General features: G+C 35.6%; 2 protein-coding genes and 1 non-coding gene across 7 annotated transcripts; all 3 read left to right on the top strand.

Moving 5' to 3' along the window:
- The first annotated feature begins 27,226 nt into the window (after positions 1-27,226).
- LOC107877871 (tetratricopeptide repeat protein 27 homolog) lies at positions 27,227-48,796 on the top strand. Of its 5 annotated transcripts, XR_007042973.1 has the most exons (22): positions 27,228-27,768; positions 28,651-28,801; positions 29,604-29,935; positions 30,677-30,758; positions 30,859-31,177; positions 32,170-32,228; positions 33,240-33,329; positions 33,508-33,599; positions 34,013-34,111; positions 34,191-34,268; positions 36,266-36,350; positions 36,458-36,546; positions 36,615-36,684; positions 36,823-36,914; positions 38,864-38,926; positions 39,689-39,755; positions 41,476-41,739; positions 44,583-44,699; positions 46,745-46,897; positions 47,020-47,136; positions 47,263-47,410; positions 48,247-48,796. XR_007042973.1 is itself a non-coding variant. In XM_047393812.1 (21 exons), exons 1-20 carry the CDS (start codon positions 27,335-27,337, stop codon positions 47,101-47,103), a joined length of 2,790 nt encoding a protein of 929 aa, XP_047249768.1. In that variant the 5' UTR covers positions 27,228-27,334; the 3' UTR covers positions 47,104-47,136; positions 47,263-47,600. The 5 variants fall into 5 exon arrangements, 2 of the variants coding, with proteins under 2 accessions (XP_047249768.1, XP_047249766.1); XM_047393812.1 differs by lacking the exon at positions 48,247-48,796 and having other exon boundaries at positions 36,458-36,516; positions 47,263-47,600; XM_047393810.1 differs by lacking the exon at positions 48,247-48,796 and having other exon boundaries at positions 47,263-47,600.
- LOC124885799 (actin, alpha skeletal muscle-like) lies at positions 47,880-48,825 on the top strand. The gene is made up of 3 exons (XM_047394045.1): positions 47,880-47,987; positions 48,133-48,256; positions 48,533-48,825. The coding sequence occupies exons 1-3, from the start codon at positions 47,880-47,882 to the stop codon at positions 48,823-48,825; spliced, it is 525 nt and encodes a 174-aa protein (XP_047250001.1).
- A 1-nt stretch (position 48,826) lies between these two features.
- LOC107877870 lies at positions 48,827-54,450 on the top strand. The gene is made up of 3 exons (XR_001676597.2): positions 48,827-50,325; positions 53,461-53,559; positions 53,978-54,450. It is a non-coding gene; the product is annotated as an uncharacterized LOC107877870 (transcript).
- Positions 54,451-72,089: the final 17,639 nt, after the last annotated feature.

The raw sequence follows: 72,089 nt of genomic DNA, 5'->3' as shown, positions 1-72,089 counted from the left end.
AATAATCGTCAAAGTGTTATTGGACCCTAAAAATACATATTGCAAGTGAGGTAGGAGGCATTCAACTTTAACACAGGTGGTTCCTCAATGGATGGGCAAGCAGAAGGGGTAGTTCGATTCTTCAGATCTAAGTCAAGCTTCTTTGGTGCATAATAATAACCATCACCATATAATTCACCCACTATATCCTCATACTCCTCGATACCTTCAGAGTCAAAATTCATAATCACAGCCGCAAGAGATTCGACACCTAGCCTCTCTTAAACAGGAATAATCATATCATAACCATCATCCCATAGAGTAACTATATCAACATCATGGAATAATCTGTTACCTCATCATCTAAATCAATCACAGACACCACTCTTAATTAATTAGGTTGCTTCATAGATTTGAATACGTTGAATATCACTTGTTCATCATTAAGTCATAGAATCAAATGTCTTTTCTCCAGATCAATCAGTACACTACCTGTAGCAAAAAATAGTCTTCCCAAAATAATCAGGACTTGAAAGTCTACTTCACAATCTAATATAACAAAATTAGCAAGAAATATAAAAGAAGACACTTTTACCAAAACATCATACAGAATACCAACAAGCTTGTTCATTGTCCTTTCTGCCATTACTAGTCTCATGGTAGTTGGTTTGGGAACTCTTAACCCAAACTATTTGAATACAACAAAGGGCATGGGGTTGATGCTACCCCTAAATCACATAATGCTTGAGTGCAGTTGAAAGACCTAATAGTGCAAGGTATTATGAAAGCGCTAGGGTTCTCATTCTTCTCTACCAAAAGATCTAGTGACTATAACACTACAATAATGAATATTGTCAATAGGTTCATAACTGACTGACCTTTTCTTGGTGATCAAATCCTTGATCGATTTTGCATATCCTGGCATCTGCTCCAATGCATCTACAAGCGATATATTGACAGTTGACTCTTTTAATATAGACAAAAAAAATTAATACTTACCTTCTTCTTCTTTTTTCTCAATCTTTATGGATGGGGATGAAGTGGTCTTAGAATGGGCTTCAGCATAGGCTCTGTGGCCTTTTTTCTTCTTTATTCGGCTTGTTGCTGCTCCTAATATCAACCATCTCATCCTCACTCTTCTGCTTATCAGCTGTGAGTATAGGTAAATTTGTAGTAACCTTACCACTCTGAGTGGTAATGGCATGGTATTGACTATCATTTTTAGGATTTACTACTATGTTTCTTGGAAGAGTGCTAGGTTGTCTCTGATTCACTGTGGCTAACATCTAACCAAACTATTGTTATAAATACTTGATTGTCGTGGCATGTGACTTAACTTTCTGGTTCAATCCTGACAGATCGGCTTTGATATCCATCAAGTAGTTTTCTTGAATTTTTTGCCCTTTGACCATTATGGCCAAAAGTGCCTCCATTCTAGACTCTATATATTAATTACCTGGGGGGATAAATTTCTCACTCTTCTCCTTATAGTCCTCCTTATGCCACCAATCACCATCTCTGTCTCTACTTCTATCTCTGTATTTATCATTATAATAGTTTCAACCTTGATTCCCTTGCCCTTGATCTAGGAAATTTGCTAATCTACGATCAATATATTTTGCCTCTTCTTCAGATTTGATCTCAAATGATTTGGAGGTAGAACTCTGTGCCACTGCTATATTTACTTTCTCAGCACTTATTGACGTAAAGTGTTTTGTGAGCAGCCCAATATCTGTACGAAGATGTGCAACTTCTTATGCTACCATGTTCTTCACTGCTCCATATATATTTGTTGCTCTAATAGCATATATACCACTACCATGTTCTAAATCTCGAGTATGTCATCCTCTATTGGTAACTGCAATATCATCTAACATTTTCTGTGCAGCTTCTCAGCAAAGACGCATAAATGCTCTTCCTGAAATAGTATCTAGCATAGCTTTTAAACAATTAATCAATGATTGATAGAAGATGTCAGACAAGTTAGATCATTTGATTCTGTAATTTGGCACCATCCTAAGCTTCTTCTTGAATCGAAACCATGCCTCATACATAGACTCTGCAGGTAGCTATCAGAAATTATAAATTTCATCTTTCAACTGTAATATCCATGCATAAGGGAAGTATCTACTCAAAAATTATGTCTTCAACTCATGCCAAGTAGTGATAGATCCTCTTGGAAGTTTCCCTAATCATAGAGATGTTTCTCCAGTCAAAGAAATGGGAACAACCTTAATCTTAATGCTTCTTGATTAACCTATGGAATATTATAATTTGTGCAAATCCCTAGAAAATTTGTAAGGTACATGTTTGAGTCATCCTTAGCAGCTTACAAAAACACAACCTTCAGATTTAGCAATTGGATCATAGCACTAGTAAAATATCAAACTTTACATAAGGGGCTAATGAATGAAGAACAATGGCTTTGGACTCTGTAGGCTCAACATAACCCAAATCTTCTTCATCTTCCTCATATGGGTCTAAGTATTGATATTTTGAAATAAATAGAGTCCTGCCTCTCTGAACTCGATGATCAACAACCTATCTCAACTGTACTAGTCCTATTTTCTAAGCTACTACCACCTCTGCAGCAAGTCTAGCTTCTTCTGCTTTTCTATATTCTTGCTCCAACAGTTATTATGTCTGTAAATCTGCAATATTCTATAGATCTAATAAAGCATGCAGTAGTGCCGAGTTTGGATCTGCAGGTGGGGGATTTTGAACCCTTTCACAAATTTGTCCTGACATCCTTCTAGGTGTTTGAAGGATTCTCTCTAGTTCTGGATCAAATGGGAGCAAGGGATTGTCTCTACTCCTAATACTTGGCATACACCGGTGTATTCCAAAGCAAAAACAAAGAACAAATACTCACAAACTTCACCAATGCAATTTACTATTCAACCGTATTTTCCAACAATGGCACCAAAATTTGATGTCGCCTAAAACTACACCTCAACTATAAGTATAATATAGTCGATTGTACATATAGTAACCCAACAAGGTTCGGTTCGATCCCATAGGGAAAACGTGAAGAGTTGCTTTTCTTGATGTAATCCATGAGCAGTGTAGGATAGTAAATGGGGGGATTTTGTTATAACCTGCAAATAATAACCAATTTTGAATGCTTTTGAGTTGTAATCAGTCTAAGATGAACACTAGGTCTGTGTTCCCCCTAGCTTCTCAACTGCATAAATTTCTCGTGATCAACCCAATTATTCTGTTGTTTAGCATACAAAGCTTACAAGATAAGTATTATCAACTATCGGGTAAGCTAGAAGATAAATTTCACCCCTTCACTTGGTTATCATTGCAGGGTGTAGCCATATTGCCTCTTTCTATGGCCTCAGTTACACTTGTCGGTATAGGATCAAGTGATAACATAGAATGCTTGGTTATTACATACCAAATCACTATCTTAATATTCTTTTACTAATTAAAAGTTTCTTGGTTATCGAATGGACACAAATACAGGCAATTTGAAGCGTCCGTAGCTGCTATGAGTTTAATTATTGTGAAGAAGAATTAAGATACATGCAAAAAACCTAGAACAATTGAGTCTCACACTTTCTCTACATAGCTAATCCGCCATGGTTCCTACAACCCTAGCTAAGGAGATTATTTGCTCATGTTTGTGCAAAAAACCATGTTTCTCAATAAAGAACATATAAAATCAATTGCACAAGAATATGATGAATAAACTCTAAATTCTTTAATTGAATAACACCCTAAAATCTCAAGAAATAATGTACTAATAAGTAATAGCGTGTAAAAGAATGTCACAACGCGTAACCTAATAAATGATAAACCCTAAGGGATTTATATTATCTCCAAATAACTTAAAAATCTTATTAAAATAGAAAAGGTAAAGTTAAGTTGGCAGTTGTTATGACTTGATCTTCACTTGAATCCTCAGCTTACGAGTCGTACCCTGCCCTGTCATATCTGTTTCAGCGTCTGATCTTCCCAAGGCTCCAACTCTCTGTTCAGCATATAATATCTCTGTATGAGTCATACCTGAGTGTACGACTCGTGTCCTCAACTCATATCCACCTGGGACTTTAGTCTTTTTAAATCTTGAGTATTGGTTTGTATATGACAACTCTATACTAGTCGTACTCAATCTTCTGACTTGTATACACTTGACACTTTAACTCCTGGATAGTAGATTAGATTTTGTTATACTCATGACTTCAGTATACAACTCCTATCCTTTTTACGACTTAGATGCTTGAGTCGTATCTTCTTCATACTTGGCTCTTTGATTTGGCTTTTGGTTACTTATATGATTTAGCATATGAGTTGTATCTAATGCTTACGACTCAGGAGATGACTCGTATACTGATCAAAGTTTGTTTTTTAGGTCTTTTTCTTCGTTTTTTGTTTAAATACTATTGTAGACCTATTTTACCTGCAATACACACCAAAGTGCATCATATCCAACAAAACACCCTATGTTCATGCATAGATTCATAGTTTTAAGTATCAAAAGGGTTGCGTTTCCATGCCATATTAATAGAGATGGTGAAAAATAGTCTAAGAAGAAGTGGAGTAATTATGATTCCTACTATAAGGCTAGTGCTCTTTAAAAGCCATTGGGTGATCAACATTCTCAGTATAATAGCGGATTTAGAGCCCTAGGAGCCTAGCCTTGGGCTAGTAAGACTCAGTCAGCTCCATTTTATCCTTCTTATAGATTTTGTGGTCAGGTGCACCATGGTGTTTGTGAAAAGAGAAGGAACAAGTGTTTTAAATGTGGTAAGATTGGTCACATGCAAAGGGATTATCCTTCTAAGGTTGCTTCTGGGGAAAATAAAATTCCTATTGCTACTTTATCAGCTCATGCAACAAAAGGTGTTGCGTCTGCTTTGGGCTCTAGCACTGGATGAAACTGTCTGTATGCTATTTCCATCCCCCAGGATTTAGAGGCATCCCTCAATGTTATTACTGGTATGCTTAAATGCTTTTCTTGTGATGTATATTACCTACTTGATTCTTGGTCTACTTTCTCTTATGTGACCCTTTATGTGGCTATAAATTTTGCTTTTGACCCTGAGTGTATTGCAGATCCCTTTTCTGTGTCCACCTCGGTGGGTGACTCTATTGTGGCTAGAAGAGTCTATAGGGGTTATGTGATGTCGATCTATGGTAGGGAGACCTTGGTAGATCTAATAGAGTTGGACATGTTAGACTTTGATATAATTTTGGAGATGGATAGGTTGCCTTCTTATAATTGTTAGACCCAAAGGGTCAGTTTCCATTTTCCTAATAAACCGATGATTGAATAGGAAGGTAGATCCCTAATACCTAAAGGAAGGTTTATTTCGTATCTTAGATCTAGCAAAATGGTTTCTAAAGGATGCCTTTATCACTTAGTGCGTGTTAAGGATTCTAGATCTGAAGGTCCTTCTTTGTAGACTGTCCCTGTGGTCTGTGAATTTCCTGAGGTGTTCTATGATGATTTTCCTAGTGTTCCTTCTAATACAAAAATTGATTTTGAATCGATATTCTTCTGGACACTCATCCTATTTTTACCCCTCCTTACAGAATGGCTCCGACTAAGTTGAAAGAACTCAAGGAGTAGTTAAAAGATCTTCTTGACCAGGGTTTTATCCACCGTCAGTGTCTTCATGGGATGATCTTGTTCTTTTCGTGCATAAGAAGGATGGGTCCCTTCAGATGTGTATTAATTACAGCTACTTAAATAAAGAAACCGTGAAGAAGAAGTAACCACTTTCGAGGATTGATGATCTCTTTGATTGGCTTCAAGGTGCTAAGTTATTTTCTAAGATTGATCTTCTATCGGGTTATCATCAGTTGAAAGTTATTGAAGTGGATATCCCTAAGACTGCTTTACGAACCTGGTATGGTCATTTTGAGTTTTTGGTAATGTCCTTTGGTTTGACTAATGCCCCGGTAGCATTTATGTATCTTATGAATCAGGTTTTTCATCAATTTTTAGATTTGTTCATGATTATCTTTATCGATGATATTTTGGTATATTTTAAAAGCGAGGCAGATCATGTTGATCACATCTACCTAATGCTGCAAACCTTGAAAGATCAGTGGTTGTATGCAAAATTTTCTAAGAATGAGTTCTGGTTAAATATTATGACTTATCTGGGATATGTCATTTCTAGTGAAGGGATCATAGTGGATCTACAAAAGGTTGCAGCAGTTAAGAAGTGACCTAGACCCACGACTACAACCAATATTTAGAGATTCTTGGGTTTAGCCTATTATTATAGAAGATTTGTGGAGATTTTCTCATCTATTACGTCCCCATTCACTAAGTTGACTCCAAAAAAGGTAAAATTCTTATGGTTTGATGCTTGTGAGGCTAGTTCCGAGAAGCTGAAGGATAAGTTAACTTCGGCTCCGGTGTTGACTCTACCTGAGGGTACTCAAGGTTTTATTGTCTACTTTGATACGTCTCAAGTGGTACTGGGTTATGCACTGAAGCAGCATGGCAAGGTGGTTACTTATGCTTCTAGACAATTGAAAGTTCATTAGAAGAATTATCTGGTTTATTATTTGGAATTGTTGGTTGTGGTGTTTACATTAAAGATTTGGCCATATTATTTGTATGGGGTCTATGTTGATATTTGTTCTGATCATAAGAGCCTACAATACGTGTTCACTTAGAAGGAGCTAAATCTTAGGCAAAAAAAATATTTGAGTTGATTAAAGACTATGATATGAGTCTTTACTATCATCTGCATAAAGCTAATGTGGTTGTTAAAGATCTTACCAGGTTGTCCATGGGAAGCTTATCTTATGTTGACAAAGAGAAACGGGATTTGGTGAAGGATATTCACCGTTTAGCTAATCTTGGTGTCTGTCTCTTAGATTCTAGTGGTGGAGGTGTGATTGTTCAAGAGGTGGCAAAGTCATCTCTTGGTTTTGAGGTGAAAGAGAAACAGATGTTGGATCCTATCTTGATGCAAATTAAGAATGATGTAGGTAGGAAAAAGTTAATGATTTTTTAGATTAGTGGTGATGGTATCATGAGGTGCCAAGGTAGATTATGTGTTCTCGATACTGATGAGTTCTGAAGAAGGTTTTTGGCTGAAGCTTATGCATCGCGTGGAAATGGGAAATAATTAATATGGATTTTATTACCGGTCTTCCATGATTTCTTTGGTAATTTGATTCGATTTGGGTCATTGTGGATAAGAGGACTAAGTCTACTCACTTTTTGCAGTGAGGACTAATTACTCTTCTAAGGATTATGCCAAGTTATTTATTGAGGAGATCATGAAGTTACATGGTACTCTAATTTCCATCATATCTGATCGGAGTACTCAGTTCTCATCTCATTTTGGAGCTTATTCCAGTGAGGTTTGGGGACTATGGTAACCCTTAGTACCGCTTCCCACCCGCAAGTAGATAGGCAAGTGGAAAGGACAATTCAGACCTTGAAAGAGATGCTTGGGTCTTGTATGTTTTATTTCGGTGGTAGTTAGGTTGACCACTTTCCTCCCATAGAATTTTCCTACAACCACAGTTATCACTCTAGCATTGGTATGGCCCCGTTTAAAGCCGTATATAGTAGGAGGTGTAGGTCTCCTATTGGGTGGTTTAAGGTTGGTAAAAATAAGTTATTTGGCCTCGATTTGGTTCATCAAGACATAGAAAAGGTGAAGGTGATTCGAGATAGACTTAAGACCTCCCAGAGTCACCAAAAGTCCTACACAGATGTAAGGTGGAGGGAGTTGGAGTTCATTATTAGTAATTGGGTGTTCTTGAAGGTGTCTCTCATGAAAGATGTAATGCAGTTTGGTAAGAAGGAAAAACTCAGTCCCTGTTATGTTGGTCTATACTTAGTTTTAAAGAGGGTTGGTGATGTTGCATATGAATTAGAGTTGCCTTCTAGTTTGAGCTCATTCATCCAGTGTTTCATGTTTCGATGTTGAAGAAGTACATGGGTGATCCTTCAATGGTTATTATTTTGGAGGAGGTAGGTATTTCGGATTCCCTGTCTTATAAGGAAGTCCCTATTGAGATTTTGGATTGACAAGTCCGTCGGTTGCAGACCAAGGATGTGGCATCGGTAAAGGTTCTTTAGAGGAACCAAAAGGTTGAGGAAGCTACGTGGGAAGACAATGAGGACATGAAGTCTAAGTATCCATTCTTGTTCCCCATTTCGGATAATCGTGCTTGAGGTATGTGTATTACTTAATATCTTTATTTTCTATCTTTGTTAAAGTTAAGTTTGACTTGAAAATTTCTAAAATTTTATCCTTATTGTCCTGACTATGACTCTCCTGATGAGTCATCAGGAGTCTTGATGAGTCATTGGACCAAATCGTAACCAAATCAGTAAGTCAGTGGCTGAGTTCTACTCTGAGTATGAGTGGCTTAGTATGAGTCGTAAGGACTTGTTACGAGTTGTTGGGTACAAATCATAGGGCATCCAATGTTTACCCCAAATGGGTTTTATATTAACAATGACTAGACTCTAAGAGTCATAGGGTCCCATTATGAGTTATATTAGTTGAGTCGTAGGGTCAACAGAATGTGAGTACCTTAGAGACTATCTTGGCTACGACTTATGGTGACGAGTCGTATGAGTCTATACGAGTCGTTTAGTGACCCCTAGTCACTGACGACTAAATTTCAGTTTTTAAATTGAGGGCACTTTGGACACTTCCCTTCTCATCCAATTAAATCCCATATTCATAAAGCACTTAAGGGAGTTATTTCTCATTCATAACATACTTAAACACTTCTAAATCTCTATCAAGTCGCTCAAGAAGACATACTTAGGGATCCCAAGAAGTAGGTTATCAAGGGCTCAAGGGTTGAATTCTTTCCGTGAAACTTGGTATTTCAGGCATGTTACTGTTCCCTAATTATTAATTTGCTAAAAGCATAACTTTTAAAATGTTGTTCCTATGGTATTGAGGTTAGTTTTGAAAACATGGGTTGAAGGTTTTGAATAACTGTTGTTTATGTGATATTTCATGTTTGTCCCTGCATGGGTTATATTTTTATAGTGGTTTTAAAATCAATTTGATGCATGGGAATGATGAATGAACTAGGGATCATGATTTCCTAAACTTGTAACTTTTGAAGTAGTTATGATGTGGAATTGGTTTGAATATGAAAAATATGCACACTGAACTACTAAAATAATGTAAAAAGGTTAATGAAGCATAATGATTTGAATTGAACCATATGGGGTTGTGAAATTGCCCAAACTATTAAAAAATTGAACCAAAGAGGATTGTGAATTCACCCAAGGGATGACAATTGGTGTGGCATGTTGATGTTACCTTGCAAGAGTAATTGGTATGACGATACCAATAATGTATGCCTAAATGTGTACCATGGTCTAATAAATGGGAATTTATGTGCTAATTATTTTAATTGGGCTATAATGAGGGTTATGTAGTTGAGTCGTGAAAATGGAGGTCCTGAATAACCAATGCTAGAAACTGTGGTTGCCAACGTGGGGGTCTATATTGCAGGTTGGTCGAGTCCCCCACATTGTATTATATGATTTGGTGCTTGTGGTACCTTTATATACCGGGAGGTTCGAGTCCCACATAATGCATATGTATACCCTCTGGTTCATGCGGCTACACGTACTGGGCCCTACTAGCAGGGAGAAAGCTGGGCCAATATAGCCCGTGGATGCCTTCTTATGTTATGACAGTTGAGTTACACAATCCAGGCTAACATTTTTAAAGTGCATGTAAAGTCTTGTTCCCTATCACGGCATGTTATCTATACATATATGTAATGCCCCGAATCTGGTACCCGAAATGCTACACGGTGCTCATGACCCTAAAGGACCACAAGCTAACCCATAACTAATATCTGTACCTGTATACTGCATAATATACTGTATAATGCGAAAACATGAACTGAAAGGCCATAAGGTTCAAAACTTAGATATAATATCTGATAAAATATAACATCTGGGTGGGGTATGAAATACCCAAAACTAACTGAAATAAACTATTTGCACATACTGTAGTTTGAAAAGCCTCTAAAACATGACTGTCTGAATAAGGAGTTGATGGGAAAAAACTGACAAAGCATGACTTTCTTGAATACATGACCAACATCATAATCCATAATTTATTTATTAAGGCATTTTATCAAACATGTGATATGCATAAACTTGTACATACATGAGGATTGCATAATATCATACTAGTTGGGAACTTTTCTTCGCATAGGCATTTAATCAAACCCATGGTAAGCATAGTATATGTAGACAATATTATACAACAAATAAACATCATGATTCAACTCTAATTTCATCATCCAAGGATTTAATCACAGGTTCACATGAATCTACACCTATACTAATCAATTCCACATAAAATTGATCACCCAACATGGATTAGAATTTAATTGGTCATTATCAACATAAACAAAAGCAAACCTAACATAAAATTCATAAAGAAATCCATACACTTGAACTTTGAAAAGAGATTCTTGGGCTTCATGGACGAAAGGAGTCCATTAATGAACACTATGCATACCTGGTAGTGAGTTTCTTGAAGTTATTGAACTTGAAGAATTTGAATCTCTTAGTTCTTGAAGAAGATTTAGATTTTGTTGCTTAAGGATTACTCTTAGGGAGAAAACCCTAATTTTAATGTTGTGGAAGAATAATGAAATTATGAACCTTGGTCGAATATTACTAGGTATATAAATGGGTGATAAAAGATCAAAAAGCCCCTTTAAAAATAGCTTAAAATTTGCTTAACGGAACCTACAATGGCTCGTGCAACGGTCCATCGCTGGATCGACGGTCCATCATTTTGACCGTCATAGGTGGACCAAGATAGGGACTCACTGCCTAAGTAGCGACGACTTGGGAGACGGTCCATCGCAAGTTCGACGGTCCATCAACCTGTCCATCACAGATTATCCAGAAGGTTACCGTACTGCCTTGGCTATGACGGTCAAGGTAACGGTCCATCGCTAGATCGATGGTCCGTCAACCTGGCGTTGCAACTGGGCGATTCTGACAACTCTGAGTAAAACATCCATAACTTTTTACTCTGATACCGAATTTGGACAAAATTGGTATCTTTGGAAAGCTAATTTAATTTCCCACATGATAAAAAAGTAAAAATCTTAAAAATTTAATATTCTTGAGACAATTCCAAGCTAGAAAAAAGTACAGGGTATTACAATATCTCTCCCTTGAGAACATACGTCCTCGAATGAGACTTAGAGAGAGGGAAGAAAATAAATTGACATACATACTGAACATAAACAATTGGAACATAACTGCCATGACTGATAACTGAACATATCATACTGAACATGCATATCTGATGCATACGTAACTGATTCATGAATGCATGACTGAGTGTTCTAATGAACTAAATTTCTCACAATGAGAATGCATGCCTGATGCATAATTATATAACTGAACTGATACATGAATGCATGACTGAATATGCAATGGTATTCAATACTAAATTTGTAATGAAATCCTGAACATGAACTGTACACCAAGATTGTAACTGAAGTCTGAACATGAAACTGAAAAGCTTAAGGAGAACTGTTACCTTAAGAGTGACCTGAGTTGGCGGAAAAGAGGTGAGGATACTTGGTTCGCATATCTGCATCTGCTTCCTAAGTAGCTCCCTCAACGAACTGATTTCGCCAATGAACTTTGACTAAAGGGACTTCTTTGTTCCTCAATCTACCTATCTGATAGTCTAGGATTTCGACTGGAATCTCTTCATAAGAGAGGTTGTTCTGAACATCTATACTCTGAATAGGGACTACAACTGCTAGAACACCTATGCACTTCTTGAGCAAAGAGACATAGAAGACTGGATGAACTGAGGCTAAATCTGAAGGCAATTCGAGTTCATAGGCTACCTTGCCAAGATAACTGAGAATTTTGAAGGGATCAACATATCGGGGACTGAGCTTTCCCTTTTTGCCGAATCTCTTCACTCCCTTCATGGGAGAGATCTTTAGATAGACATAGTCACCAATCTTGAACTCGAGATCCTTTCTACACACATCTGCATAAAACTTCTGTTGGCTCTGAGCATTTCGAAGTCGCCCTCTGATCAATTGGACTTTCTCTAAGGCATCGAATACTAAGTCAGGCCCTATGACTGAGGCCTCACTAACTTCGAACCAACTGATTGGAGATCTGCATCATCTACCATAGAGAGATTCAAATTGAGCCATCTTAATACTTGAATGATAGTTATTTTTGTATGCTAACTCAATCAAAGGCAAGTGGTCATCCCAACTACCCTTGAAATCAATTGCACACGCCCTTAGCATATTTTCTAAAGTATGAATGATCCTTTCTGCTTGACCATCTGTCTGAGGATGAAAAGCTGTACTGAAATGAACTTGGGTACCAAGATCCTTTTGGAAATCTTTCCAGAAATAAGAGGTGAACTAGGTACCTCTGTCTGAGATAATAGATAATGAAACATCATGCAATCTAACTAACTCTCTGATGTAGAGTTTAGCGTAATCCTCGGTTGAATAAGAGGTATGGACTGGAAGAGAATGAGCTAATTTGGCCATCCTATCTACAATGACCCAAAATGAATCATGTTGATGACGGGTATAAGGCAAACCCATCACAAAATCCATGTTCACAACTTCCCACTTCTAAGTAGGGATACTGAACTCCTGCATGGAACCGCTAGGCTTATGATGCTCTAGCTGAACCTGCTGATATGTAGAGCACTTAGCCACAAACTCTGTAATATCTCTCTTTATCCCACTCCACCAATAGATTTCTCATAAGTCGCAGTATATCTTTGTGGCCCCTGGATAAATAGACTAGAGTGCACCATGCGCTTTTGCAAGAATTCGTTGCCTTAAGTCATCTACACCTGAAACACAGAGATAACCCTGACAACACAGAACATCATCTCCCCTTTTGGGAGAAAACCTCTACTTTCTGATCCTTGACTGACTCTTTCAACTTGACTAAACTGGGGTCTCTATCTTGCTTTTCTTTTACCTCGAAAACTAGAGATGATTTTGAACTACTCTGAACTCATATGCCACCCTTTTCTGTATCGACTAAGCGAACACCTAATCTAGAAAGCTGATGGATTTCCTGAGCTAACTTCTTCTTACTGTCCTCAACATGAGAAACACTACCCATAAACAGTCTACTGAGAGCATCGGCCACAACATTGGCCTTGCCCAGATGATAAAGGACACTCATGTAATAATTTTTCAAAAGCTCTAACCACCTTCTCTGACAAAGATTGAGATATTTCTGAGAAAAGACATAATGGAGACTATTATGATCTATTAACACATCTACATAAACACCGTATAGATAATGCCTCCAAATCTTTAAGGAAAAAACTACGGCTGCTAACTCAAGATCATGAATAGGATAATTCTTCTTATGAGGTTTAAGCTATCTGGAGACATACGCTATGACCTTACCATGCTGCATGAGTACATAACCCAAACCTACTCTGGATGTATCACAATACACTACAAAACTATCTGAACCATCTGGAAGAGCTAGGACTGGAGCTGAGGTGAGTTGAGTCTTCAACTCCTGAAAACTCTTCTCGCAAGGATCTAACCACTGAAACTTGACTTTCTTCTGAGTCAATCTAGAAATAGGGGATGTAATAGAAAAAAATCCCACAACAAAGCGCCTGTAATAGCAAGCCAAACCTAAGAAACTCTTGATATCTGATGAAGAGACCGGTCTGGGCCATTTTCTTACTACTTCGATCTTTTGAGGATCTACTTTAATGCCATCACCTGAAACGATATGTCAAAGGAATACTACTGACCTTAGCCAAAATTCGCACTTACTGAATTTGGCGAACAACTGATGATCTTTGGGAGTCTGAAGTATAATTTTAAGATAGTCTGCATGATCATGCTCACTGTGGGAATAGACCAGAATATCATCTATGAAGACTATGATGAACATGTCCAAGTACTACTTGAACACATGATTCATTAGGTCCATGAAATCTGCTGGAGCATTAGTAAGACCAAAGGACATAACCATAAACTCGAAGTGACCATACCGAGTACGAAAGGGAGTTTTTGGAATGTCACATTCTCTAACTCTGGGGTGATGATAGCCGAATCTAAGGTCTATCTTAGAGAAATAGCTAGCACCTTAAAGTTGGTCAAATAAGTCATCAATTCTGGGAAAAGGATACTTGTTCTTAACGATGACTTTATTGAGCTGACGGTAATCAATACACATTCTAAGAGAAACGTCTTTCTTTCACATGAATAAGACTGGTTCACCCGGTGGGGATACACTGGGCCTGATGAATTCCTTATCTAAGAGATCCTTCAATTGTTCTTTCAATTCTTTGAGTTCTGTTAGTGCCATTCTGTATGGTGGAATAGATATAGGCTGAGTATCTAGAAGAAGATTAATGCCGAAGTCTATTTCCCTTTTGGGAGAAATTCCTGGAAGATCTTTAGGAAAGATATCTGAATATTCATCCACTACTGGGACTAATTCAATACTGGGAGTTGTGGACTAGTTTTCTTAACTCGAATAAGATGATAGATACATCCCTTAGATATCATTTTCCTTTCCCGAAGGTAGGAAACAAACTGACCTCTGAAAGCGGATACACTACCCTTCCACTCTAGGATAGGTTCATTCAGAAACTAGAACTGGACTATTATGTTTCTGTAGTCTACTGTGGCATAGCAGTAATGAAGCTAATCCATGCCAAGAATGACATCAAAATTAGTCATCTATAATTCGACTAAGTCTGTTGAAGCGACTTTCTAAAATATCATAACCGGGCAGTTTGGTATACCCACTAGGCTATGATGGTTCTACCCACTGGGGTAAAGACTGAAAATAGCTCTACTAGAATTTCGGGACTGACTCTAAAATCAACTATTATATATGGAGTAACAAAGACAAAGAAGCTCCTAGATCTAGCAAAGAATAAACATGCACATAAGTAACCACATCAGGGGAATTTTCTTGATCTTGCCGGGACTGAAGAGCATAAAGTCTATTTGGGTGTTGCCCACTAGTAGCATTGGAGGTGGCACCCTGCTTGTTTGGGAAACCGTACTAAGTTGGGGAATGGTTGTGCTGACCCTGAGGACCTGGCTGAGGATAGTATCTGTATTTATGGCCTGGCTTGCCACACCCGAAACAAATACCACTACCAGCTCTGCATATACCCTGATGGTGCTTGCTATAAGTCTGGCAAAGAGAATAGGTGCGGGTACTACTAACACTACCCTGAGACTTAGAGCCTGCCACTCCATCTTTGTTACTATCCCTGAACTTAGGAACTGGAGCACTAGCTGAAGAAGGAGCTGGAACTGATGACTTAGGATAAAACTAAGAACGATTTCCTCCTTCTGATTTGGGTTGAGCAAAGCTGAAACTACCTTTCCTTGCTCTCTTATTTTGCTTCTCCCTTATCTTAATCTTTTGATCTTCTATATGCTGAGCATGAGTCATAAGCCTAGCTAAAGTCATGTCACTATTCGACATTGCAGATCTACACTCGTTGACCACACTATCATTCATCCCAGACACAAACTTGCTCATCTTGGACCTATTGTCTGCAGCCACATTAGGGGCATATCTGGCTAATTGAGTAAACTTAAGAGAATACTCTTTCACCATCATGTTGCCCTGCCTAAGGTTGATGAATTCTAACACCTTAGCTTCTCTCAGCTCTAAGGGGAAAAACCTCTCTAAGAATGCGGTGATAAACTCCTCCTACTCAATAAGCCCTGTAATATCTGGCGTATCTGACTTTTACTACTTTTATCATGTGTGAGCAACTTTCTATAACTGATATGCAGCTAGCTCAGTACTTTTAATAGCTGACACCCCCATAACATCAGTAACATTCTGAACCTAATTGATGAATTCCTGAGGGTCCTCATCTGATTTAGACTTGAGAAATGATGAAAGATTTATTCAGGTAAAGTATCGAATTCTGGCTGCAGCTAAATTGGCCACTAGGTTGGCCGAAACAATGGCTGGTCATTCATTCTGAGTAGCAACTGATTGGGCAAGAGTAGTGAATACAGCTCTGAACTTTGTATGAGAAATATGTTCGCCCAAAGGTACTTTAGGCTGAGGGGCTGACTGATTCTCGTTTCTTCTTTTCGAAGGCATGTTCTGTAAAATAAAGGAAGAAACAGATTAGACTGAGAGATTGACTTGAGATTATGCTCACTGGCATGACATGAATACTGAAAGAAGGGAAATTGTTCCTAAAACATCTTACAGCCTCCTGCACATAAATGTGGCGCGCAATACACCCATGTACAAGACTCTACTAGATGCGGCTTTCACACTTTCTAGGATATTATTGAACCTTAGGCTCTGATACCAAGTTTGTACCACCCTGAATCTGGTACCCGGAATGCTACACGGTGCTCATGACCTCAAAGGACCACAAAATAACCTATGACTGATATTTGTACCTGTATACAACATAATATACTATATAATGTAGAAATATGAACTGAAAGGCCATAAGGTTCAAAATTGAGATATAATATCTGATAAAATATAACATCTGGGTGGGGTATGAAATATCCAAAACTAACTGAAATAAACTATCTATACATGCTGTAGTTTGAAAAGACTCTAAAACATGACTGTCTGAATAAGGCGTTGATGGGAAAAAACTGACAAAGCATGACTTTCTTGAATACATTACCAACATCACAATCCATAATTCATTTATTAAGGCATTTCATCAAACATGTGATATGCATAAACTTGTACATACATGAGGATTGCATAATATCATACTAGTTGGGAACTTTTCTTCGCATAGGCATTTAATCAAACACATGGTAAGCATAGTATATGTAGACAATATTATACAACAAATAAACATCATGATTCAACTCTAATTTCATCATTTAAGGGTTTAATCATAGGTTCACATGAATCTACACCTATACTAATCAATTCCACATAAAATTGATCACCCAACATGGATTAGAATTCAATTGGTCATTATCAACACGAACAAAAGCAAACCTAACATGAAATTCACAAAGAAATCCATACACTTGAACTTTGAAAAAAGATTCTTGGGCTTCATGGACGAAAAGAGTCCATGAATGAACACTATGCATACCTGGTAGTGAGTATCTTGAAGTTTTTGAACTTGAAGAATTTGAATCTCGTAGTTCTTGAAGAAGATTTGGATTTTATTGCTTAAGGATTGTTCTTAGGGATAAAACCCTAATTTTAATGTTGTGGAAGAATAATAAAATTATGAGCCTTGGTCGGATATTACTAGGTATGTAAACGGGTGGTAAAAGACCAAAAAGCTCCTTTAAAAATGGCTTAAAATTCATCGAACAGAACCTGCGATGGCTCATGCGATGGTTCATCATTTCAACCGTCGTAGGTGGACCAGGATAGGGACTCACTGCCTAAGTAGTGATGGCTTGGGCGACGGTCCATCGCAAGTTTGACGGTCTGTCAACCTATCTATCGCACCTTATCAAGAAGGTTGTCGTACTGCCTTGGCTGCGACGGTCCATCGCTAGATCGATGGTCTGTCAACCTGGCCGTCACACCTGGGCGATTCTGACAGCTCTGAGTAAAACGTCCATAACTTTTTACTCCGATACCGGATTTAGATGAAATTGGTATCATTGGAAAGCTAATTCAATTTTCCACATGATAAAAAATAAAAATCTTAAAAATTTCACGTGTACATGGATTCATATTTCAAAGCAAGTTTCTATCATTTTTGAGACAATTCCAAGATAGAAAAAATTATGGGGTATTACAATATATATATATGTGTGTGTATGTGTATATATGTCAATGTGTTTGAATAAGCATACGATTATGTGCATTGGATTCTGACTGATTTTGAAGTGTTGATCATAGAATTATTTTGCTCCTTTATCGCTGAGTTTCATGCTAGTGTTCACACTACTAACCCTCTCTAGATATTGTTCCCCCATGCGATGTAAGGTTCAAGGGTAAGTCTACTTTTTTTATGCAGAGTTAGGTGGATTGGCTTAGTTCATTAGTTTGTTATGGTGAAGTGGTGAGCTTCTACACTTCAGAAGACTTCGATATTTCATTAGTTCATGTCATAGAATAGAGTTGAGATTTTTATTATCATTAACATTGTCATTATCATTTGTCAGAGTTGGGGACATGTCTCGACCAAGACTGGTTTTTGGTTCTTTGTTAAAAGGCTTAATTAGATTACTTTGGACTGGGGTGATAATAGAAGGTCATTTGGCCAATTATCGGTTATTAGTTTTAGACATGTTTTGAATTTCTTTAAGGTTGTCGCATACTATCTTGTCATAGATTTGGAATCCATCCGACATTAAGAATATTGTATTTGGTTTTAATGGGTGTAAGGGTGATATTCGATCTACATGGGACTTGAGACACCTATCACAGCCAGGCCCTAGTTTGGTTCGTGACAAAGATGGTATTAGAGCCTAGTTTTAGTATCATTGGGTATATAATAAAGTTGTGTCAAGTAGAGTCTCTTTTATGGGTGTGTAGCGTGTCATACTTATAAGGTAGAGACTATGAGTTATTTAGGAATGTTTTCCTTTTTTGTTGTTCTATTTCAAGGTATAGAGTCTAAGACCTTGAATCTCTTCTAATTCCCGTATGTTCGCTTTTCAGGTCATGCCTCCCAGAAGATCTGATGTTCGTGGAAACTCCTCTATCCCATCTGAGGACAATGTGAACGGAGCTCATCCTACTCTAGGAGTTCAAACTTGGTCTAGGGTCGTTGTTATTGATTGCCTTAATGGAGCTCCTATAGTTCCCTCTATCTTTCCTCAAGCACCTCAAGCTGGCGTGTCTAATGCTGAGTTTCACCAGTTGATTCATTTGCTTACCTAGTTGGTGTCCTCCCAGACTAAGTGTGTTGCTTTTGTTTCTCCATCCTCCGAGGCCACTAAAGTTGTCCAATTTATGAGGTTTAGTTCTCCTACTTTCACTGGTTCTAAAGTTGAGGAAAATTCTTAAAATTTCATCAATGAGATGGAAAAGTTTTTCTATGTGATGCATGCTACTGATGTGAAGGATATAGAGTTTGTTGCTTATCAGTTGAAGGATGTAGCATACCAATGGTATTAAGAGTGGGAACATCCTAGGGGTGATGATGTGGAGTCCGCTTTATGGGAACATCTCTAGTGTTTTTTTTAGTGCTCCTTTCCTTAGGAGTTGAGGAAGGTGAAGATTGAGAAGTTTGTGAATCTGAAGTAAGACAGGATGACAGTAAAGGAGTATGCCTTGAAGTTTTATCAGTTATCGCCTTATGCTCCGAAATTGGTGTCTAGTATGGGGGCTATAATAAAAAAGTTTGCCTTTAGGTTATCCCGTGAGTTGATCTTAGAGAGTAAGGCCGCCTTGTTGGATAAGTATATGGACATCTCTAGACTCGTAGTGTATATTAAACAAATAGAGAAAGAAAATAAGAAGTAAGCGGAGATGAGTGAAAGACAGAATAAGAAGTTTTGCTACTCGGATTAGGGTGGGAGTTAGCAGTAGAGTGGTAGAGACGGTGGAAAATAGTCTAAGAAGAAGTGGGGCAATTTTGGTTCCTACTCTACGGTTAGTGCTCCCTATTCAAAGTCGGTGGGTTATCGACGTTCTCAATATAATAATGGGTTTAGAGTACCAGGAGACCAACCTCAGGCTAGTGAGGCTCAGTCAACTCCATCTTATTCTCCTCGTAGATTCTATGGTTAGGTGCACCGTGGTATTTGTGAAGATGGAAGGAACAAGTTCTTTAAATATGGTCATATTTGTTATATGCAGAGGGATTGTCCTTCTAAGGTTGCTTCTGGGGTAAATAAGATTCCTGTCGCTACTTCATCAACTCCCGCACCAAAGGTGCTACGTCTTCTTTGGTCTTTGGCATCAGATGAGATTGTTTATACGCTCTTACCACTCTCCAAGATTTTAAGGCATTCCCTGATGTTATTGCTGGTACACTCAAACTTTTTTCTCATGATGTATTTTGCATACTTGATCTGGGTCTACTCTCTTTTATGTGACCCCTTATGTGGCTATCTATTTTGGTTTTGACCCTGAGTATATTTTGGATCCCTTTTTTGTGTCCACCCTGGTGGGTGACTCCATTGTGGCTAGAAGAGTCTATAGGGGTTATGTGATGTCGATCTATGGCAGGGATACCTTGGTAGATCTGATAGAGTTGGACATGTTAGACTTTGATGTGATTTTGGGATAGATTGGTTGCATTCTCTTGATTGTCAGACCCGAAGGGTTAGTTTTTATTTCCCAAATGAGCCGGTGATTGAATGGGAAGGTAGTTCCCTAATACCTAAAAGAAGGTTCATTTAGTATCTTAGAGCTCAAAAATTGGTTTCTAATAGGTGCCTTTATCACTTAGTGCGTAGTAAGGATTCTAGATCCAAAGGTCGTTCTTTGCAGACTGTCCCTATGGTTTGTGAATTTCCCAAGGTGTTCCCTGATGATCATCCTAGTGTTCTTCTCGATAGGGAAATTAATTTTGGAATCGATCTTCTTCTGGACACTCATCCTATTTTTATCCCCCTTTACAGAATGGCTCCGACTGAGTTGAAAGAACTCAAAGAAAAGTTGAAAAATCTTTTTGACAAGGGCTTTATTTGCCCCAGTATGTCTCTGTGTGGTGCTCATGTTCTTTTCGTGTATAAGAAGGATGGGTTCCTTCAGATGTGTATTGATTACCACCAATTGAATAAGGTGACCGTAAAGAATAAGTATCCGCTTATGAGGATTGATAATCTCTTTGATTAGCTTCAAAGTGCTAAGTTCTTTTCTAAAATTGATCTTCGATCATGTTATCATTAGTTAAAGGTTAGGGAGGTGGATATCCCTAAGACTGCTTTCCCAACTCGGTATAGTCATTTTGAGTTTTTGGTGATGTCCTTTGGTTTGACTAATGCCCCAACATCATTTATGTATCTTATGAATTGGGTTTTCCATCAATTTTTAGATTTGTTCGTGATTGTCATTATCAATGATATTTTGGTGTATTCTAAAAGCGAGTCGGGTCATGTCGATCACCTCCGCCTTGTGTTGCAAACCTTGAAAGATTAATGATTACATGCAAAATTTTCTAAGTGTGATTTCTGGTTAAATATTGTGACTTATCTAGGATGTGTTGTTTCTAGTCAAGGGATCATAATAGATCCACAGAAGGTTGTGGTGGTTAAGAAGTGGCCTAAACCCATGACTCTAATTGACATTCGGAGCTTCTTGGGTTTAGCTGGTTATTATAGAAGGTTTGTGGAGAGTTTTTATTCTATTGATGCCTCATTGACTAAGTTGACTCAGAAGAAGGTGAAATTCTTATGGTTTGATACTTGTGAGGGTAGTTTCGAGAAGTTAAAGGATCAGTTGACTTCGGCTCCGGTGTTGACTCTACCTGAGGGCACTCATGGTTTTGTTGTCTATTGTGATGCGTCCCGAGTGGGACTGGCTTATGTATTGAAGCAGTATGGCGAGGTGGTTCCTTATGCTTCTAGACAATTAAAATTTCATGAGAAGAATTATCTGACTCATGATTTGGAATTGTTGGTTGTGGTAGTTGCATTAAAGGTCTGGCCACATTATTTGTATGGGGTCTATATTGATATTAGTCTGATCATAAGAGCCTGTAATATGTGTTCACTCAGAAGGAGCTAAATCTCAAGTAAAGAAGATGGCTTGAGTTGCTCAAGGACTATGACATGAGTCTTCACTATCATCCCCATAACACTGATGTGGTTGCTGATGCTTTTAGCAGGTTATTCGTGGGAATCTTATCTCATATGGACGAAGAGAAGCGCTATTTGGTGAAAGATAGTCACCGTTTGACTAATCTTGGAGTTCCTCTCTTGGATTTCGAGGATGGTGGTGTGATTGTTCAAGAGGTGACGAAGTCAGCTCTTGGTGCTGAGGTAAATGAGAAGCAAATATTGGATCCTATGGTGATGCAAATTAGAATGATGTAGGTAGGCAGAAGGTGATGATTTTCAAGATTGATAGTGATGGTATCTTGAGGTACCAAGGTAGATTATGTGTTTTCAATGTTGATGGGTTGCGACGGAGGATTTTGGATGAAGCTCCTGAGTCGCGTTATACTATTTATCTTAGTTCGATGAAGATGTATCACGATATTAAAGAGATTTATTGGTGGAATAATATGAAGAGGGATATGGCCATAAACCAAGACATGTCCTGACTAAGATTGATTTTTGGTTCTTTGTTAGAAGGATTCGTTGGATTACTATGAACTTGAGTGATGTTGGTAGGTCATTTGGCCGGTTACCGGTTATCAGTTATAGACATGTTTTGAATTTCTGTAAGCTTGTTGCATGCTATCTTGTCATAGGTTTGGAGTTCATCCGACGTTGAAAATATTGTGTTTAGTTTGGTTAGGTGTAGGAAGTGATCTCCAGTCCACGTGGGGCTTGAGATACCCGTCACGCTCAGGCCCTGGTTCGGGTTGTGACAATAAGAGTCACAAATGCAATGCCAGCTCAGGCCAGCCTTCACAAACATGGTCGATCCACTGCTAATGCGAAGAACAAAGTTAAGCTGATCAGGCCGGCTTACTCTTCACAAATGCGAAGGCTAGCTCATAATTACGAAGGTCAAGATCCCTTGACCATTGCAAACATAGCCAAACCTTATGAATATGAAGGCCAAGGTTTAGTTACACCAAAATTTACCAAGTCCGCACGGACTTTGACCAAGGTTCAAAATTTGTTCGGAACCTCCTATGTGCAAACGAACTATGCTACCATACCAAATTAAATTCTATACACATGGAACCGTCAAAACGTTCATCCTAGATCATTTTGATAAATGTAGGTCCCACACCCAATTTTATTTTGATCACATTCTACCCAATAGCCCAAAATGAGTTTGAAAGCCTTGGGACTCGAACCAAGGGTCCCCCTAGTTTAAAATCAATGTTACAGAATTCTTATCCAAGATTGTTTACTGGGTGTTTTGGTCTGAGACCAATTTCTTAACAACTAAAGCTCCAAAATAGAAAATTGAGCCTAAAATCCAAACGAACTATCCAATAACCAAACTGACAGTTCCATTAAGTCATAAATGACCTATAGACGCTATGAAAAGGCTCAAAATGATGAAAACGCATAGAAATTGAGAAAATAACTTGGAGGGTCATTACACCAACAAAATAGGCAAATTAAAAGGAAAATTAGATATCTAGTAGTTACATGCCTTACCCTTCTCTCTCGGGCTGCAGTTCCATCCAGATTTTGGAACTTCTCTATGAACATCACTGCATAATTAATAGGCTTTCTACTTAAGTTCTTCAACATTTCTCACCATTTGAAAAACTCTATGGAACCTCCATCAGATTGTGACTTTCTCTGTATCTTTGACTTCACTGTCTATCTTTTGTTATAATCTTTCAATCAACAGAAGTTCTCCTACAAAACTGCAACTTGTGTTTTTTTAATACGTCAAGGACCATCACAGACATGTCTTCTTTAATACTCATGATGATACAATTTATCTTAGTAGATATGTTACCCGTTTTCTATATAAGGAGAAAAAGTTATTTGATTCCTCTGTTCTAGGCACTCATCTAGAGAAATTTAATTCCACTCCTTGACTCATATTGATTACCTCAATGCCATCACCTAACTCAATTATACCACCATCTTCAACACTTTCACCAAATTTTATAGATTTTTCTAATAATAATAACATTGGTTCTAGCTTATCATTTTTTAGTACTTCTCAAGATAATATTAATTCTCTTTCGAAACTATACCTACATATCCTCCCATTCCCTGCTGAACCATCAGAACCACAAAGACGCAGTTAGTCAATGATTTTGAGGCAAAATCCTAAGAAAAAGACATTGGAGTTTGTTTTGAATGGTAAAGTTTAATCTTCAATGACGTCATCGAAAACAAAGAGATCTGGCTAGATTTAGAGATCTTCATTTGTTCGGTCAGACACCATTTTTCCAGTGTGGCAGTGACGAGGTATTGGTGGTGGAGTTTGGCTGACGCTCATCGGTCATTAATTCTGGTCAGATAACAACCAAAGTAAGAAAGAAAATGGAAAGAGTAAGGGTGACGACATGGCTACAAGCATGGAGCTCCAGCGAACATGTCGCTGGATATAATCAGCGAGAGAGAATTGAGACTTGAAAAAATGGAAAACACTGATAAAAGTGTGTAATTGGGAAAAATAAGGAGAGAATGCCTCTCAAGTCTCTAATTAATTAAAAGGATCGAGTGAGTTCCACGATATTAATTAAATTAAAAGGTGTCAAGTGCTTCCAACAATTGCATTAGTTGTCCCAATAATTATTCATTTGCCATTGTCGAACAACTATAATAATTATTGGGACAACTTTTATTATTGTTGAGGCAACTTTTACATTTATTGAGATAAAAACATAAAAATAAAAACTACGGGGAGTGTTGAAAAAAATTTATCACTTTCACTTAATTTTTAAAACTTGAAAGATCTCTATGTAATTGACAAACTCATTTGTCCCTTTTAATTCCACCTTCCGTTTGAGTGTGTATATGTTTTTGACTTGGAAAAAATTGATTAAGCCCCATCTCTTATTTATATATACAAAATTTACCCAAAAATAATTGATTCCCTCCTCTTATCCGCTCAATACTCATTTTAATACTTTTTAAAAAAAAAATCTAAATTTTTTATTTTCATAAAATAATAATTTTAATATTTATTTTAACTCTTTTTTTAAAAAAGTACATTTGAATTTTAAATATTAACTCTAAAATACTATGATCAAATATAATTTCAACTCTATATTAAAATTTAAAATAAAGTGAATATATTTTTTATTTTCATGGCTAAATGCTCAATAAGTATTTGTCCAAAAAAAAGAAAAAAAATCTTTGTCAAAAGGCAATAAAACAAAAAAAATGGGGGAAAAGGGTCAAATTTATCCCTCTACTTTGAAAAATTAGATAAATATATATTCATCATACTTTGTGGCCAGATTAACCCTCGTTGTCATACTCTTCTACTTTGGAAAATTAGCTAACAATACCCCTCGTCCTATTTTGGGGTCATATTTACCCTCAATGTCATACTTTGGGTTCATATTTACCCTTATTTTAAAGAAATTTTTCACTTGTGTCCTTCCTTTTATTGAAAAGTCCAAATCAATGTTAAATTATCAATTTTTTAAAAATAAATTACACCCTAATCTAATCTACCCAATCTAACCCACAAAAAATACAGAAACAAATATACCTCTACTTCAGTTTTGTAGGTTGGTGTTTTGCCAACGAACAAAAATATTTCTCTTTTCAACGTGCAACGCTGATAGGTTATTTACAAATGAACGAAAAGTAAAATGGAATGAGATAATATTGAAGTATGAAACTAGAAAAAATGTCTATTACAAATCCTGCACCTATTTGGTTATGTTTAAATTTTAAAATTTGTTATGCAATTCTATGTGCATCTAGATTCTAGAATGAGTGGATAAGTTTTTTGAGTAAATGGCATAACGAAAAATTTGCGTAGATCTAAATTGCATATAAAGACATATGAATGAAGAGATGTCACGACTGACACATATGGAGATTTTTTAACTCAATGATCTAGAGAAAAGTTCAGTGGACCTAATCTATTGCATTTGACCGTCAAGTGTCATTTTTCATGAATTCGACATTGATGTAGATCCATAAACTGAGAGAGACACATATTTCTTTGTGTTTGCACTGATGCAAATCAATTTTTCATGAGCTATGCATTGATAAATATTAGTGGCTTAATGTTCTTAGAAAAATTTAACCAACAGAACTGAAGGGGTGTATTTTTTGTGATTTGAGTCAGGTGAATTAGATTAAGGTGTGATTTATTTTTTTAAAATGGATATTTAATGTTAATTTAGGCTTACCCGAAATTTTGTAAACCCATTCCTGCCAAAGAAAAATTCAGTGGACTTAATCTATTGCATTTGACCGTCAAGTGTCATTTTTCATGAATTCAACATTGATGAGATCCATAAACTGAGAGAGACACATATTTCTTTGTGTTTGCACTGATGCAAATTAATTTTTCATGATTTATGCATTGATAAATATCAGTGGCTTAATGTTGTTGGAAAAATTTAACCAACAGAACTAAAGGGGTTATTTTTTGTGAGTTGAGTCACGTGAATTAGATTAGGGTGAGATTTTTTTTTTAACATGGATATTTAATGTTAATTTGGGCTTATCCGAAATTTTGTAAACCCATTCCTGTTATTTGTGGGTTGAGTCAGGTGAATTAGATTGCGGTGTGACTTATTTTTTTAAAGGGGAAAGGACAAAAATAGCACCTAAAACTAAAATAATACTACAAAAATAGCACCCATAATTAAATACCCAGTAAATAGCCACCGACATAACCTTAACTCAGTCAACCTCTTTTCCCGACAAAAAAGGTAGTAAAACAGTACCGAGTACACATAATAAAATGCAACACACAAAATAAAATTGGTACCTCTAAACAGAGCAAAACATGGTCTAACCTATTAAATTTGTCTTAAAATTCAACCTAGACTTTTTTGGCTCCTTTTTAAAGATTCTACTCTTTTTTTTTATTCTTTTTAAACAATTGAGTAATTATTTTTTTTAGATTATTTTGCATTCACCAACATTATTAAAATAACATACTACTATTTCTTTTTAATTTAGTTTTACTTATTTATACAATAAAATACAATACCATATACTTTTAATATAATACAATTGTTAAAGATATATATATTTATATATAATAATGATACCGGTTCTATATATACACATATTCTATATAATAATTATAACATTTTTATACACATTCTATACAATTTTTAACTACAATTATTATTTAGATATATATTTTATACGACTCTATATAGTTTTTACATGCATTCTAAAAATATATCAATCTAATATAAGAGAGTATCAATTGAGTATATGAACACTGAAAATGTATCAACGTAGTATAAAAGTGTATTAATGTGATATAAAAGAGTATCAATTGAGTATAGAGACTGTATGTGCATAAAATTTCTTTTCTTTTTTTTAAAAAGTATATCAATATAGTATAAGAGTGTATCAATATGGTATAAAGTGTATCAGTTGAGTATAGAGATTTCATGTGCCCAATTAGGCTAAATAGCTAAAAAAGAAAATTACTTTAGTTGACTCCACTTTTTCAATTATGGGTCTTTTTGTTTTTTTAAAATGGTCATCCCACATCATTTTTCCTTTTTTAAATGGATATTTAATGTTGATTTGGGCTAACCGAAATTTTGTAGTGTCATTTCCCTTGTCATGTCAAGTCACATAAAACCCTTTGCATAACCCCCTTCCCTGTTAGCGACATGTGCAACACACTTTCTTCAGATCCATGGCCGAACACCAATACTCCCAATTCTCATCTCTTCGTGCTCTCGAACTTCGTCTTTTAAATTCCACTCTCCCATCCCATCAACCCATACCCATCACTTCCTTTTCTCACCTCCACACCCTCATCGAACAAGTTCTCCAATTCATCGAATTGGGTCAATACACACAGGCACTCTCCTCTAACGCAGCTAAATTAATTTTTTCCTCACAACAACAACAACCTCTTCCCGTTATCAATGATTCTTCCGATTCCGCTGAGTATTTTTACTCGGAATTCGTGCCCAACTGTGTTGCTTTGTTCATAAATAATATACATGATGATGGGGTTGAAGATTCTTCTCCGCCTAACGGTGTTGAGAAGTTGTATAGAGCAGTTCTTCTTATGGCCGTTGCTGTTGCGGCTCTTCTTGGTTTTACTCAATGTAACATTACCGGGTTAGTCTCTCTTTAGCATCCTTTACCAAATAGTTAAACTTTTTGGTAACATCTGTAGTTTAGCAAATTTTAGTCGTTTTTCAATTGAAAGATCCAAAGGGGAACTGATTTGTCAAAAAGATTTCTGTTTAGTGCGTTATCCCCTCTCCCCGACAAAGAAAAAAGAGGAGGAAGAAAGACTTTCAACTTCACGTGTAATTTGAATGGACCATAAGACGTTGGGAAGTTTTTCAGTTGTCATCTCCTGGTGACATGACACACCCCTTAAGAAAGCTTTAATTAGTTCTGTATTTTACTAAACTAGCAATGTTTCGTAACTATAAATATAGCTACTACTATATGTAATTATTTAATAAAAAAGTAATAGATATCTCTTGATTTGCTGAAATGAACAAATAAAATGAAACAATTATTTTTGGTATAGGGGCAAGGTAAAATGAAACGGAGGGAGTAGCTTTTAACTTCCATTTTATATCACCTATTAATGTTTCCAATGATGACTTGATCAGTTTTTTATTTTGATTCGGCTTGATTTTAAGTGTGGGTTCAAATTAAAAGTTCTTATTGAAAAGAAATGAAAACTCTAAATCAGTTAGAGATTGTGTAAAAGATTACAATTATATAATTGCTAGGCTCTCCTAATGCTGTGAAAGATGATTAAATGAATGTCGAAATGAATATCATTCTTTGAAAGATCTATTTAAAAAAGATCAAATGGTGAGAATTTATGTGAAGGATCACAGTTAGCCAAGAATGTCGTGGACCTTATGATGGAATGAAGGATGATTATAATGTGATGGAGGAGTATTATTTTCAATCTTTTGATGAGCTATATGTTTCTTTTGTTGTATTTGTTGAGTGTGTTACTTTATTATTTTGTAGGCCAATTGTGAAGTTGCCACCAATGCCTTTAGGTGCAATAGTTTTTGGTGAAGGAGCTAGTTCTGATGGATTGCCAGAATGGGAAGTGTGGGCGCAAAAGGAGTTAATGTCAGTTGGTTCTGATTTGCGTGCCAAATTTTTGAATTTGCAGGTAAATTTCCTTTCATTGCATATCTCGTGCTAAATGATGCGTCTCAGTTCTCATATGAGCATGAACTAGTGATGACACATCTGGTGTTTCTGGAAATTTTGATGTTGATTTATCATATCCTATAATCTATCAAGTGTGGGGTCATTTATTGCCTATTTATCGTGATCGGTAAAGCTGAAAGCTATTCACTTATTGACGGGATGAAAAACTGTCTGCTTGTTGTAGATTACTTTACTCGTTTGAAGCAATAGAAAGAGATATTGTTTTGATGAAAGTGTATATTCCATCCTGACAGAACCATTTAGATGAAAGGAAAAAAAGAGATATTGTTTTGATTCTAACGTGATTTTAATGAAAGAGAAGATACACCTAAATATAGGTGTGGAAATAGGGAATTGAGTGTGAATGGGTATATACAGTTAATTGCGCATTGTGTTGCTTGACCCACTCACCAAATCTGCGCCTTCTGGTACCAAGCTGTGCTTTCAACAATTTCATTGCATAGACTAAATAATAAGTTATTTAAGACTTTCTATGGGATTAACTTACAAGTCTTGACAATGTAAAATGATATGGAGAAGTATATTATCCTCAAGTTGTCATTTTGAATTTTCCTAGAATTTTCCCTTCGTGTGGAAAATGAATCTGCCATTGGGGGTTAAGATATCTGTATATGTGCTTCTTGGAATAAATGCTTACAAGGACTCATATTTTCCTGATTAGCCAAATTGTCTTATTGCATACACCACTGAGTTGATGCCAAAGTTTTCCTTTTTCTCCCACTTTGGTCCTCCTTCTGTAGTACATAACCTTTGCCAAGATACTGCTTATGAGGACGAAAGATCTTTTGTCAGAAGGAAACGACTTGGGGGCGGATGGAGCCAGAAGCATCTCGTGGTGGTTAGCTAGGCTGTTAATCATCCAACAGAAGTTATTAGATGATCCCTCGTCGTCTTTGTTTGATCTATTGCAAGTCTTCACGCGTGAAAGTATCCAACATATTGGTTCTCCGGAGAAAATCAGATATTATTGGGCTTCTCTGATATCAGAAGAGGACGCTTCTTCTATTGTGTCTATGTTTCATTTGGAGGCAGGAATAATGGAACTTACCTATGGGCGAGTTGATGCGTCCAGGTTAGCTATTTGATGAAGAAGCTTTTATGATACTTTCAGTCACAATTCTATAACTGAGCATGCTTGGGTCATTTGCCATGGATTGCCCATCCAAAGTTATTAGTGATTTCATTTTTCTTATTCAAGCCCGCTTCTATACTCTAGTTAGTCTCTAAACAGGGTCTTAAAAGACAATAAAAAAGTTCAACTCATTAGAGTTGCATGATGTGTATTCTGTCATTTTATGGATGCCTGCTTGTGAGCGTTAACTTGTTTTGCTGTAATTCAGATCTTTTAGTTGTGCTATTCGTGCATGGCTCTTCTTTTTCAGCTGTATTTATCTTTTCTTGTTAGGTTGTTAGTTATCTTCCTTTTCTTGAGTTGTCCTTGTCTTGTCTTTTAATTATTCTTTTGAAGTCCTTTAGTCCTGTATATTTAACTGTTAATCTGTATCCTGTGGTGCTTAATAAAATCTGTATCCTATGAATCATACTTGGGTAGGAAACAACAAAAGACAGAGAGAAAGTTTACCTAATAGTTTTTCTTAGCTGCTTATCTCAGTGACATGCATCTTGCTGTATTTTTACCAATTTTGCTTATTATCTTTCTTATTTTGTTTCATGGCACAGGTTGATTTTTTTGTGCAGTAATCAATGATCTCATCTCATATCCTCTAGTATAATGAATCTGCTCAACAATATAGTGTTTCTACTTATCTGGAAGCATGATATTAATCTCTACCTGATATCATTTGTGTATTAGGGTCCATTTTGAATCAGCTGCAGCAACATCTAGACTTAATTTTTCACTAAGTGGGGCTTTGGGCTTTCGTACGTTACACCAGGTATGTTTTTTCATGTGGCATTTGGAAATATGTCGGTGATCATTATCACTGAAAAGTGCTTTTCATAAGCATAAACTTAAAGGGTGCTTTGATAATACAGGCGGAACCGAAAGCACAACTTTTTCTTGTAGGTAGCGCGGATGGTAATGATTGTAGTGCTTCACTTGGTAATGATTTCCAAAATAAGGTTTCTACCCGTGGTGAAAATGGTTTTCCTCAACGTCCCAGTGAAACTCATGAAGCATCTGACATATTGATGACCCCTAGATTCTTAGAAGATGATAAAAAATTAGAATGTAGCGCACAAGGTGCTCAAAATCACAGCATAGCCTCTATGCAATTAAAGCCTACTCAGCAAGCAGTAATTTTAGCACAATGTCTTTCTATTGAGAAGAGAGCTCGGAGTGATGAACTGCAAAGTAAGTTGCCTTTCTGTGTCAGTACGAATCCCTATTTTAATGTTCTTTCATTCTTGCTGTTGCTTTATTTTTTATTTGATAATAGAAAAAGTTATATTACTATCTGACTAGCAAAGGAATGACTGTTGAAGGGCATTGTTTCAAACAATGTGGAACATACTCCCTTAGGATATTTGTTACTACTATTAAATTACTATCTGACTAGCAAAGGAATGACTGTTGAAGGGCATTGTTTCAAACAATGTGGAACATACTCCCTTAGGATATTTGTTACTACTATCTTTTTTTTGGATGCTTCAAATGCTTGACACCATACCTTTTTCATATGGCTTTCTCAATGTTCAGAAATTTACATTTATAAATATTTGGAAACATCACCATTTCCTCTTTTATTCTATTGCCTAGGCTGATAGCTACCATGAGTGAGATTACGTGGGCGGAACTATGAAGGGCAATGAATTATCTTGATTGCTTTTTAATAAGAAATCATTTTTCTTCATCTAAAGTTATCATGTTTCACCTTACTAGGCTTTGCACGAGTTCAGTCATTCAAATAAATTGGATTTCTTTTCCTGATTTGAAGCCCTTGAATTCCTGAATTAATTTCTTAGTGTAAACATTTTAACTAAGGCATGCACAAGAATACCCTTATCCAAAAAAAGAAAGGCATGTACGAGAATACTCAGCCTTAGAAAATGTAAATGAGATAGCCGTTGCCTGCAGATAACAAGTCGGGAGGATCAGTAAGAGCATTGGTAATGCTAATGGCCTTGCTGAGAAAAGAAATGGTTAAAGACAAATCGGCCTCTCTGGATTTCGAGTGGCAAAGTAAGGTCAATACCAAAAGGGGTTAAAATTATAGATGTAACATGTAGGATGTAGATGTGGGGTCTTATCTTTACTTTATCAGGTGGAACCGGCCAGGGGTATTTGAAATGGGTGGAGAAAACATCTGAAGGGCTTTGTTTCTCATGTTTGTGCTATTGTTTCAGGGTGGGAGATGGCTCCTTATATTGAGGCAATTGATTCCCAGCAGTCATCACCTTTTATGGTGAGGTTATTTTTCTTTCATTCTAACAGTATGTTGTTCTTCTTGCATTGTACTCCCTCCGTTTAAAAAATAATGACCTACTTTCCTTTTTAGTCTGTTTTAAAAAGAATGACCCCTTTCCTTTTTTTGGAACACTATGATTCCAGCTTTCGACGTGGCATTTTGGTACATTTGACATAACTTCAATTTAGGATCACAATATTCAAAAGTCTTCTTTATTTTCTTAAACTCAGTGCCTTGTCAAATAGATCATTCTTTTTGAAATGAGAGAGAGTAATTGCTTTAATTGAAACATCAGCTTCATAGTCACACTCCAATCTTTAATCCTAGCTGGTTTTACCTTTTTAGCCTAATCCAGTTTATATCTTTCTAATATTGAATTGGCAAATAAAAAATCGTGTTAACAAGAGAACCAAAGGTTTCTGGCTTGCTTCTATGGAAACTTATACAAGAACAAGTAACAAGATCCATGTCGTAAAAAGCTTAACCATCCAAGCTGTGAATTAGTGCGGGTTTGATAGTTAGGAAGACACCTTTTTTTGGTAAGTAGATATGGAACTGATAGAGAGTTTGCAGAAAGCAATAACTGAAGTGCTTAACCTGAATTACTTAAATTCTTTGTGGCAACGCTGACATAGCTTCTTTTTTATTCTAGAAGGCTGTTGTTCGGAGTTGCAAAATGGTATAGGAAACTTCAATATCAATTTAACTGACCTTCCTTTTCTCCTTTATTCTTTACACCCTCCCACCCTTCCCACTTTGTTTTATCCCCTTGTAACTTTAAAAGGATATTTACAGCTGCTTTAGTTGGTGTCACAGCTCCCTCAAAAGTTAAAAGTATGTACAAGGGAAATTCAGATTTATATTCATGTCTGTGTATTCAATCATCTTGTTGGGTACTTCACGTTTTGCTTCTATGTGGTCATTCTCCTTCCAGGTTTTTTACTATACTTGATTCATAGTGAGCTTTATGCCATTATGATGGAATTTCAACATCTATCGTTCTTTCAGCTACAACATTTGTGTGATATATTACGCATTCGGTGGGAAGCAACTCGTGGGCGTACAAAGCAACGTGCATTGCTGATGATGGATAAAGTGGTGAGTTCTAGAGACTCTAAAATACAACCCCCCCCCCCCCCCCCCCTCCCGCCGTGGGTGATCTAATGCGCCAAATATATTCAAGTTGATGAAAAAAGATTAGTTATCCATTTGGGTCTTGCCTTTTGCAGCAAGAGTGCTTTTTATTGTGTTAAAATAATTATTTGGGCTACCTCAGGTTCAGGGCATATATGATCCTTATCCTGGAGCTACACAAAGGATGCATTGTTGTTTTGGAGTTAATATCCCTACGGTTCCTGCATTGCGCAAGTAAAGTTGCTCTTTTCTCAATCGAAATTTTGCTTTCTTGGTTTTTTCTGAAGTAACTCTTCATGTACATGCAATGTTACTAATTCCTGAGTTTTGAGTGTCATGAATTTTAATCCTTTATATAAAAACTATGTACATGCAATGTTACTAATTCCTGAGTTTTGAGTGTCATGAATTTTAATCCTTTATATAAAAACTAACTTGTGCACTTGGTGCAAAAACGTTTAGTAAATGTGTGATACTAGTTGTGCTGATTTGTAATTATGAATAGTCACTCTGTTCCTTTCTCTTCTGATATTCTTCATTTAGTTTGGTAGGCATTACTGAATTACTTTTGTAAAAGTGTGTGCTTAGGGAATGCCGTCTCATAAGTAGATACACTGAGTTAACAAGTGCAATCAGTTCTTGTTCAGGGAGTTTGGAGATCTGCTAGTGAGCTGTGGTTTGATAGGGGAAGCTGTTAAAGTGTATGAGGATCTTGAGCTTTGGGATAACTTAATATACTGTTATAGGTACAATCGAAATTCTCAAAACAAGGTTTTTATCTGCAGCTCTGTGCAGTTTCAGCTGAATATTGTTTGTATCATGCAGGCTTATGGAGAAGAAAGCGTCAGCAGTTGAACTTATCCAAGCTCGGTTATCTGAAAGACCTTCTGACCCTAGATTATGGTATACTGAAATGAAACTCTACCTTCCCTTTATCATGGTAACTGCTTTTACTGTTTCTAATTTTGAATTTCCTCGAGCTTTATGAAATAGAAAATTTTCTGAGTCATCAAAAGAAAACAGGTGTATCTCTTGAACATTACAAGGTATCAAGGGCATGATTCTGAGAACAGGAGGTTTAATGTTTTAATGATACAATAACCATTCACTTTTATCACGAAACTTATTTGTATAATTCAAGGGCCTCTTGTTCAATAGTTCATTTAAGCTGCCATAGTTTCATTTTGCATACAGCCTCTTGTTCAATAGTCCAATAAGCTGTCATAGTTTCATTTAGAATACATTAGAAGCATTTTTTTTTCTCAAAGAGGCCTCCAACGTTGTTATATATCTGCAATACATGTTCATTTTGAACATCCGAGGTATCCTTTAAATAGAAATCTTGACCGGTGAATTTGGACGTTTATGGAAAAAGCATGATTATGAAAGCAAGATGTTGATCCTTGTAGCCCTATTGTGGAGTTGTCTTTTCATGATATCTTTATGAACGATAGCATGAGGTAATGTGTCACCACCCTCAATCTCCAAAAGTTACTGCATATCTAGAGATGCAGTGCAAAATATTTTGTACTGAGATAAAGCTTGTAGTGTTAAGTTTCTTGTGCTTTAAACTTGTGTCAGAAATTATTATGCTCTGACAAGTGACAAGCCAACAGTCTTTTTCTGTATTAAGAGACCTCCTTTCACCATTTAGGTAACTACACTCTGGTTGTTATGCTACAATTTTTGCCAATATTTCCTTATTTTAAAAGGTTATTTGGTAAAACTTAGACTTTTAGCACATCTCTGTGCATGTTACTGATAGGAGTAAGATGATAACGAGTTATCTTGTGTTAAGTTGTAATTTTCTTTTTTGATGATGGTGATGTATGGGCCAGCTTGTATGCACTATTCCACTGGGTACCTGCTACCGCTTCATGGACTCATGTTAAGTTGTATTTTTCTGGTATAGGAAGAGATGAGATTGTTACTCCTACATTTGGTTACAGAAGTTAGTCCCTGAATTATAATCACAATATTATTAATCAAGAATTAACGTCAGAAACAATGATTTTATTGGACGATTCTTTAAACAACACCTTTTAAGCTTTCTTATCCGGCGTGTTTCTCCATTTTTCTTCATCTTGCCACCCCCACCTCTACCTTGCATTCACGATGAACTATTAGTTTGTCGTGTCTTGTATTCTGATATTAATTTATTATATTCTTTTTTTTGTGTTAACTATAATTATAACCTTACTCATTGCCTTCAGGGCTTTGGTTTATGAGCACAACATGTGTTGTCTTGATGTTAGTTTCATGTCACAGGGGCGGACCCATTCTCCACCTTCCTAACCTTGCGCCACTAGCCTTCAGGATTTCTTGGTTGGAAAAAATAAATGAAGAACCTTACTAATTGCTTCATTTGAAGTTGTCTTTGCTACTGAATGTTTCATTACTTGGCAAATATTATTTTTAGGACTCCGCCAACACTTCATGAGAAATCAAAACTTATAAACACAAAAATGTCAAGGGTTATATTTTGACTAAGTTCTAATCTCAGATTCAACCCTTCCTGTACTCCTTAAAAGTTGCAATCCTATCAATATTTACCTTACTATATTCCAGCAGCGGTGCAATTTTCCATCCAGTAACTCCTCTTTCTATTATAATATTCACTATATCGGCCACAAACAAAGGAAGGTTTACGACAATGAGATGCATTCATTTTGTTATTAGAAAAAGGTCTGTTGGAGAAGCTTTTGCATTATTAGGTTGTTCTTCATACTCCTCTCCATGCATTACAATGAATTCATTTATATTTATTAGATGCACATTTTTGTTTTTATACTTAACCCTGACCTCCATTCGCATTTTCTTGAAATTATAACATCGCTTTAACCATACTTGTAATTTTTTTTATTAATTATGTGGTATAGTAACATTTGATTCTCTTTTAGGTGTTCCCTTGGAGATGTTACAAATGATGACAAATGCTATGAGAAAGCCCAGGAAGTGTCAGGGAATAAGTCTACTCGAGCACAGGTGAATCAAAATGTCTTGTTGCATACCTTGATGATTGCAATTGTTTTTCTGTTTTCTTTTCTTTATTTATCTTCTAAATGTTTTTGGGATCCAAATTCGTCTTATAGCGTGCCCTTGCCCGTAGTGCATACAACAAGGGGGAGTACGAGAAGTCAAAAGATCTATGGTTGGCTTACTACATGCTTCCATTCACTTGGTAATTGTTAAGTATCAACTAATTTGTTCCCACTCATCCACTGATTTCTATATTTCCTTTATTTTCAGGGAATCTGCAATGGCAATGAATTCTATGTATCCAGATGGATGGTTCGCACTTGGTGCTGCTGCTTTAAAGGTGCCTATATTTATTTGTATGCTGATTGTGTTCACTCATGGTTATTAGATGTAACAGAATTCACTATGTAGTGTTCATTTCTCTTCTTTTTGGTATGTATTCACTACATGATTTCTGGCTTCTTCTGGAACATTTTAGGCTAGAGATGTTGAGAAGGCACTGGATGGCTTCACACGTGCTGTTCAGCTTGATCCTGAAAATGGAGAGGCTTGGAATAATATTGCTTGCCTGTATGTTCTTTCACCCTTGCATTTAGGAAATTTATAGGTCAGATGACATGTGCCGGTCTTATTGATTTTCTGAACTTAGGCAATCAAATAATGAATCCAATTATTTGTTGGATCAAAAGACATTTATAGATTGGGCTGTCGTCCAGTTCAGCAAATAGGTGAGGCAACCCTTTTAAAAGTCGAAGTAGGAAGGCACGTGGTATAGTAGCTAGCTGTTTGTACATGTTCCAGTGAAACATAGATCATGTTCGTCAATAATGTCCAGTACAGACAAGAAAATTAGTAAATATCAGCTGGATCTTTTTATTCTTCTACTTTCTTTTATATTTTTTTTTCCCAAGAATTAGATTCTCGAAGAATTTGCAGCTAGCACTAGAGTTCTAAATTTCATCCAGTCTTTGAAGTGTTTCTTTTCTCACTCCCAACTTTTATGATTGCAACTAAGACTGGCAACGGAACCGGAAAATTCCGTTCCGGTCCGTCAACTCCGTTTCCGGTTCGGTTCCAGTACCGGTAACACAACGGTACCGGTTGGTGCCGGTATATCAGTACCCAATGGTCCGGAATACGGTACCGGTGTGAACCATCCAAAAAATCCGGTAATTCCAGTTCCGGTTGACCGGTTCCGATTGACCGGTTCCGGTCCGGCGACGTGAAAACTGAAGACCGTTACTATTTTTTATTTTTTTTTAATTTTTGTCATTTGGAATTTTGGATTTTGGAATTGGAATTTTGGATAATAACTTAAACTTAAATATAATAACTTAAACTTATTATATAAATTTAACTTAACTTAAACTTATTAATATTATATTAACTTATTAATGTATAAATATAATAACTTAAACATAACTTAAACTTATTAATATTATATTAGCTTATTAATATTATATTAATTTATTATATAAATTATATATATATAATTTAAATTAAAAAGAAAAAATTGTCAAGAACGGTACATAACTTACCAGCTCCGGCATCTCTTCCGGTATAGCTCCAGTGTCGTCCGGTCCGAACCGGTTCCACACCGGTAACCAACAGACCGGTGCATTGGAAGCAAAAATTCCGGTATTCCGGTTCCGGCGACAATTTCGGTACCGGTTCCGGTTCCGGTCAAACCGGCCCAACGGTACCGGTTCCGGTCCGTTGCCAACCTTAATTGCAACTTCACATTTGCTACTTGTGAAGAATGAATTTTAAGCAACTGGGATTGTGGCTGAAATGCTAAAGCAGCTCATTTATGGAGGTTATATAAGTAACTCTTGATAAGTGAGATCATTATACTTATTAAAACAAGTTAAGATCATTGCATGTGACCCCAGCTGGGATCAAATAAGTAGAAACTCCAATCAGGCTTTGCATTGGGAATTGGAAAAATTCTGGAGTGATTAGACAGGTGAGTTACCTGGTATTTGTCGCTGGTGGGAGGTGACAGGTATCCCAGGGATTTAGTCAAGGTGTGCGAAAGCTGGCCCGGACACCACGATTATCAAAAAAAAAAAAAAAAGATGGATGAGTATATTTCAGAGCATTGGAGGTCTCTACTTTCTTATGGCAGGGAATCCGCAGTTTATACACATTTTCTTTTTCAAACAGAACTTGTGTCCTTTTGTGATTTTCTTTTGAACTTATAAACTGATGAACTACTGTAATAGTAATATTATAATTTAAGGTGGAGGGAAGCAAGATGTTTGTTTTAGTTTGAGTCTACTAAGCATGTTAATGATGGAAGAAATCAAGTCTAATAGGAATCCTTACAAGCTATGCTTAAAAAAAACCAACCATTGTCTTGATCAAGTTGAACTACAAGGCCAAGGGTGTTAGACAATATACGACACCTCTTTACAAATTAAATCGATTGTGCTTGCATTGCTTCTTTGTCCTTGGAAATCATCATAATATCTTCTTTTGTTTCTATTTTTTCATGTGTTTGGTTCTTGACTATGCAGGCATATGGTTAAGAAGAAAAACAAGGAAGCCTTTATTGCGTTTAAGGAAGCCTTGAAGCTGAAGTATTAACTTCCTTTCATACTCCCCCTACATTTGATATTATAATTTTGCTTCTGGTGTCCATATGTATTTGTCTATAAGTTGCGCGGACTCTTCACTTTCGATGCTGCACCCGTGTCGGATTCTCCAAAAATACACTAGCTTTGGCGAATCCAACACGCACCCGTTGACATTTTTGAAGAGTCCGAGCAACATATTTTGTCTTACTGTAAAAGTGGGAGGATATGAAGCCCCTCCGTCCCGTCCCATCTTTTCCAACGTCTCTAGCCCAGCTTTTTCAACTCATCTAGCCTAGCTTTTCCAAACGCCCCCACTACACCACACATCACTTTTTTACCACAATAAAACCCAGTTTTTCAACCATTGACAGAAGGATAAAAACATGAAAGGATGCTTTTTCAACCATAGACAGTAGGATAAAAACATGAAAGGATGCTTTTCACTTCCTTTCCCCTTGTACCAGAGCACTGGAAGTAAATACAACAACATACCCTGTATATTCCCACAAAGTGGGGTCTGGGGAGGGTAAGTGTATAGAATTCATACCACTACCTCAGAAGTGAGATAGAGAGGCTCTTTCCAATAGCCCCCTGGCTCAAGACAAAACAGGCTAGAAAAGAAATAGTAAAGGAACAAGAAGCACTTCGTAAAATCACTTAGTAAAATTTATGCTGTCCCACTTCGCATTGCCATCCTCTCTTTTTTACAACTTAGGTTGGTGTTCTCATCTTGTTTGTTTGTTTAATTTCGGAGTCCTTTCACAGGCGAGACAGCTGGCAGATGTGGGAAAATTTTAGCCGCGTTGCTGCAGATATTGGAAATTTCAGTCAGGTATAGTCAACATTTTATGCAAAATCTTTTGAACACTTAGATAATACTCTTTAAGTAGGTTGCAACCATCATGTTTCTGTTGATCTTTGATGGGATAGATTTTTTTTTATATGCGACTGCTTCCTCTATTTCAATTAATATAAGGAAAGATTTTGAAAATTAAGTTAAAATTCATTATCCAATTTTCTAATGTGTCCTTCGTATCACCATGTCAAAAAGAAATCCATAGATAAATCTGAACTTAATAACTATGGAGGAAATAAACAACTTCTTAGCCAGTGAAATCCCACAAGTGGGGTTCGGGGACGGTAGGATGTACGCGGACCTTAACCCTACCTCTGTAGGGTAGAGAGGCTATTTCTGATAGACCCTCGGCTCAAAAGAGATGTCTTCAAAGCAGAATTGCAAGAAATATTTTATTTTTCACCAAAAGACTAATAATAGAACTAAAGGTTTAAGTATCACTTAGGTAACGAACTGGTGCTGGCGGCTTCATAATTTTCAATACATGGTGCATCCCACTTTGACTGCCAAGTACTTCCAGTATATTGAAAATGGTAAACGAAAATACCTGAGGTGTACTCAGCTTAAGATTTTGATCTAATGTACGAGAATCTAAAGGTCACACTCACCCCCGTTATTTGAATTGAGCAATTGACTAAGATGGTCTCTCCACCTTCTGATTTTAGTATCTTAGTACGCATGGTAATGTAATTAAAATGAATCATGATATGGTCATATGATGAGGCATTGTATATTCAATTATCCAAGAATGATTGGGAAATGGATACTCATATAATGCAGACGTGAGATCACTTGCAACAGCACAAGAGGGATTGGGATTTGGTGAGAGTTGAAACATATCGTATAGGTTATCGATTTTTTCCTTTGTGAAAGGAGGAATATTTGAGCTTTTTTAACTCATTGTTGATATTACTTGGAACTGCCATTTTATGACCCTAAGAAGAATCTATCCCTTTGATGGAACCAAACAACAGGGTTTTTTCGTCATTATGATATGTGAATTAATGTAGAATGGAGTTGGCTCCATTCAAGCAGAGAAATGTATTTGTATTTTTAATTTTCATTGTTGGTGCAAAGAGTTCTTCGTAGTGGATGCAAAATCTATTCTACAAGTTTTGGAAGCCTTGTAAAATTTCTAGGGCTTTCGACAGTAAATATTATGCTGATGAATAAGTGTTGCCGTTTTACCAAAAAAAAATGTTAATGTAGATTTCTTACTTTATTGCTACAGAATACACATTAAATAAACTGAAACTGATATAAGTGCCTAACCAGATAGTGATAAAGAACTTTATCTGCATTGGGATTAACAGAATAACGCTAAAACAAAAACCTTGCCTTCGAGAGAACAGAGCAAGCTTCTGAAACTATGCTGCTCGTGTTCCGGTGCAGGCATATATTGATTTCAAGTCCTTGTCAAAAATGATTTCTTACATTCAGTGTACCCATAGTAAGGTCGAGCATTTACTTTCCTTATGTAATGCTTTCTTTCTTAAATTCTCTCTTTTTTCAAAAAGAAATTCTGTTTCTTTCTCTAGAAGATGGTGCTAAAACAAGTTCCTAATATCTCAAATACTCTAACATGGAACTTCTCTTGTATTTTAATGTAAGTATTCAGCATAATGTTAGTGCTGCCTTCAGTGAAGTTATATTTACTGATGAAAAAGCTGAAGCTGGTTTAGTTTCTTTGCTGAAGGCACTGGAAGCAGTACAGAAGGTGTTGGATATGACTAATAAGAAGCGAATTGATGTCGAATTACTGGAGAGAATGTTGCAAGAGTTAGAATTACGGACTTCAACTAGCCATTCTGAATGCCATGCTTTGAGGGATATCAGTGATTCTGCTGAGGCTGGATCCAACATGATTAATGTTGATCCATTGACCAGCTCGGACAAAGACCCGGCAAGAGAACGGGAAACTGAGCACTTGATTCAGTTAGTGGGGAAAATCTTACGGAAGGTAAATGTCGATTTGACAACTTTCCTCATCTTTTATTTTGTTTCTGTGGTTGTCTGGTCGGGAAAAAAAAATGCTCTTTCAGCTCCCAAGTTCATACTGCCATTTATTTTTTCTGCTCCTGAATTATAATTCCTTTAAACAATTATTTACACAACAGCTATAAGGCTCTTAATGGACATGTCTAGAAAAGAAATTGGTAGGCATAGAGTAGAGAGCCTGATGACATTTCCTGAGCATAGTCTATTGTCTATTAGCAGTACGAATAACTTAAGCTAAACACACGGGATTGTAAATCATTACTTCCTCGGGAGAAGAGGAGATAGGTTTATGATTTTTGCATGTATTGTATTCTTGTCAATCAACTTTTAGATTATTAAAAAAATTCTCAGAACAAGTATGCTGTCTTTGCTGCTTGTGCCCTTGTTTGGTTAACTCATTGTCAACTCAAATGTAGCACTTAGATTGTGCATTTGTTTGGTTAAGTCATGGAACACTAGATGCAGCTTGATAAATAGAAATACTAAGTCCACTATAGGAGAAGCAGCAACCTCCATGGTCAAATGGTGGCTCACCTCGACTGAGAAGACGATGGAAGCTAAAATCATTGGTCGGCTATCGGATCACTCCCTATACCCCTATACCCAACAAGATCATCAACCCACCATCCTAGTTTATCTCCGGGGGCAAATATTTAAAAGTCGTTGGTAATGCATAAAGGCATATTAAAGCAGTATAGGTATAGGTCATAGGGCTAATATACATGTAAAATAATGACTCTGAAATCATGAATGCATGAATGGGTAATGATGAAACTGAAAGCTGGAAACTGCTCACAGAACATGGTACGTCTATGTATCCATGTCGTACCCCATCTTTTGGAGCTATAGTCTCATGATTGCCCACATTAGGGGTTTATGGACCCACAACTTACCCGGCTCTCTATAACACTAGCATCTACTTCTGGTTAAGTACCTCATTGCACCAGATAGAGTTTGCACAGCTGATGTGATTGACAAAGCAAGATAGACAGCCAAGCAATATCATGTCATAACACTGAATTTGCGATGAGTAGCTAATCATGTTAAAGTACACCTTAAGACTCCCATTGTCAACTAGTAGAGACTTGAAATTAGCTAATCAAGATCATTCTTGCCTACTCATACAAACTAAATGGTTTAAATGCACATAATCTTCACTTCTAACATGCCTTTTACGAAAAACAAGCTAACTAAGAGTTAAAGCCTCACTTGTTTGAATTCCGATGCCAAAACCTTACTTGAATTGCGAAAGTCCACCTAAACGAGCTCCAATGTCATCAGTCTATTCAAATTCATCAATAACGAGGCCCAAAATTAGGCTTTTTAAAACTATTCTCATAATTTTAGGACGTCTCGGGTCAAAATCAACTCTTGGTCAACTCAAACTCGGTCCTCGGGTCAACAGTATGGGTTTTGAAATGAATTGATGGATGCATTGCCCATAAGCTAAGGAGTCCAATTCTACTATCGAAATATGATTTTGTAAATGATTTTTCCCTTTTGAGATTAGGGCTAAATTGCCCAATTAATCCTTCATGTTCTACATGATCCTACTGTTCATATCCATAAAAATTGAAGTAGAATAACTAGATTAGTGTTAGGAATCCATACCTAGAATATGGACAAAATTTCGCCTTTTCCTTGCCTAAATTCCGAGACCTGATCTTCTCCCAAATCACAACTTAATCGCCTTTGAAATTTGCTAATCTGATATATATAGGCTACAAGGCCTTCATTGTGATCGCGGCTCTGCATTTTGTTCATGGAGCACAAACTGTTAGGCCTTCGCTACCATGGCTTGGTCGTAGACGGTAAGATACAAGCATTAACTTGGGGCGGACCCACCCGGCCTCTGCATTCGCTTTTGGCACTCTCGCGATCACGTTGACCAGCCCATTCCTCCTTCGCGATCATGGCCCTCTCTCTAACGGCCGTGTTGTTCAACCTTACACCAACAAAATCTGGAACAATAACATGAGTTCCAATGGTGCAGAATCACCCTAGTCCTCAGGCCCGATCCAAACCCTGCTACAAGTTCCATACGGTGTTGTTGACTTAAACGATGTCTCAAATCACGATTTAAAGCATAAGCGCTCAAATAGAGGGGTCAGGCTCTTAGTTTAGCCTTTGAGGCCTTCAAAAGCAAGATTAAAGGGGAGTTTGTGTTGTTACTTGTTACACTAATTACCTAAACTGTTTTATTTCTATTGACGAGTTGTCTGTCTTATCAAAAAATAAAAAAATAAAAAGAGTGCTCAAAAGGGGAGTTTGGGTTGTTACTTGGTACACTAATTCCCTAGAATGTTTTTTGCTTCTATTGACGAGTTGTCTGTCCTGGGGAGGTCCTTTGTTGTATGGACCTGCAGGGGAAACGAGTAATGTCACTAAGAATCATCATTCCATATCTGTATATGTTGGTCTTGTGTAAATTGATTATGTATCTGACTAATGGAATCATTTACTTGAGAAACCACTGAAAATTGTGTAATTAATTTGACCTGTCTGACCAATAGGCAATTTCCATGCAACTAGACTTTATCTATTCCCTGGTATGCTATAGGGATTCCTTAGAGAACTGGATCTCTTAATTCCTTACAGCCTGGCTAGGAAGCTCCAGTATAGATTCCCGATGCTCATGGAAAAGGCCTGGGTCAGCTGTCTGGTAGATCTGAAATGATCCAGCCATAGGCCTAACAGGATATCATTTGTCTATAAACAAGACAAAAACAAAGTAGGTTTTTAGTCCAAAAATGGCACAATTATATAATGTAGCATCTAAGTGAAGAACCTTTTGCTTTGATGTAGATTGTTCAAACTGGTGGGGATGCTGAGGTTTGGGGGCTCTATGCTAGGTGGCATAAACTCAAAGGAGATCTTGCAATGTGTTCAGAGGCCCTTCTTAAGCAAGTCCGATCATACCAGGTGTGACAGCAAATTAACTTCTTCATTTCTGTACTTGTTCAGATGTTTCGATATGCTTCTTCAACTTGTTATCGCTAACTTGTTCAAGCAGTAAGAAAGCAGCCTTCTGTTGGTGAGATGACGCTCAAAGAGAAGGTTGTGTACAAGATGGTCCAAGCTAGATTGTGCATCTCCCGTGTGACGGTGATTATTTATTCTCTGTGAAGTTGGAAAAGAAAGGGGAGGAGCAGTTAGAACAGGGATGTAATGTGTCTTTCATGATAGTCTTTAATTGCCGAATTTGGTTTCTGAAATAGAAAAACAATAACAGACGTGCGCTGCGCGTGAGACCAAATTACTAGTCCTAGATTCCTGCTCTATAAAGCCTCCATTGAAGTTCCTCAGTTTTTCGTCTGTTTCTCTATTGTTGCTAGTATTTGATAAAACAGTGTATTGTTGTCTCACATGTTTTATCTTCTTTTCCTCACAAAATTATAGAGTTTGAATCCCTCATCTTTTCTAGTGTGACATAACTGCTTAATTGAGAGACCTTTTTCATTTGGACAGCACTCCTAGTGTGAAGACTGTCGTCAAACCGTTGGCTACTTATTCTCCAATCTGTGTTGTCAGAATTTTTGTTGGGAAGAGAGTGATATAGTTTGGGGCAGTGTTCAAAAACGCGACCGCATCATCGCATTATGCGCAGATGCGATGCGATGCGGGCTCCCAGCGAGTCGCATCTTTGATGCGGTGCAATCTGAGAATTGCGGGTGCATCAAGCCCTGTTGCGTGATGCGATGCGGACGGCGATGCGATGCGAGCGCATTATGTGTTTTTTTTATTTTTTGGCAATTTTTAAATTAAAAAAAAAGGGCTGGAAGTGAATTTTTTTTATGGGTAATTTTTAAATTTGAAAAGAAAGAGTTAGAAGTTTAAGAAAAGACCGAAATAGAAGAATTGCTACTCAAGGAATAGAAGAATTGGACAATCTTAATGAACTAGAAGAGCTTTAGATTGAACCATTACTAATTTAGATTTGATTTTTCTTCTTTTCTTGGGTTTGTTTTGCTTTGAACTGATTTGTTGGTGTTTCATTAGAACTTTTGCTTGAATATATTGTCTTTATTGTTGATTATATAGTTGTTGTGGTCTTTTTAGTTATAACTTACTATTTGAATGCTCTATAGGTATTTTTTTAAAATTAAATTGCGCATCACTTCACGCATCGCATAATGCGTGATGCAGAGCCTTGTCGCTTTTTTCTGCATCACGCTTCACTGAACACTGGTTTGGGGGTCAAGTGCATTATATAGGAAGGCTAAGCTACTTTTCAGCTAGCAGTCCGAAATAGTTGTACGGGCTGGAAGCCATCACTGAGGATGCATTTGTGGATCATACGTGAGTTCTCTGCACTTTTGCAGAATAATAATGGTTTAGGTTTGTCGTTTGATATCCCTTATTTGTATAATCTAGAACAGCTAGGTCCCAGGAAAACAGATATTTGGTTGGGTAGGATGATAAAGTAAAGCTGAGTAAGATAAATAAGGAGGAGAGGATATATGATGGGGAGATAATAGATAAAATGTTTGTTCATGGTTGTCCAATGGTGTATTTATGCTGATAGGCTAACTATTCCTATTTATTGGTCCTGTCGGCACAAAAAGTAGGTATCGGCGCAAAAAGGATGACCAACCTACTAGGATTTAATGCTATCTATGACATACAAATTCTTTAGTTTTTGGTTTATGGTTCTCCAATGGTGCATATCTTCCAGAAGTTTTAGCATATTCCGACATATGGTTTATACTCTGTTATGAGGTGCACGCATATGTGCTCTAAACGGAACTTGGACGTCATTTCCTGTCATGTTTAAGGCGGACTTTGTGCATTTTGCGGAGAAATTTGCTTGTCATTTTTCCAATATTGTCACCTCCCTGGACTTTTTTTCTGGTTGCGAAAGTGTAGTGTAAATTTCCATGCTAATGGCATTTGCCAGGTTATGGCAGATAACTTATCAGGCTTTGATGTTACTTTCTCATTCCTATCTCCCCATAATGACTTCACAGGGATCTGACCTGTGGAAGGATAAAGACCGGTTCACAAAGTTTGCACATGCCTCGTTAGAACTCTGCAAGGTTTACCAGGAAATAGCTCGACGTAATGGTAGCCATAGGGAGTTGTCTGCAGCTGAGATGCACTTGAAAAGCACAATCAAGCAGGTCGTTCTTTTGGTCTCCAAAATTGATTTTCTTGAAGACTTCTTATGACAGATACTTCTTCCTCGCAGTATACCTTGTCATAACTGCTTCTAAGCAAAGAACTCGCTTTCTGTAAGTTTCAGGCTGAGGCTTTTTCCTACACCAAAGAGTATCAATATATCTTGGCATTCCTTGATGAGGTGAAGGCAGCGCAAGCTACACCCTGATCATATGCTTTCTGCCGAGTCATTTCTTCAAAGGTGAAATCGGCATCTCCTGGACAAACAAATTGGCTAATACGACATTATAAATGAATAGGTTTGGTTTCAAAAAGGTCCTCAGATTTCATTCGAGACTCATGAACCTTCAATTTTTAAATTTTCCAGGCAAAAAGGGCATTCTCTTATAATCATCCTCTCAACTAGTAGGCAGTGAAGAAATTCAAGGCCCACAAGTGGAGACATGCAGATTTTGATCCATGAGAGGAGGATCTGTATACTCTGGATGAGTGGTTTGCAAGTTTATGTAATTTAGGTTGGTCATGTTATAATGGTTTATAGATCTCTCTTCTGAATCTTCGATGAATGTGATTTGTTTTGGTGTTCCATTAACTTTTTGTTGGTTACACCAAGTAATGGACCATATGATATTTTGATTAGTCATTTTTTACAAATTTGACAAATTTTATTCACTCTAAAATGCTACAAAATTGGATATCCCAAAATTGATAATCTCTATGTCCTAATTTATGTAATACATTATTCTATCTTAGATAATCTAATAAGAATTTCAGTTTTCTATAGTTAGAAAGAATTTAACTAAGAATTCTTCTTTTAATGTTAATGAAATGATTTATAACCACACAAATATTGAAGGGTTATTTTAGATTACAAATTTCAAGTCTTTTTTACATTTTGTGCTAGTCAAATAATGTCACATAAATTAAAACAGAGGGTGTAGGCACCAATTAACCTGAAACGAAAGTGAGGGAAAATGACAAATCATGTTTGAGACATTCAACGTGAGGAAACTGTTGCAGACCAGGCTGTTCTCTCTGTTTGCTAATGGTCGCACAACTGATAAGGAAAAGAAGGAATACCAGCATATTCTGGTCTTCTACTGTTGTAATTAGTCAGTAATTTAGCTGTTTGTGCTTGATTCTGGTCATACTGTGAACCACATTGTCCCCATCTGCAAAGGAGATGCACTTCCCCATGCTATCTCACGGTTAGCTCTTGCTGGTCCTGATATTACAGATAATCTCACGAGGATTCTCTCTGAGGGTCGTTTTACATAACTGTCCTGGCATTGAAGGACATGTTTTTCATATGGCGGAGATGATTGCTTATGTTGTACTGGATTTTGAACAGGATTCAGAAGGCAAATGATACATCATCAGTTGAGAAGGGCTATGAGCTTCCTGACGGACAAGTCATTGTAAAACCTACATGCACCCGGTGTATACACCAAACCAATACATGCATTTTTATATTTGAATTTAAAGTTTATGTTACTTAACCATGATTAATCAATATGTATTTTACTTAATTTAATTACATAATCATGATAAAGAACATTAGTTTGGTGTATACACCGAGTGCGTGTAAGTTTTTACCGTCATTAATATTGGTGCTGAGAGATTCCGTTGACCTGAAGTCCTCTTCCAACTATCATTGGTTGGAACAGAAGTGACAGGAATTCATGTCAAAGCCAACAACTCAATCATGGGCGACATTGATATCAGAAAAGATTTATTTGCAAACATTGTGCTTAGTGGTGGCACAACTATGCTCCGTGGCATAGCAGAACGTATGAGCAAGGAAATCACTGCTCTTGCTCCAAGCAGCACAACGATCGAGGTGGTTGCACTACCTAAGAGGAAGTACCGCACCTGGATAGGAGGATCACTCATCACTTCTAGCTTCCCTCAGAACTTTCCGAAAAGTTAGTTTCCTTTTGCTCTATTTGACAGATCAACTACATCTCATTACGAAATAAGTTGTGAATGTCTCGATAATTTCTTAAGGTCAAGGGATTCAACACTAACTTCTAGTTGACTGCAGATGTGTATAACAAAGGGTGAGTATGATGAATCTGGTCCCTCAGTTGTACATAAAAAATGCATCTAAGAGTGGTTAGATAACTCAAATACTCTCTTTTCAAATGAATGATATTTCAATCTTTTTGAGCAGTATGATATTTTAGTTTCTAGCTTGGCTCGCAGTTATTCTTTTATTGCAAGTGATTTGACTAGAAAGACATGAAAACGGAGTATCTCCGCGGCTAATGTTTTGTTCTATTGCTTTTCATGTTAAGCACAGTTGGTGGTTATTTTTCTTTTCACAAGCAGACTTTCCGAGTTATATGCAATGCAGATTTGCTTGTGTATACTTCAAAATTATATGTTCTATGTTTTGGTAACAGAAGGGTAGATCTACATGTAACAGAAGGGTAGATCTACATTTTTATGTTTCGTTTTCTTTGGGTTCGGATTGGATTTGTTTAAAGCTTTGGAGGTACTACTAAACGCCTATGTATTTAATTTGAAAGCAAAGATTCTTGTACCTTTTGGGTAAACGACATAAATGACACTTATAATGAGACTTTGTTTTTTTTTTTTGTAATGATCTTAAAAACTAGCCTGTTTTTTTTTTTTTTTTTAGGGAATATTTACCCCTGTACTATTAGAAATGGTTTAAATATGCCCTTCGTTATACTTTGGGTGCAAATATACCCCTTCCGTTATACTTTCGGTGCAAATATACCCCTCCCATTATACTTTTGGGCCAAATATACCCCTTGTCCGTTAAATATTTGCATCCCAATCTTAGAAAATACACTAGATGGTGGGATTACTATGAAGGACCCAAATCATTTTTATCCAATTAACACCTAAAATAACCATAATCCGACTCTAATAAAGCTTCAAATATGAACAATGGAGTGACTTCATAGTTTATTTTTCTTCGAATTAGTTTCGACTGCTTCAATAGCAATCATATTCACCCAAAATACAAGATAGACATTTATAAAATTTATGATCCAGAAAGTAGATAGAATGGATGACGAGAATATGTAGAAGATTAAATTCATATCAAATTAATTGACTAAGAAGAAGTATAAGAATAATCTGAATTAAAGTTGAATACTGTTATGTTAAATATATAATACAAAACACAAATTTTAAGAGAAGTAAATAAATAATGACATCAGGTTTGCTATAGATGGACATAGTAGAAAAGATTTTTTCGTTTCCATCTCCCTCGAGCATCAAGTTCAGAACTAGGAAATTGTTCATGTTTGTCTAAGCACAACCTCACCCGCGTCACCACTGAGCACCATATTTGTTCTTTCATAGCTTGGGGCATCATCTAAGAGAATATATAAATGTTTAAATACAGGATTCTGCAACTGGTTCAGTGATTCATGACCTTGCGATGCAGCAAAAGGTGATTTTTGTCTTTTCAGATCCCTTGACATACAAAATATAACATCAAATTTTCTAGTCTATCACAAATTCTGTGTGTTCACGACTCTGTTGGATTGGTCTTCTACATATTCTCGATATCCATTTCTATCTACTTTTTGGACCATAAATTTCATAAATGTCTTTCTTGTCTTTTGGGTAAGTACGATTGCTATTGAAGTGGTCGAAACTAATTTGAAGAAAAATAAACTATGATGTCACTTCATTGTTCATATTTGAAGCTTTATTTGAGTCAGATTATGTTTATTTTGGGTGTTGGTTGGGGAAAAATGATTTGGCTCCTAAATAGTAATCCCAGCCATCTAGTGTATTTTCTAAGATTAGAATGCAAATATTTAATGGACAAGGGGTATATTTGGCCCAAAGTATAATGGGAGGGGTATATTTGGCCCAAAGTATAATGGGAGGGGTATATTTGCACCGAAAGTATAACGGAAGGGGTATATTTGCTGCCTAGGTATAACGAAGGGCATATTTAAACCATTTCTAATAGTACAGGGGTAAATATGACCCTTTTTCCTTTTTTTTTTTATATAACACAAATACCTATTTTCCCCTCAATATCTCAAATATTTCTAAACAATTTCATACTTATTTATCTTTAAACTTTTATTTTTTTATTTTTTATTTTACTTTAATTGTTATCTTTTCTTTGATCTCTCTTTTTAGTTTTTCTCAATCGTTACTTTTTTTTCCTCTTCTCCTCCCAACTTCTACTTTTTAAATTCTCTTTCTTTTTTACTTTGATTTTTTTTTTTAGTTTTTCTCAATTCTTACATTTTTTCTTTTTCTCCTCTCAATTTTTTTTTCTCTGTTAAGTCCTTAGTTTTAACGACTGATAAATTCATAGTTTGGGACCTGTTCCCTGGAGCCCTTATTGTGATGACAAAGGCCTCTACGCATTAGGGAACAGGTTGGGCTTACTGGTCGCTGTCACATAGTACAAAAGTTGGTGAAAAGTTGCTACAAGTTGCTACCACCTTTTTGCTTCAACCAATGAGATTGCTTCTAGGCTTTTCTTATGTCAAAATATATAATGCTCATCTTCTACAACAAGAAAACCAACACTTCTATATACTTACAATTAAAGATCTTTCTGAAGTGTCGCAGTGCTACAGTCAAAGGTTGGAACTATAATGGGGAACCTGTTGTTCATAGAGTTGTATGTTTATTTCCTTGTGATAGTTGAGTCTTTGTATTTTGTTCTTAAAAGTCTGCCTACGTTGCTTATGATTGTAGTAGGTGTTGTGGTGTACCCGTTTCTTGTAATCATCTAGAGTTAGGTGATTGTGTCATGCTAGAGTTAGCTTGAGGAGTCCAACTAGAGGTAGTTGGAGAGTCGGAGTAGTAGAGTTACTGCTTGGTTTCCTTGTAATAAAGTTATTGTTAGAAAACAGAGGATTAAGAGGCTAATTTTTGGAGTTTGTACTCAAGAGGTTGCTTAAATATAATGAAGTTTAAATCCTAGAGATAGGTCGCGGTTTTACTCTCTTGAGCAAAGAGTTTCCACGTAAAAATTTTGTGTTTTTACTTTTCGTACTCCTACACTACTTATAGCATTTACCTCCTATTTCTCGTTGTGTGTATGATTCTGGGAACAGTTCCCTGAGTCGAGAAGTAACCCACCCCCAAGCCTTTCATTTGGTAGCAGAGCGAGTCTTTCGTAATAAGGCTAACACCTTAGAAGGATCCTAAGAAATAGAGGTTTCACAAACTACTTACATCTCAGAAGAAAGTAAAACAACTAGCATTGCAAAAAGGTTTCTCAAAGTTTTGGATAGATTTGAAGACTTGTCCAAAAAAGAGATGCAAAGTGTCCCCAAGAAGTGTAGCTGGAAAACTGAGGCTGACAAAATTGCCAATCAGGTGCTTGCAACATTGTGGAATGACTCATCAAGTGACTCAACTTAGTCTGGGCTCAGATAAGATATTTCCATCCTCGTAATAGCTATTTGATGCACTTCTTGCTTTGATGGCAGACATCGATAAAAGTAAAGATAAACCTACCACTCTCTATGACATCAAAGAAAGTCTAGAGGAGTACTCCTTGAGGAAGTTTATATCTCTTGCCTCCGTACTAATTGACTTTTTAAATGATCTTGTCAAAGATAACAAGGATCTGAAAGAGGCTTAGGAAGAGCGTAAGGAAGACATAATTAAGATAAGCGATCGAGGAGCTGAACTCACAAATGAAAAAAAAATATTGACGGAAGAACTGTCAAAATATACAGATGAAATAATGAAATTGAATACACAAATATCAGAGCATCAAGCAACTTGTATGGGCCTTGTATATGAAAATGATGAGCTTAACAAGACAGTAAATGAGATCTCCAAGAAGGATCTGAAGGGCAAAGGTGAAGGGAGTAAAATTCAGTTTCAATTAGAAGAAGATCTGACAAAAGCTAAGATTGACTTGTCCATCTTAATGAACAGAAATTCTATCTATGAGAATGAACTTACTAAAGTTAAGACTGATCTTGATAAATCTCGTAAGTGGATTGGTTCTTTACAAGCACTGACAGATCCTGACAGCTAAGATGTTGGTTCTAACTACTCAGTTAGACTTACAAGGAGCAAGAATAATGTCTCATATACTCAATATAGAAAGGATGGTCATGTCAACAAAGAGTGTTCTTCCAAGACTGGAGTCTTGAAGGATAAGAGAAGCTCTGCAATGCTCCTTAAAAGGAAGCAAAGATTGCCAAACTAGACTAACAAAAAGTTAATCTTTCCTTTGTCATCTTACTGGGAACTCAGACTCAAATGGGTTCCCAAAGCTAACAAGTGATTTATGATGCAGGTAAGGGCAAGATGGAGCAACCAACACAAGTTAATGATAATGGTTTCTCAGAGCTCATAAATAAAGATTTGAAGTTTACCTCTTGAAAAATACCCTAAGTGGAGACATGTCTCCATAACAGTGGAATCAGACAAGTATAGGATGACTAGGAGAGTCAATCAAAAGGGGTAGAGTTGGTGAAATTGTGTAAACATAAGGGAATTCATGACTCTTCTTTTGTGGATAAGAAATAGTGAGCGGGTATCCAGGTCGAATAATGTCTCATGTGTCTAATTCAGTCTCATATCCTTGCAGATATACACCCATGGCAAGGAAGAAAATATATGAATGGAGTAGTGAGAAAGCACAAGTCACAGAATTTTAATATTGCCTTGGGACAAGGATCCTAATCAGGTTAGTACCATTTTTTACACTTAAATAATGACTATGTTAAATGTTTAAAAATGTGTCGCATCATTGTCCCACCTTCTCAAAAGGCTGCCACTTGTACTTTAAACTCAAGAGACGTATCCATCTGATCAGACATGTCCCATCAGACACTTCGTATCCTTAAATATTGACCATTCCCGTGTACCATATATTAAGTATAAAATCAAATAAAATTTCTTCTCACCTTAAAACTCTCTAAATAATTGTGTCTCTTTGAGTAAGGTAGTGTTGCTTGAGGACAAGCAAATGCTTTAAGTTGGGGGTGTTGATGAGTAGTGATTTTACCACTCATTCGCACTCAGTTTTGGTGCACATTACCTTGTTTCAAATGAGTAGATGAGACATAATTGTGATGTAATGTACTAATATCCACTCTTTGCAGGTATAGGAGTTAAAAAGACAAAGAGATGGGGACTGGAGCTTAAAACGATCAAAAGGGAGCAAAAAAAGTGCAGCTGAAGACCTACAGTGAAATAGCCTCAATTACCGCGGTCACGGTCAGTCCAGATGGTCAATCAAATGCGATCGCAGAGGTTAATTGCAGTCGCATAGCTACGGTTGTAACTAGACTTGCGGGATCGTGGATTGGCAGAAATGTTCAGCCCAAGGGCAAAATTGTAATTGCACGTGCTGATCCCAATTTGAACAAAAAGACTCAAACCTTAATTTCATGTATCATTCATTCCATCACATCCCCTTTTCTCCAATTTTCTAGGTTTTTGGCTCGAGATTTTGCAGCCTCCATTTTGGAGAAGAAAATATTGTGTAAATTTTGGGTGAAGAATACATTGGAGACTTTCTAAGTTGAAGATTTGCTCACTTTCTTTGTTGATATTGTGGGAGAGACAAGTTTGAAGTAACATTCACTTAGATATACAACTTTGATTCAATGGAGATTATGGGTATATCTATGCTTATTTATCTTATGTGTAGCTAAACCTCCCTCTTGGGGTTATGTGTGAATAGGGGTTAAAGTGTATGTGGTTTGTTGTTGTTAGCATCTATTTGGTAGTTCATGTTTATGGGTTTTATCATTGCTATGCTTATTTGGTTGGGATTTGATGAGCGAAAGCAAATACCCACATTGGGTTTGATGGGTGAAAGCTTCAAACTCTAAAAAGTTCAACGTCATCTTTGAAAAAAGGGTTTTGGGTGAACTTTAGGAAACCATTTCATCCTCGAAAGAGGGATGTAGAGACCAAAACAATGATAGACAATTAAGCGTATAGTTTGCTAAATCTTCACTATCTTAGACATAAGGGTGAATGTGAAGTTGACTATGCCATGGGTGTCATCCTAGAAATAGGGATGCCTTTATTGAGGTTGTGGTTACAAATTGTCTAACACACCTATTAGGTATTTGAAATAATCAATAGGTGAAAGTTTGGTATTTTATTGAAAGGCTAACATCATAACTTATAGCCAAGCCTACCCATATTTGAATTATTGAAGTGATGTTGATAATTAGCGCCCACATGTCACTCTCTTAGTAACACATCATCCCAAGATCCGTGTATAACTGTTAAAACTCTAATTATTCGTCGCCTCGAATTTATACTAGAAAATCCCAAAAAGAAACATTAGTGTAGGAACTCACCTTCCCCATTTTATATTTTGGTAACATTTGTTTGAATTTAACTTGTATCTATCATTTCAAATTAATTTAATCGCCACTCAAATTGTTCCTCATGGATTCGACCCCGACTCCAAAGTTGGGTAAATATATTAACGAAGATCGCCTTATACTTAATTGACGTGTAAGTTGAGTGTTATCATTGGGGTGTTGTGCTGATATAGATATGAGTTCTCTCATTCAGGGGGAACTTTAAATGCTCATTGATAGGTGAAATAAGGTGGAGGATGACTGTATTCCTATAGACATTAGTGATAGGGGAAATTTGTTGGGCAACTGGTCTGGTATGTGCTCTTTTGGCTTATGTTGTGCTATTGAAGGGTAGTTTGTGCTGTGTAGAAATTGACTGAAGATGCTGAGTATGCGGATCTAATTGTATGGGTTTGTCATCATCAGGGGGAAATTGTTAAGTTCTTAATTTTAATGATTGACAAATTCATAGTTTGGTACCTGTTCCCTGGAGCCCTTGTTGTAATGAAAAAGGCCTTTACATATTAGGGAACCGGTTGGGCTCACTAGTCCCTGTCAAAGTCCACTTTTCAGCTGACACATAGTACAAAAGTTGGTGAAAAGTTGTTGTCACCTTTTTGCCTTAACCAATGAGATTTCTTCTATTTTCTTGTGTCACAATATGTAATACACATCTTCCACTACAAGAAAACCAACACTTCCGTATACTCACATTTATAGATCTTTCTAAAGTGTCGCAGCGCTGTAATTAAAGGCTGGAACTGTAATAGATAACTTGTTGTTCATCGAGTTGTATCTTTATTTTCTTATTATAGTTGTGTCTTTGTATTTATTCTTAAAAGTCTGCCTATATTGCTTATGATTGTAGTAGGTGCTGTGGTGTACCAATCTCTTGTAATCATCTAGAGTTACGTGATTGTGTCAGCATAGAGTTAGCTTAAGAAATCCAGCTAGAGGTAGTTGGAGGGTGGAAGAAGTAGAGTTACTGCTTGGTTTCCTTGTAAGAGGTTTATTGCAAGGAAATAGAGGATTAGGAGGCTAATCCTTAGAGTTTGTATTCAAGGAGTTGCTTGGATATAATGGAGTTGAAATCCTGAAGGTCGGTCGTGGTTTTTCTTCCTTGAGTGAGGAGTTTCCACGTAAAGATCCCATGTCTTTACTTTTTGTACTCCTGCACTACTTACTGCATTTACTTTCAATTCTCGTTGTGTGTGTGATTCTAGGAACAGTTCCCTGAGTCGAGGAGCAACCCACCCCTAAAATCTTCATTCTCCTTTTTATTTTTCTTTGATTTTTCTTTTTTCTTTTTTTTTCTTTTTCAATTTTTCAATTTTTCAATTTTTCTCAATCTTTATTTTTGTTTTTCTCAATCTTTATTTTTTTCCTTTATTCTCTTGACTTCTATATTTTCTTTATTTTTCTTTTGATTTTTTTAAATTATATTTCTTTATTTTTTCTTTTTTTTGCAAGTTTTATTATTTTTTCTTTTCTTTGATTTCTTTCAATCAAGTTACACTCTATGAGCAAGAGTTGACACTACCACATTGTAGATTCAAGACTTATGACTTTCAAACAAGAATTACATTTCATGGGAAAGAATAGATACTATCACATTGTGTTTTGATTTATGAGATGTTTTATAACTCTTACCTTTGAGGCACTCAAGGACTTTCAAACAACAAACTATGCCCCACGGACAAGAGTTTACTCTACCACATTGTGTCTTCACTTATGAGATGTTCTATAATTCTTGCCATAGAGGCAAAACTTAGCTCAAGCACTTTCAAACAATAAATTATTCCCTACGGGCAAAAGTTGACACTACCACGTTATGTCTTCATTTAAGATATGTTCTACAACTCTTGCCTTAGAGGAAAGATTTATTTCCTGGACTTTTAAACAATAAATTATGCCCCACGAGCAAGAGTATACTACCACGTTATGTATTCATTTATGAGATGTTCTACAACTCTTGCCTTAGAGGAAAGACTTAGCTCAAGGACTTTCAAACAATAAATTATGCCCCACGGGCAAGAGTTAACACTACCATGTTATTTCTTAATTTATGTGATATTCTACAACTCTTGCCTTAGGGGTACGACTTATTCCAAGAATTTTCAAACAAGTTACGTACATTGGACAAAATTCAACACTAACACATTGTGATTTTTTACTTATGAAATGCTTTATAACTCTTGTCTTAGAGAGACGACTCAACCCAAGGACCATCAAATAATAAGTTATGCCCCATGGACAAAGTTAACACCACTACATTGTGTATTGATTTATGAGATGTTTTATAATTCTTTCTTTAGAGGCAAGACTTAGACCAAGGGCTTTCAAACAACAAGTTGTGCCATATGGGCAAGAGTTGACATTACCACATTGTGTTTTGATTTATCAGATATGCTATAACTCTTGCCTTAGAGGCAAGAAATATCCCAAGGACTTTCAAACAACAAGTTACGTCCCATGGGTAAGAGTTGACACTATCACATTATGTTTTGATTTATGAGATGTTCTATAACTCTTGCTTTAGAGGCAAGACTTAGCCTAAAGACTTTTAAACAATAAATTATGCTCCATGGGCAAGATTTGACACTATCACATTGTGAATTGATTTAGGAGATATTTTATAAATCAATCACTTTTAAATAAGTTATGCCCCATAGGTAAGAGTTGACACTACCATTTTATGTATTGATTTATGATATGTTCGATAACTCTTGCCTTAGAGGCATGAATTAATTCCAAGGACTTTCAAACAACAAGTTATGCCCCATGGATAAGATTTGACACTATCACATCGTGTCTTGATTTATGAGATATTCTATAACTCTTGCCTTAGAGGCAAGACTTAGCCATCAAGTTACGCCCATGGACAAGAGTTGACACTATCATATTGTGTCTTGATTTATGTGATGCTCTATTAATATTGCCTCTGAGACAAGACTTAGCCCAAGAACCTCCCAAAAGAACAGGTTACGCCGAATGGACAAGTGTTGACTCTACTATATTGTTTCTTGATTTATGAGATGTTCTATAACTCTTGCCTTAGAAACAAGACTTAACTCAAGGATTTTCAAACATCAAGTTATGCTCCACAAGAAAGACTTGGCACAACCATATTGTGTCTTGATTTATGAGTTGTTCTATAATTTTTACCTTAAAGGCAAGACTTATCCCAAAGGACTTTCTAACAAAAAGTTATGCCCTTAAATTGGTTTTGATGTCAAAAAAAGAAGATTCCTTTATAGATTATCCAACTTTTTACTCCCCCCGTCCCATTTTAAGTGTCATAGTTTGACCGTACACAGAGTTTAAGAAATAAGAAAAGACTTGATGATGTTTACCATATTTTCCTTCTTAAAAAATGTACTATTACTATCTTTAATTAAGTAGGTTGGACCAATAATGGTAAAAGTGAAATTGTGTTTTTAAATAGTTACCAAATAAGGAAATGTGATATTCTTTTTAGGACGGACAGAAAAGGAAATGATGACACATAAAATAGGACGGAGAGAGTATTTATTAGCAAAATATAATAGAAGTTGAGAAATAAGAAAAAAGAGAACAAACAAAATAGAGAAATAAATAATGTTTGAGAAAAAAAAGTAAAAGAAAAATAAAAGTTAAGACAGATGAATTAAAACAAGAAAAAAAAATAAAAGTTAAGGTAAAAGAAATTTAAAATAAAAGTTGAGAGACAAATGAGAATGAAAAGTTTAAAAATATTTGAGATATAGACGGACAAAAATGTACTTGTACGGGTAAACTACATAAATGACCCTTATAATGAGAGACTTTGTTTTTTGTCTTTCATAAGAATGATCTTATAAACTAACCTCCTTTTTTTATATAGCACAATTATCTATTTGCCCCCTCAATATCTCAAATATTTCTAAACAACTCTATACTTATTTATTTTTTAGCTTTTATTTTTTTCTCTTTTTTATGTTACTTTAGTTTTTATCTTTTCTTTTCTCTCTCTTTTTTTCTTTTTTTGAGTTTTTCCCAATCCTTACCTTTTCCCCCTTTCTCCTCTCAACTTCTATTTAAAAAAAAATCTTTCTTTATTTTACTTTTTTTTTACTATTTTTTATTTTTAGTTTTTATCAATTCTTACTTTTTTATTTTTATTCTCTCAACTTCTATTTATTTTTTTTAAATTTTTTCTCCATTTTATTTTTCTTTAATTTTAATTTTTTCTCTTTTTTTCTTTTTCAACTTTTCTCAATATTTGTTTTTGTTTTTATCAACCTTTATTTTTTCTCCCCTCAACTTCTATATCTTTGTTATTTTTCTTTTTTTAAAAAATATTTTTATTTATCTTCTTCTTTTTCGCAATTTTTATTATTTTTTTCCTTTCTTCGATTTCTTCCAATCAAGTTACGCCTCATGAGCAAGATTTGACACTGCCACATTGTAGAGTCAAGACTTAGAGTTAAGACTATCACACTATGTTTTAATTTATGAGATGTTCTATAACTCTTACCTTTGAGGCACTCAAGTACTTTCAAACAACAAATTATGCTCTACGGGCTAGAGTTGACACTACCACATTATTTTCTTTATTTATGAGATGTTCTACAATTTTTGCCTTAGAAGCAAGACTTCGCTCAAGGATTTTCAAACAACAAATTATGTCCCACGGGCAAGAGTTGACACTACCATATTATGTCTTTATTTATGAGATGTTCTATAGCTCTTGCCTTAAAGCCAAGACTTATTTCAAGGACTTTCGAACAATAAATTATATCCCACGGGCAAGAGTTGATACTACCCGTTATATCTTCATTTATGAGATGTTTTACAACTCTTGCCTTAGAGGCAATACTGAGCTCAAGGACTTTCAAATAACAAATTATGCCTCACGGACAAGGGTTAACACTACCACGTTGCGTCTTTATTTTTTAGATGTTCTACAACTCTGGCCTTAGAGGCACGACTTATCCCAAGAATTTCCAACAATTTACGCACATTGGACAAGAGTCAACACTAACATATTGCGTTTTTTACTTAAGAAATTCTCTATAACTCTTGTCTTAGAGGAACGACTCAGCCCAAGGACCATTAAACAACAAGTTATTCTCCATGGACAAAGTTGACACCACCACATTGTGTATTGATTTATGAGATGCTTTATAACCCAGAGTAGACACCACCACATTATGTATTGATTTATGAGATGTTTTATAATTCTTCCTTTAGAGGCAAGACTTAGACCAAGGGCTTTCAAACAACAAGTTGTGCCATATGGGCAAGAGTTGACATTACCACATTATGTTTTGATTTATGAGATATTCTATAACTCTTGCCTTAGAGGCAAAAAATATCCCAAGGACTTTCAAACAACAAGTTACGCCCCATGGGTAAGAATTGACACTATCACATTATGTTTTGATTTATGAGATGTTCCATAACTCTTGCTTTAGAGGCAAGACTTAGCCCATAGACTTTTAAACAACAAATTATGCTCCATGGGCAAGATTTGAAACTATCACATTGTGACTTGATTTAGGAGATATTTTATAAATCAATCATTTTTAAAAAAGTTATGCCCCATAGGTAAGAGTTGACACTACCACATTATGTATTGATTTATGATATGTTCGATAACTCTTTCCTTAGAGGCATGAATTAATATCAAGGACTTTTAAACAACAAGTTACGCCCCATGGACAACAGTTAACACTATCACATCGTGTCTTGATTTATGAGATATTCTATAACTCTTGCCTTAGAGGCAAGACTTAGCCATCAAGTTACGCCCATGGACAAGAGTTGACACTATCATATTGTGTCTTGATTTATGTGATGCTCTGTTAATCTTGCCTCTGAGACAAAACTTAGCCCAAGAACCTCCCAAAAGAACAAGTTACGCCGAATGGACAAGTGTTGACTCTACTATATTGTTTCTTGATTTATGAGATGTTCTATAACTCTTGCCTTAGAAGCAAGAATTAACTCAAGGATTTTCAAACATCAAGTTATGCTCCACAAGAAAGACTTGGCTCTACCACACCGTGTCTTGATTTATGAGTTGTTCTATAATTTTTGCCTTAAAGGCAAGACTTATCCCATAGGACTTCCTAACAACAAGTTATGCCTTTAAATTGGTTTTGATGTAAAAAAAAGAAGATTCCTTTACAGATTATCCAACTTTTTACTCACTCCGTCCCATTTTATGTGTCATAGTTTGACCGTACACGGAGTTTAAGAAATAAGAAAAGACTTGATGATGTTTAACATATTGTCCTTCTTATAAAATGTGCTAGTACTATCTTTAATTAAGTAGGTTGGACCAATAAGGGTAAAAGTGAAATTGCGTCTTTAAATAGTTACCAAATAAGGAAATGTGACATTCTTTATAGGACGGACAAAAAAGGAAATGATGACACATAAAATAGGACGGAGAGAGTACTTATTAGAAAAATATAATAGAAGTTGAGAAATAAGAAAAAAGAGAACAAACAAAATAGAGAAATAAATAAAAAAAAAAGACAAGCAAAAATTAAAGGTAAAGAAAAAAGAGAAGAATAAATTAAAAAAAAATTAAGAAAAACAAAATGAGAAAAAAATAAAAATAAAGATTGATAAAAATAAAAAAAATAAAAAAAGAGAAATGATAATAAAAAAATAATGATTGAGACCAATGAATTAAAAAAAAGAGAAATGAAGAAATAAATAATGTTGGAGCAAAAAAGTAAAAGAAAAATAAAACTTGAGACAGATGAATTAAAACAAGAAAAAAAATAAAAGTTAAGGTAAAAGAAATTTAAAAAATTTAAAATAAAAGTTGAGGGACAAATGAGAATGAAAAGTTTAAAAATCTTTGAGATATAGACGGGAACAAATGTACTTGTACGGGTAAACAACATAAATGACCCACCCTTATAATGAGAGACTTTGTTTTTTGTCTTTCATAAGAATGATCTTATAAACTAACCTCCTTTTTTTACATAGCACAATTATCTATTTGCCCCAGCACAATTATCTATTTGCCCCCTCAATATCTCAAATATTTCTAAACAACTCTATACTTATTTTTTTTTAACATTTTTTTTCTCCTTTTTATGTTACTTTAATTTTTATCTTTTCTTTTCTCTCTCTCTCTTTTTTTTTTTTGAGTTTTTCTCAGTCCTTACATTTTTCCCTTTTCTCCTCTCAACTTCTATTTAAAAAAAAAATCTTTCTTTATTTTACTTTGATTTTTTTATTTTTTCTTTTTATTTTTTTCTCAATTCTTACTTTTTATTTTTATTTTTCTCCTCTCAACTTCTATTTAATTTTTAAAATTTTTTCTCCATTTTATTTTTCTTTAATTTTAATTTTTTGTCTTTTTTTTCTTTTTCAATTTTTCTCAATCTTTATTTTTATGGTTGTCAACCTTTATTTTTTTCTCCCCTCAACTTCTATATCGTTGTTATTTTTCTTTTTATTTTATTTGTTTTTTTAAAAAATACTTTTGTTTATTTTCTTTTTTTTTTTGAAATTTTTATTATTTTTTCTTTTCTTCGATATCTTCCAATCAAGTTACGCCTCATGAGCAAGATTTGGCACTGCCACATTGTAGAGTCAAGACTTAGAGTTGAGACTTTCATACTGTGTTTTGATTTATGAGATATTCTATAACTCTTTCCTTTGAGGCAATCAGGTACTTTCAAACAACAAATTATGCTCCACGGGCAAGAGTTGACACTACCACGTTATTTTTTTATTTATGAGATGTTCTACAATTCTTGTCTTAGAAGCAAGACTTCGCTCAAGGACTTTCAAACAACAAATTATGTTCCACGGGCAAAAGTTGACACTACCACGTTATGTCTTTATTTATGATATGTTCTACAACTCTTGCCTTAAAGGCAAGACTTATTTCAAGGACTTTCGAACAATAAATTATGTCCTGCGGGCAAGAGTTGATACTACCCGTTATGTCTTTATTTATGAGATGTTCTACAACTCTTGCCTTAAATGCAAGACTAAGCTCAAGGACTTTCAAATAACAAATTATGCCTCACGGATAAGAGTTTACACTACCACGTTGCGTCTTCATTTTTTAGATGTTCTACAACTCTTGCCTTAGAGGCACGACTTATCCCAAGAATTTTTAAACAAGTTACACATATTGAAAAAGAGTCAACACTAACACATTGCATTTTCTACTTATGAAATGCTCTATAACTCTTATCTTAGAGGTAAGACTCAGCCCAAGGACCATCAAACAATAAGTTATGCCCCATGGACAAGAGTTGACACCACCACATTGTGTATTGATTTATGAGATGTTTTATAATTCTTCCTTTAGAGGCAAGACTTAGACCAAGGGCTTTCAAACAACAAGTTGTGCCATATGGGCAAGAGTTGACATTACCACATTGTGTTTTGATTTATGAGATATCCTATAACTCTTGCCTTAGAGGCAAGAAATAACCCAAGGACTTTCAAACAACAAGTTACGCCCCATGGGTAAGAGTTGACACTATCACATTATGTTTTGATTTATGAGATGTTCTATAACTCTTGCTTTAGAGGCAAGACTTAGCCCAAAGACTTTTAAACAATAAATTATGCTCCATGGGCAAGATTTGACACTATCACATTGTGACTTGATTTAGAAGATATTTTATAAATCAATCACTTTTAAACAAGTTATGTCCCATAGGTAAGAGTTGACGCTACCACATTATGTATTGATTTATGATATGTTCGATAACTCTTGCCTTAGAGGCATGAATTAATCCCAAGGACTTTCAAACAATAAGTTACGCCCTATGAACAAGAGTTGACACTATCACATCGTGTCTTGATTTATGAAATATTCTATAACTCTTACCTTAGAGGCAAGACTTAGTCGTCAAGTTACGCCCATGGACAAGAGTTGAAACTATCATATTGTGTCTTGATTTATGTGATGCTCTATTAATCTTTCCTCTAGGACAAGAATTAGCCCATAAACCTCCCAAAAGAACAATTACGCCTAATTGACAAGTGTTGACACTACCACATTGTTTCTTCATTTATGAGATTTTCTATAACTCTTGCCTTAGAATCAAGACTTAACTTAAGGATTTTCAAAGGGAAAATAGCTCGGTGGACCCTTGTACTTGGTCTGGTTTGTAAAATGGATACTCCTACTTATACATTTGTCATCTGAACCCTTGAACCATTTAAAATCAATTTTTAAACCCTTTACCCATCAAAACATAATATTTTAAGCCTTTTTTAATCCAACTAATATGAGTGTAATACACCCGCTGACACATGGCATGCCATGCCATTTTTTATTGACACGTAGAAATTTATTTTTATTAACTTACAAATATTTTTTAAGAAAATTTAGTGGCCATGGTCCTTCAACTTATTCTTCTTCTTGTTCTTTCCTTTAACTAGTCAAATCTCTAACTCCCCCAACCACCCAACCACCAACGTACCACCTCCAATAATTCTGAATTTTTCTCCCTTATCAATTCAGATGAAGGAAAGTCAACTATTCCTTTTTTTCTTGGGAACTGTGATTACACCGATGATAGAAAAATCCTAATCGGAGAAAAACTCTACATCAGGCATTCATGTCATCACTGGCGAACGATCCACGACAATCGTCAAGGGGATAATTTATGAATCTTATGTATTCCATTGGCAGTTATCAATTTCTCATGATAACTTACCACCAAAAACTACAACATACATACACATGTGAAATTTCTCTTAGCAAAAAAACTTCAAAATATAAACAGTACAAGTAAAGAAGGGACATATGGGATCAATATAGATGTTGTCGTGTATATTATCATGGATTTACTTAGAGAATCTGAGATCTTGAGAAGAAGTGAAATTGAAATTGGAAGAGAAACTGAGTTCTTCATTGGAAAAAGCTCCCATACCCTTTGCTCTCAACTTCACCCACTCTACACAGCCAAAAACAGAACAACGGGAAATTGCAAAATGAATATAAAGTTAACATTCATTCTTTTCCCTTATTTTCCAGAGATGGCTTTTATTTAAGGATCAAAGTCGCCATCATCTTGCTGGTGGGGTGGCGTAGGATAGTGGATAGAGTAAATGGGGTAGGGGAGATGGGAGAGAGGGTAGGGGATGAGGAGAGGGGCTGGTGCAGGGGCGAGGAAGATAGGAGAGAGGGGCTGGGGGACGGGGGGAAGAGGGTAATGAAAAAGAAGGGTCTTTTTTTTTTTTTTAAATTACAATTATTTTTTTTAAAAAAATTCGAGGCAAAATTTTTAGGGCTTCACACGCTGAAACACACGTGTTTTGCCAAATCATCAAATTAATGCCACATAAGCAAATAAGGATTTAAAATATTGAGTTTTATTGAGTTGAGGGGTTCAGATGACAAGTGTATAAGTAGGAGTATCCACTTTACAAATCAGACCAAGTACAAGGGTCCACCAAGGTATTTTTCCATTTTCAAACAATAAGTTATGCTCCACAACCAAGACTTGACACTACCACATTGTGTCTTGATTTATGAGTTGTTCTATAAGTTTTGTCTTAGAGGCAATACTTATCCCAAAAGGACTTCCTAACAACAACTTATGCCCTTAAATTTGCTTTGATGTTAAAAAAGAAGATTCCATTACAGATTTGTCAACTTTTTACTCCATTCGTGTCATTTTATGTGTCATAGTTTGACCGGGCACGAAGTTTAAGAAATAAGGAAAAACTTGATGATGTTTATCATATTGTCCTTTTTAAATAATGTACTATTACTTTGTTTAATTAAGTAGGTGGGACCAATAAAGGTAAAAGTAAAATTATGTCTTTAAATAGTTATCAAATAAGGAAAGGTGGCATTCTTTTTGGGACGAACAAAAAAGAAAATGATGACACATAAAATGAGACGGAGGGAGTATGTATTAGCAAAATATAATAGAAGTTGAGAAAAAAAGAGAACAAACAAAATAGAGAAATAAATAAAAGAGATTGATAAAAACAGACAAGAAAAAAGATTGAGAAAAACAAACATGGGAAAAAAAAATAAAAATAAAGTTTGATAAAAATAGAAAAAAAATGAGAAATGAGAAATGATAAAAATAAAAAAATAAAAAATAAAAAATAAAAAAATTAAAATTGAGATCAATGAATTAAAAAAAGGGATGAAGAAATAAACAATGTTTGGCAAAAATAAGAAAAAAAATATCAGCACAAAATTCTAATCAAATTCCTCATCTTTTCATCCGAACAAGGAAGATAGAGTTGCTTGCCATTTTCTCTATCTGCTTGGTTCTATGTCAAAATATATTTGAAATTGTTAACCAGCATAACCTATTAGAAGAGTTTTTTTTATTAGTTATGTTTATTGATTTTGATAATATCATCAAATGGTAAACTAGTAATTTGATATATACCTGATTCGCTTCGTTTGAGCTTTAGACTCTGATTTGCCTTTTATTGTATTAATAGATTTAGAGAAGAATTGAGTATATTTCACAATAAAGCTAAATTTTTTTTCAGTTCAAGTTATGTTATGGTCTAAATACCATTTCTTTTTATTTAGTCATGTGTGTGTTTGTGAAAAACAACTGGTTGTTTTTCCGTTGAGAATTTATTTAATTGATTACTAATGAGTTCTAATCTCGAATATATGTGTGTCCCACTAATTTATATTGATCCATAGTTTAATTAAATCTGGTAAAGATGATTTTTGCAATTGCTATTACATGTTTGATACCCAAAACAGTATGTTAAGTAGCGTATTTTTTTTAAATAAGAAATGTTGTAGTGATTTCTCTATCATATATTTATGACTAGTATATTTATGACTAATTCTTGTGCTTTACGTAAAAATTGTACATATACAAGATAGTTTCCTTGAGCCTTGGCTTTTAAGGCTCTAAAATTTGTGAACACTCTTGACATATTATATATGTTATTGGTTTATGGTAAGACCATGGATTTAAGTTTCATCACGTCAAGAGAGTAAGGCCTCGAGTAAAAGTCTTAGTGGCATTATGATAATAAGGTATTAAGTTTGAATCTCATCGAATTATGGCTTAAACGCCTTTATATTGGTAAGACATTGGGTCTAAGTCCCAATGAATTATTTGATGATAATGATGACCGATATAAATATACTTTTGGTGAAAAATAATGAAACCTGTCACATTGATTTCCTTCATTCTTTGATATAAATGTGGTAGCCATGCATATAAGTCTGAAAGAAGACAAGTGGTTAAAAGTGCATGTGGACATGGAGGAACAAAGTTATAATAGCCATCACCTTGATAATAATAAAAGAAAGAACACTATGGGTTCTCCAAATTGTCCTTCAAAAGGTGAAGACAATTTTTGTTCACCATCAATTTGGAATGAAAGGTAGTGGACACACAGTTGTTGTGAAACCTAATTTGATAGGTTTCACACGATTGTTGTGCAACCTAATTTGATAGGTTTTGTAAACCCTCCATCAAAAGAGAAAAGAACAAAAGTGAAGATACACTTGGCCTTTCAAAGTGATGTCGAGATGGACATATAAATATGATAAATGTCAAAACATGACAGTGAATTTATGAAGCACATATGATTATAGTCCAATTTTTGAAAAGAATGTGGCTCATGTAAGCACTATGAATGCTTGGCCATTCTTGAAAGTGAATGTGTCAAAATGTGAAAAAAAAGATTACGGATAAAATTGTGCTTATATATGATTGGATAAATACCAAAAACTCACCTCTATGGGAGGTTTGAGAGAAATAAAAAATAATAATTTGGTATAAAAAGGTCATTGATTGTACAGTATATTTTATCATGATCTACCAAAGGGTAAAAACAAGAAGTGATTCTTGCATATAAAAGTTTTAGCTATGACCAAAATGAATATTATGGTGTGGTTGAATAAATTTATCACTGATCACATAAATATGGTATGTCAAAAAGGACTTTGTCATATGTTGTAAAAATAAATTATTAAAGGCAAAAGTAAAGTAAGAAAAAGGTTTTGCATATAAAGATTTTGACTACAATTATAATAGTTTTCTCCCCAAAAGGAGATGGTAACCATACGAATGGTGTTTTGAAATATGAGGTAGTGCACAAGTATTTGATAGCTTCGAAAAGCTAATATGTTACTACACGAAGGAATGAAATTATTTATGATATTGAAATTGTTGTAAGTCTCCTAAGGAACTTTTAAAGTTTTAAGAAAATAAATTATTATTATTCTGAGACTATAAATTATGAATTTTTTTATATCTTCATATTACTACAATCGAAACGGGTTATAACTATTTATGAAAAAGTTTACCCATTTTTCTCATGTTTGTTGATACAAATAAGAAAATGGTGATGAAATCACATGTTGTAGTAAACGAAAGGTTTAAAAAAATATATAAGTTGGGATCACCGATTGATCGTCCCAGTTCAAATGTGATGCAAAGATAATTGAGAATTCACAAGAATTCTCTTATATTGCTTGTTCTCATGATAAAATACTATACCGATTAAGGTTATGGTTATATTCTCTAAATTTTTGGAGCGTACAACAAGGTGAATATGGGCCCATTCACCTATCATGTAGACCATTTATTATGAAATGAGATGCATATATGGTTGAGCATATGCGCTTTGCTATCAACTTGCAATTTAATTTTTGCATGGTTGTTTGCTCAAATTATTAAATTGAGAGCATGGTTCCAAATTATAAAAGTTGATAATCCTGATTGATTTAGTAGAAAATTATGTTCCTACAATTATAACTGAACCATTGATTATAAGAATAAATCTCCTATAAAAAAACTTGGTATGATATGATTTTATTTAAATGTAGCAACATTTGTATGCATAAAGCCAACAAGGTTCCCCTATTTGTTGGTTCGGGATCAGAAATCAAATGAATCTATCTAAATATTTGAATGTGCAATATCCACCACGCACAAAGATGGATCCCCAAATAAGATTGGGGCGAACGTTAGATTTTCTAACATTAGGGAAAGATATGATTATTAGCTGAAATATTTGGAATGAATTATCGAGATCCTCGTAAAAAATAGTGAACTTGAAGTTCAATTGATAATTCATGATTTGCAAAATATTGCAAGTTCATTATAAGACTGATCCTATACTATAATGCAGCTATAAATGCTCCAATGAGAAGTCCTTGAAGGACAGAGTCTATGGCATGCCTGAAGCGTGACAGACAAATCGGTTCCAAACATAAAACTCTTTAAATAAGGAGAGGAACAAATGATAAATATGGTCAATGATAATGAGGCAAGTGCTTTAAAAAGCATTATAACGTAACTCTTCATAAAACCTTGGCAAAGGTTCAGATACTTGAAAATGATGAAAAAGAAGAGATCGATCTTGATATGTTATATCGTAAAGGAATCGATATTAAATAACCATTGATGGTATCGAGGATATTGAATTTAAATCTGTCAAATAATGTGGACAGATAAAATACGCAATTTAAGTATATTATTTTTTACTTGAAAAGTGATGTTTTGAAATTAGTCCATAGACTATGGTATAATGCCAGTGTGATACAAATTGGTGATTGTACGAAAAGTAAAATCGTAAGATATAAAATACAGCTTGTGCCTTGAGGAATACAAGTTATTCGCAAAGTCATGACATTATTGTTTGGAGATGTGTTCTCCTATGGCAGATGCAGTAAGATTTCTTTAAATCTGGCAATGTATAATGCCCTAAAACCTCATCTCGAGACGTCACACGGTATTCAAAACTACGAATTGTCTCAAGTTAACTCTGTAAGCCTGCTACTAAGTCTATAATTCACATTAAAGTAATTTAATCAAGGAGAAATGCTAAAAATACTGAATTATATCAAAACTGTCTGAGGTCAACTGAATATACTATCTGGATAACTAATGCTGAAAGTATGAAAATAATAGCTAGTAGTCCGACAAAAGAGCCATCAGAAAAAACCTCTAACTGACTTGGACTAATTCGAAAGTAACTAATCAAATAATAAAAAAGCTGAAAAATCTGGATAAATGGACCCTCGAACCATGAGGACTCACCAACTGTCGGGATGTAGATAGGGCTGCCCAAAATCACTCACTCTACTGATACTGAGCACCTGAACCTACATTATGAGACAATATAGCACATAGGCGTATATGTGGATCAGTATTTTGAGGATGTACTGAGCATATGGGGGTGAATGCATAGGTAAAAGTAATATCTCAATGTTATTAAAATTCGTAGAATATGCATGTTGTATGTAATGACTCACACGGATGGAATAACTGAAAGTTGAAAATCATAAATCATGAATAATAAAACATACTGCGTAAATCTGGTGAGCCATCATATTTAAAGTCTAAAAGCTGAACTATTATCTGTCATTCTTTTCTGTTAAACTGTAGGGAGAATAATTTTAAAAAAACTATTCTGAAGATCTTTATAGTTAGGGAGATTCTCTTAATCGACATAAACCATGTGAGCTATTATAGAGTCCAACGTCTTGTTCCCCTAAGGAAAAAATCTCACGTTGGGGAGAGGTGTCATACTCTTGCCAAGGCGTATAACCTAAGCTAAGTGATCACATCTGTAACTGTCATCCACATAGAAATAGGAATACTGAATTTGTACCTATGTTGGCTCATAGTTCTAGGAAAGTAGGATGCGCTAAACCCACACTTTTAGCTCGGTGCTAAATACTACTCCCTTTAATATGTATGCTCATTCTGTAGGAAATTCATTTTTAAAAGTCATAATATTTCATACTTAAAGCTAACTGTGTATCTGTTCATTCAAAACTGAATTTAAGCTGTAAAGTGGATTTCATATCTTAGCTAAAAATCAAATGATCAAATCTTTATTCAAAGTTGTCTATAAATATATCATAAGATTCTTAAAAGCATAATTATTCTTGAAATGTCAATATTCAACTAGGGCTTGATAACCCATGCATCAATTTCATGTTAAATCATCATAAAGTTCATGCTTGATAATGAAATATTCATAATTCAACTCAAAATCTGAAAAATATAGTCACACACATGAATTTATGAAAGTACACATGTAATTCAACACCCAATTTACTTGAAATCTCAAAATCTTCAATTAACAATAAATGAGTATGAACCCTAAATTGAAATTCATGTAAAATCATGTGAATTTATAATTAAAACTAGTTTTGGGCAGAAGGATGGAATATTTATCCTTGTTGAAAATCCCACATACCTTAATTGATGAAATTGATAAAGAAGCTTGAACTTGAATTCCTATTTATGTTTTGGAAGATAATTTTTTGAATGCCTTGAATTGGGAATCTCAAATTTTGAGCTATCTTGAAGAATGAATGGAGAAAATTAGATTTCTTGGAGATTAAGCTTTGAGTTTTAGGGTTTTCTTGGAGAGAATTTTGTGAATAAAGGTTGTAATATGCTCATAATGAGGTTTAATCCTTTGTTTTTATGAATTAGGGCGAGTGGAATTTACCAGACTGTCCTTTCTAAAAATTAAATTTTGACTGGGAAAATCTCAATTTTGTCACCCACTGCAACGCGCCGCTATCGCAGTAGCCCACTGGATAAGGGATAATTTTGGTTTTGACCAACACCACGATGCACCACTATCGCAGTGGCCCACTGGATAGGTACAATCCTGGTTTTGACCAACACCATGATGCAATACAATTCCGATGGGCCTTCTGGAAAGGGACGAATATCATTTCAGCCCTTGGCGCGACGCGGCAAAATTGCATTGGCTCACTGGACGTAAGACCCCATAAAAATCCTAAGTCAAATTCAGCTCCTTAAGGCTTGATAAGGAAATCTAACACTTAGAAGATTTTTGCTAAGTGTTAGAAACACTTAGTTTCATCTTATACCTCCGAACTTCGGAGATTTATTTGATGGCCTTTCCGACTTCCATTTTTAGATTTTCAAGTTGCGTTGTGATC

This window comes from Capsicum annuum, chromosome 7 (assembly GCF_002878395.1).
Source record: "Capsicum annuum cultivar UCD-10X-F1 chromosome 7, UCD10Xv1.1, whole genome shotgun sequence".
Classification (NCBI taxonomy): Eukaryota; Viridiplantae; Streptophyta; class Magnoliopsida; order Solanales; family Solanaceae; genus Capsicum; species Capsicum annuum.
This window is presented reverse-complemented; position numbering and strand designations above follow the sequence as displayed.

Coding starts and splice junctions, on each gene's coding strand:
- LOC107877871 (XM_047393810.1), top strand. CDS start 27,335: ATGGCCGAACACCAATACTCCCAATTCTCATCTCTTCGTGCTCTCGAA. Junction 36,685..36,822: donor TTGGTGCTGCTGCTTTAAAG/GTGCCTATATTT, acceptor GGAACATTTTAG/GCTAGAGATGTTGAGAAGGC. Junction 36,915..38,863: donor TGGAATAATATTGCTTGCCT/GTATGTTCTTTC, acceptor TTGACTATGCAG/GCATATGGTTAAGAAGAAAA.
- LOC124885799 (XM_047394045.1), top strand. CDS start 47,880: ATGTTTGAGACATTCAACGTGAGGAAACTGTTGCAGACCAGGCTGTTC. Junction 47,988..48,132: donor AGGAATACCAGCATATTCTG/GTCTTCTACTGT, acceptor CTGATATTACAG/ATAATCTCACGAGGATTCTC. Junction 48,257..48,532: donor TTTTGAACAGGATTCAGAAG/GCAAATGATACA, acceptor GTTGACCTGAAG/TCCTCTTCCAACTATCATTG.